A 72,089-nucleotide genomic window follows, 5' to 3' on the forward strand; every position below is an offset into this window, starting at 1 on the left:
AGTTAGGAATCCACTTTCTTTGAACAATTGTACTGGAGATGAGCGATCTTGTCAAATTGAAACAAAGCGAGACACAATCTACATTTTTTAATTTTAGTTTATTCATGGTTATCTGTGTAAACATGCTATATTTGCATTGCGTATTTTATGTAAATTATTTGAAGTATAAGCGCAGCACGCACAATTACTACCTGAGACTTGGCCTTATTAGAGTGCCTTCTCTCTCTCTCTCTCTCTCTCTCTCTCTCTCTCTCTCTCTCTCTCTCTCTCTCTCTCTCTCTCTATATATATATATATTTTGCCATTTGTATCTCTTAAAACATTTAATGTATATATGGTTATAGCAGGTACATTAACCCTATACTCCTTTAACCTGAATGGCTGCATTGGTGCTTGTGAAATTACAAAATAGCCTACAGATGGTGACTGACTGATAAGAATAATATCTTATTTTCTTTTTTTATACAACAGATACAGATCAGAGGACTTTGGGAAAGGGTTGTTTTTCTGCTTCCCTTACATGGTACTGTAAGTCATTCCCTGAGGAACTGCAATGGCAAAGCAATGGTTCTGCACTGAGAGGCAATGATGGGAACACAAGGGCAGCTACAGCAGAATGAGCAGTTTGTGCAAACGTACCACATTAACATGTTCATATTCTGACATATCGAAACAGGTATAGTAATACAATCGGATTCCAAATGGTATACATGGACAGTTTTGTTTTGTGTGCTGTTGCATCAGGCAGGGTTGTGTGATGCACTGCCATTACGGATTCTGTCCTGTCCCGTCAGTGAGATGAGATGAGGTTAAACTCTCTGAAAACCTTGAATGCAGACGAGCCCATCTCTTTTGCACTGTGGTTTGTCTCATAGTCGTTGTTTTAGAAAATCTGCTTTGCAGTACAAGAACTGTTGTGTGACAGAGAAACAGAACAGCCATGTTTTTTTTTCCAGTGCCTCCCTAGCGGATCTCACTGTTAGTAGCCTGTCAAATGCAGCAAATTAATTAGAAGTTTGTACTTATCCCTCGCAAGTCCTTTGGTGGAAGGACGCTGTCATCTCTCACAGCCCTAATTATAAAAGCTAACGTGAATGCTCAGATCTGCTAGGATAATTCTCCTAACAGAATGTCCTCCTTAGACAGATGTGCTTTTCTTTTTATATCTGCGGCAACAACTAACCCCACTGGAAATTAAACCTAATGGAAGACCTTCACAAATTTATGAAAACATTTGTAATATACAGATTTAAATGTTCTAAAGGAGGAGGGGTATATTTGTATGTGAATTATAAAAACAAATATTATAAAACCTTTTTCTACTTGTGCTGCTTCTGTGGAAAAAAAGCAACTGCAACTGAAGGATGTTGTCCATCAATAAGTGTTGCGTGTTCGTGTGAAAATTGCTTATGGAATCCCTCCTTGGGACAAATGGTCAAATTAAGCAGCATTTCAAATATCCTTGATGAGGCTTTGGCAGTTTTATTTTCAGCTGTCAAGCGCCATTGATTTTCAACATGTTTTTTGGCAGCACCCTGAAATGATACAGTTCTTTGCCTCAGACCGGCAAATCTTTCCTTCTGTAGTTTTAAAGACCGTATTTAGGAAGTTCTTATAGCCTCCTGCCAATGCTTCTCTTTCACTCCACCTTAACAAACAGAGGTCTATTTGTTCTATTCTTTCATCTGTGCATGCTGCTGATTAAGTCTGAACAACACATGTTTTTTTTTTATCGTGTTCGTACTTGCAATTCTTTTTATAAATTGCAGTTGTGTTTTTGTGATTGTTTTCCAGGACCCCCTTGTAAATGAAGCATCGGTCTCAGTGGGTAAATCTCCTGGTTAGATAAATAAATAAATAAATAAAACACAATTTAAGGGTGCCGTGACGACAGTGCTTAGAACAGTCACTGTTGACAATGGGTCTGTGAAGAAGAAAATAAAGACGTGACATCAACAGTTTGCTCAACAGACTCGTAGAATTGGATCAAATCTAAAATCTAAAAACTTTGGCATTAAAGAGTCAATGTATAATGTCACGTACAACAATATGGAATTGGCGTGGTTAGTGAAATCAGAAGTGTACAGTTTGTTCAATGAGTATTTGTTGTTGGTAAAGAAACTGATCTAGTGTGCGATGGCCTTCACAGGCAGCACTCCTATTCTCATGGTCCTAGTACTCTGTGGCCCACTGTTTAGTTTCTGCACCTTTCAAGTTCCATTGTCCTTTTATAAATGTTTTCCACAGCAGTAGCACAAAGTGTATTTGAGACTTTGGGCCCAACCAATTAAAACAGAGAGTTATGTGGATGTCATCAACGCTGCCTCATGTTTAATGTTCAGTCAAAGGGTAATTCTTGGCATTCTGTACTAAATGTAATGGGGCAAAGCAAATCACCAAGACTTGCTACCAGGGAGTTGCATTATTCAAGAATGAAAACAACAATGCAGGTTAAATGACGCTTGTTCTTTTTTTTACTGTAACTAAATAAATAAATGAACTAGAACAGTAACCCACTGATATCTGCTTCTTATTTCCATACATATTTATAACACTACTGATGTTGTGTTATGACGGAGCTATGCAGTTTCATTTAACACAGTCCTCTCTCTGTACCACCGTCCAGGTATATATCTGTATGCCACACTTACATTTTTACATGTATCTCAAGGTGTGCTTGTCTAAGTTTGAAGAAACATGGTGTACAAATCTTTCTGCAAAAGTTAATTTGAACTGTCTATGCTTTGTAAACAGTGATGCAATAGTGAAGGCTTTCTCACAGTATGTATCCATTGTCAGCAGTGGTTCTGTATTGTGTTGGTGGGGGGGCATAAAGGACCAGGCTAAACTCATCTATAAATTATAGAGATAAGAAAGAGAAGGGCTGGATTTACTGATAGTGAAGGTGACCCCACCTACCACTGAGATCCAGCTGAACAGCTGACGTGGGGCCTGGTCTGCTGCCCACCCTTTAAGTCTTTCTATGAACTTTGATGTTCTGTCACACACTAGACTATGTTGTTCTGTTAATGGGATATGTTGGTTTGTTAAGGTGAGATATAAAGCCACATACACTGCCCCCTTCGCTTTGTTGAGTGTCACTTGATTCTTCTATCTGTGCAGTTGGGCTGGGGTGAAAATTCTCTCAGCATTCCAAACTCAAAGTCCTAGTGCAGAACCATTTCAAAGAAGTGAACAGGACCAATTTCAGACTGTTTTCAACATGATGCACACGATACAGTTTAACACATGTACACTATTTATTTATACAGAAGGGTTACTAGACGAGTTACTAGTTCAGTCTTGAACAAAGAAGACTACGTGGCGACCTAATTCAAGCATTCAAAATTCTAAAAGGTATTGACAGTGTCGACCCAAGGGACTTTTTCAGCCTGAAAAAAGAAACAAGGACCAGGGGTCACAAATGGAGTTTAGAAAAAGGGGCATTCAGAACAGAAAATAGGAGACACTTTTTTACACAGAGAATTGTGAGGGTCTGGAATCAACTCCCCAGTAATGTTGTTGAAGCTGACACCCTGGGATCCTTCAAGAAGCTGCTTGATGAGATTTTGGGATCAATAAGCTACTAACAACCAAACGAGCAAGATGGGCCGAATGGCCTCCTCTCGTTTGTAAACTTTCTTATGTTCTTATGTTCTTATAATTACCTTTCTGATTGAGAAACATCGTAGACCATGCAGTACAATATCACACGTGGCGCCACTGAAGTATATTACAATTATAACCTTGACACTGAAAACACATATTTATATATTACTATTGCCACAGGGTTAGTTAGCCTACAAGCCACTGTCAGATAGACTATTTCAAAATACGATTGCATTTGCTTAAATTAACTTCAATACCCGACGACCACTGTTTTTTTTTTGTTTTGTTTTTATTTTCCACGCAGCCATGTTAATGAGATGCCTGAGTACGTATAACACACAAATACACCTCATTCTATAATGAGGATCGCAGTTTAAATAGTCACAAAGCAAATGTACAACGTTAAACCGAATCAATGTTGACGATCCTAGCAAGCCCTGCTGCTGCCTCTCTCCGATCTTTAACGTCAGTACACCATTGAACTTCCTATGTTGTGTGTGAAATCATAAACCCCGAGCTCTCTACAGGTGATTGGTGCCCATCGTCATCCAATCACAAAGCGCCTGTGTGCCATTGCAAAGTTGTTAACCCCAGAGTCTTCTGCTGGCTTGGTCAGCTTTTAATCTTCTTCAAATAAAGCTCTTATTTTTTTGTCATCTGCATAACGGTTTACGGATCTTGCAACAAAAAATAAATAAATAAAAATGAGCCGATCGTAGGAAACAACAAATTTGTTTTAATTTAATAAGACAAATCAGCGGATTAAAAATGTTTAAAGATAATTTTACTGCATGGCGTTTGTTGTTTGCTAAAATCCAACTGTACAGCATATATTTTAGTGATCGTGCTGAAGAGCCCTGTCATCAGCACCCTGGTTTGCTGGTAAGTTTATTATTTTTATAACTACATTTCTCAACTATTTACTCGGCATTTCTGAGAATCATAATTGTATATTAATAAATTAAAATTAGACGATTGCCTTTGCTTTGGGCTGTAAATTCCGCCCATATTGTCGCGTCAATCGTTGATTCCTGGCAAATGTTGAAACAAAGTAATTATTTTTTTGCGCCGTGGTATTTTTAAGGTTAGCTCAGTTACTGTACTTAAAAAAAACACATTTGAATTGATAGCGTTACAATCCTATTGTGTTATCACGAAAACGAAAAAAAAAAACTTCATTGGATTTTTTTGTTGCACTCCCCCCCCCCCCATGAAATGTGATAATGCCAGAAACGCAAAATGCGTACTTTGCACTGTTTCGGATATAAGTACTCTCTTATTTTATCATTGATAAGAAAGCTAAATCACAGATTTAATGTAGACTTATTCGAGAGACGTGGTAGTAGATTTTTATTCAAACTCGATTGCATGTATTTAAAAAAAAAAAAAAAAAAAAAAAAAAAGGTTGCCCTGCTTGTGAAAGGAGAGGAGGTTGACATATTTAGCACGGCTGATTAAGTTATGGCTGTAACTGAATGCTGGCTAGTGCTGTTTGTTCTAGTTCTGCTTTAGAAATGTTGCTAAAGAATAACATTTAGAATCTCGGTTATTAGCAATCTGCTTCTAGAAAGGCAGGTCGGGTGGCATTCTCTGTTTTATGTCGGATTTTTTATTTTTTTTTGCGCACGGTCGAAGGTCTTTTTTTTGTTAGCATCGATCTGTGATGGTGGCGCTGTAGTGTACTTACAGATTTCTTTATTTTGTCGATTTTATTAAAATACAGAAAAGCGGGACGTGGTGTTATTATACCAAGCTGTTGTGTAGATGGGCCCTGGATGCGGCTTGGAAATCCGTTGTTAACGTTTTGTTTGATTGTGTTGTGCTTTTTTGTTTGTTTGTTTTGTTTTTGTTCTCGCAGTACTGTATTGACGGGGATGCCCCCCCCAGGTCTATCTGATTCTTATGATCTAATTGCAGTTGATACAGGCTTTAGAAGAGGCGGGGTGTACAGTGTGCCAGCCGTTCAGTTTCGTTTTTATTAGAAATCCAGGTTTAAATGGGGTACACATGGCACTGGCTGCCCTTCGTCAATGAAATAAGAGTCTCAAATGATTAACTCTAAAGTAAGTGCTGTGTTTCTTTTATTATTATGCCTTCACAATATGGGTATTCAAAAACTGCTTTATATATTTTTTGTATGTGGTAGTTACAGTACAGTAATTCAAATCAGGTTTCCTGTTTAGTAATTTATTTAGTTGTCTGGTTAAACGATTAGAATATATATATATCATTATATATATCAATATATATATATATATATATATATATATATATTAAATCACACACACATCTATACATATGTGTGTGTGTATATATATTTGTATTAGTATGTATATGTACGTGTGTGTGTAGTCTAGTTGCTTCAAAAATACCAGTTAAAAAAAGCCTTGTGTTAATAACCAAGCATTTATTTATTTGTTTATTTAATATATTTATTTTAGAGTGTTAGATATAGACTGTCCAGTCGTTTATTAACCTCACCTTTTTAAATGCTGCTACCCTTCTTTGGTTATAATGAGAAGCCCCCTTTTTGTTCTTGGTTCAATACCTGCCTGCCACACCTGGGGAACTTGCTGAGGAATGATTATATATATATATATATATAATGGTCATTCCTCAGCAATTTTTTTGTCCTCCACAGTACAATACAGATTTTGATTTTATGTGGTCCCACATTGCGGAATGCAAACAACCAAAGTTTATGTTGCCCGTATATTGTTGGTTGGGTCAACAACTGTTCCCACCAAATTGGTAATAACCATGTAGTGGACTTTTAATTGAAAACAGAATTTATGTGTTATATTGATGTGTTATATATTTTTTATTCCCCGCAAACATTTTGGAGGCCTATGTTTGCAAGATTTTTAAATATTGAGAACTTAACTAATTGTGAGTAAACTTCGTAAGGGCTGAGTAGCGCCACTTTGAGTATCAAAATCTAGAGATATTCAGAGGCTGCCTCTCTGTATTGCTAAAATGTTTACATACTGTGGATACAGGTCTCTTGCTCTACTTCTTTTTCATGGTACAGTAGTCTCCGCTTATAGGAGCACCTCCTCAGAGAACCCTTCACCTAAGAGAACACCCTTATGGTGAAACACAGTTTTTTCCCATTATAAATGCTCCGCTTAAAAGAACACAGTCTTGACACCACTAGCGTTGTGATACAGTACTATTTTGTAATCTGATAACTCCTCATTAAGATACTGAATTATCAAATGCAGTTCTTTTTAACGATTTTTTTTTACATTTTTTTTTTAATGTATCAGCAAAGAAAATGGGGACCTACATGAAATAGCCAGTTTCTTGAAGCAGTAAACCACATACAGTGCATTGAGACAAAGTCTGTCTTTACATTTATTAAGTTCCTTTTTAGTGTTTATCTAGTTAAATGAAGATAGATTCAGTGCATACACTATGGAAACTCATTCTTGGCATGCAGAAAAACATTGCTTTTGTTGTTTTGTGCTCACGTTCAGCAACATAATAAAGCTCTCTCTTCATGAATGAAAGTGAATGGGGGTGCTCTGCAGCCAGCTGAGAGGTACCATGAAATTACTGTGTCAGGGCAGAAAGACCGCTGTACATAAAGAGCTTCGAAAAGAACTGTGGTGTTGGACTGTCACCAGTGACGGTTTCCATGCAGGCCTGGGCAGGGCTTTGCTTCATTTTCATGTTTTGCGGGCCTTTGATTTAGTTTACTCTGACAGGATGATTTAGAAATGCCTTTCTGCCGTATCTCCTGTCTCCTGAGTGAAATGTGATCTCCTTGCAGAATCTGCCACCCTGTGCGGCTGCTGCTGTGAATGAGTAAACATGGCCAGGCAGAGGCAGCTCGCAAGGAATCGTGGGTATTTTACTGTAGCCCACCCCTACCAATACACCGGCCATGTGTAATGCCAGGGTCGCTTTGGTGGAAAGGCTGGTTATTTATAAACGGAAGCTGAAAAATGATTCTGAAGCTTAGGCTGGTATTCGGGGGGAGGATTATTGAATAATTGCTCATCAGATCATTTCCTGTATAAATATCAGGTAAACTCACTTGGGCTACTTTTGAAAAGCAATCTGGGTTGTTTTCTCATCATTCATTCTAGTGGTGTAAAGTGAACCCAAATACAATTACCTTAAGTTTTTGAACTGGTTTGAATGTGCATAGTGCAAAAATTCTAGCACATGCACACAAACAGACAAAAAAACAACATACGTGACCATCGATGGTGATCAAACAATTGTGATAAATCAGTGCATCACCCCAGCCTTAATATGGAATGTGACCACACGCCAATCCAAAAGGGGTGCCAAGCAGTAGTCGCAGATGGTAAATATATGTTGTGGGGGAGAAAAAAAATCTGAGTTGAGATGGTGAATTTAGTAGCTATCCAGTGGTGTGAGAGGGCATTGGATGCCAGCAAGATGTTTTTCTTTTGTTTGTTTAAATTGATTTTCTTTCTTTAGGCCAAAAGATGTACAGTCAAACCTGTATTAAGAGACCACTCAAGGGACAGTCTGATAGTGATCTCTTAGCACAGGTGGTCTCTTAAAAGAGAGCCCATAACTTTTGAATTCTCTGTTTGTCTCTGACATGCTTATGTATGTCTTACATACACTGTAAAAGCCAGAAGATGTAATATGAACAAAAGGAAGTATGTAATTTAATAACATTGTAATGCATTTACAAAACAAATTATTTTGTGACAGTAGTGAGTGCTTGCCTGTCTCAGGTCACACAAAATGTTTTAAATCCTTTGCACATTTCAATGCCTGTGTCTGCCTTTCAGGTACTTGTCGATTCATTGCATCCTGAAACCAACGCCAGCATAAGCAGAAGATCTTTTTCAATTAACGTCTTGAATTTTTCTGTGTTTATTTCCCTTTTAACAGTTTTCCTTTTAAGTCTTAAGCCGTTGCATCCTAATTATGAAAACATTATTTTTAAATTAGCCGGAAAGAACAACACAAAACAAACCCATTGGAAGCTACCTAGTTCCCAGGCAAGTGTGAGAACTACTGCAAGTTAAAGTAGCATCTGGGGGAAGTGATTAATGTCATGGCTTGCTCTTGTGTTCCAATAGTGAAGGCGGTGAAATAGAATCAGCAAGTCAATCAGGACATCAAGGTAAAAATAAGCGACTTAGTTTAGTAATTAATAGTTTAACTAAGATATTGAATCTGCTGAAAACATGGTCATGTGAACAAAAATAAAATCCTAAAACTTCAAGCCCTAGTTCTTTCTGTTTCAAAATGCTGTATTTGCATTTTTCTAGTGCCAAATTTTTCCGCAGTTTTTCTGGCACTTACTGTCTCTACAAGTTTAATCACTTTAATTCTGTCATCTAAAGAGACCCTTTTGTTTCTCCATGTTTTCTTCTTGTACAAGAGAGCGCTGTTGTTTTATTGATTACGGAGAAAAGACTGCTAAAACGGTTACCGTATTCCTTTGAATTTAGGAAGTACCATTTAAAACCATATTTGTCTTATAACAATAGCCCAGTGTAAGGGTGCTTAATACAGGTTTGAGTCTTTTGCTGGGTAAGAGAATTGTAGTCGTGTTAGACGCTTAGGTCGCTTAGTACAGTTAAATAATAGCACAAATATCATTGGGAGGAATGATAGACCAGGTGGTCACTAAATAAAGGTGGTCTCATGAGCAGATTTGACTGTAAATATAATAACACAGGGTAACCTGAAATGAAAACATTACTATGAAGATGAAACATAGGCATGCAGTTCAAGCATACACATTTTAATTAGAATAAGGAGTATAATGTACATAAAAACAATGTACACAATATTACCAGTAAAGAAATACGTAAGATCGTTATTTCACAGAAGTTTATTTGATTTCTAGTAGGGTGTTAATTATTCTTTGGCAACAGTCAAAGCTCGGACCCTGTGAGATTATTTGTAACAAATCTTGTTAGATGTCAGACGTAGTGTTGCACCATTCCTCATCAGAGCAAGTGCCAGTTCAGCAGCGGATCACGGCTGTTCCAAGACGTGCCAGTGGTTTGATTGGGTTTAAGTTGGGGCTCTGGGCAGGCCACTGCAGATTATCAATGGTGTTGTCTGCCGATCAATCCCTAACAGACACAGCAGTGTGGCAAGGCAAGCTGTCATGCTGCTAGATGTAAGGGCCCTCCCCATAGTGTGCATTCAAAGCTGATAGTGCAGCATGGTCCAAAGTCGTGCTTTAGGATGAGGCATTCATCCTTCCCTTCACCACAAACAAAGAACCCAGTCCATACCCTGATAAACAGCCCCACCATTACGCTTCCTCCATCACGTTTCATCGTTGGAACAACACAGGCGTATGTGGCCCGATATCTCAATAAGTCCGGCCTGCTTGTCCTATTATCAATATTGGTACAACCTGTTGTCTTCCAATTCCTAATACATTACCCATAGTTGACTTGGGAAGGCCCAATGTGACAGAAATGACACAAACACTAATATTCCACTCAACGCACCACCCCCCCTCCCAATCTAGAACCCAATCCCATTCCATGTTGAAGTTCACTCGGTTCTTTACCTTGTGGCATGGTGATTACCGCTGGGATTCTGTACCTGCTGCGTGCCTTTATACAGCACAAGCAGAGAGCAAAACAATACCACAGTGCAGGTTTGGAGGGCTGGTTCGGGTATGCTGTCCCAATTCTTCTGGTAACGTAATGTAGTGTTTAGTCATAATGTGTAGAACTAGTTTAGACATTTTTTGTCATGAGGGAACTTGGCTTTGAATTGTTCTAACAGGCTATTCAAATCAATAAAATCAACAGCAGATACAGATTGACAACTTGCAACATGGTTGTTTGCTTTTATTGTAACATGCACCATATATTGGTGTCTGTAAACTGTTCTGGTAATATTTAGCTGTGCTGGAGTATTATGTCATGTCCCCACTGGAACCTATTAGCCGCTCTCACACTCACAAATGGCAATGACAAAACATTCTTCCTACAACAGGTTCTATATGAACACAATAAATACGTTTCATATCCTCTTTTCTGGAATATGTGTAGAAACGTTCAGTGGCTCCCTAGAATTAAGTTGAGAGTGTATTTTCTCTTGCGCTGTTTGTATGACACACCTGCACAGCAACAAGTAAAATAAATAAGCTGTCAACTTGAGTAGAGCTGTTGCCCACCCATCTGATATACATGTATTCTAGTAAAAAAATAAAATAAAAAAATAAATCTTCTGCATCGCCGGAGAACAGCTTTTGTCAATATAGGGTTCAAATCAACTGTTATTATAATCTTCTTCCCAGTATTCTTGCATCATTTTGTTCAGCTCATTTCCTACTCCAGACCAATGCATAGAGCAGTGTTTGGAATTACACAGCATGGGCCTGGGGGCATCATGTGTCACTGAACTATTGTCTTTAAGATGGCAGCTGGCTGGGATGGCGGTAATGCACCCTGCTGCCAGTGTGGGCTCGTGAGATTGTTGTAGGGCACTATGTGCACGTCAGGGCTGCAGAGACATGAATCCACAGTAATACTGTGTTTGATCTGGTATTTTCTAATAGAAAAGTAGATGGGGATCTGCTGTATTCTGCATTCAGCATGCTGGTGATGAGCACTGTAACAAATGACCAGAACATGTTAAACTAGAAAAGCTGTGTGTCACTGTCTCAAAGACCGCTGCAGTGGGTGACGTCAGACCAGAAACAGGAAATAAACAACAGAGAAGTGGAGTTGGGTGGAGATGAGCGATTGGTTTCGCTCAGCATTTAATGAACAGAACAGTAAATAAAAAGGTTGTAACAAACAAAAACACAGGACACAGCACTTTCGCCAAATTAAAGAGACAAACAAAACGGACTACACAGACAAACACGGTGAGCTGATATTTTAACTATTAACTATTATTATTATTATAATCTCTGTCTCCAATCCCGTTCTCCACTCACTGAACACACAACCCAGAGTGAGTGAAAATGTGCTGCTTTTATGCAGCTGTACCGAGACTCTATTGTTAATCAATCATTCAATTGGAGTCTCAGTACAACAGCATGTGAATTAATAAAGTGCAATTCCCCATGCTCATATATTATTACATTTTACCTGCACGTGAAGTGCTGTGCAATCCTCGTGCCTAAATACAAATATACATTTTAAACACTCGTGTTACACAGACCCGTTTATATCCCGTGTACTATACACCAACATTAACACACAACACAAAATACACACAGGGGCGGGGCACTTTGCCACAGTCACTTTTAAACAGTCCCTTATCCAATTGTAATAGACGGTGTTGGGGTTCATTCCTCTTTTTCAAATACAATTAATTTTAAAATCAATTTCCCCTTCCTTAGAAGGGACATTATTGTGATTGGCTTCAAGTGAAAGCTGTTGAACAATTTGACTAAAGCCTGTGACAGACAAACAGACAAACAGAAGCACGCGGCGCAGTGAAGCATGGCACGTGAGGCATTTTGCCATCTGTATTGGTACTGTTGCTTTCGTATGGTGTTGGACAGATCAGTGCGGGACGATACCGCTAGTTCCGCGGTGTCACTCAAATCGAAACCAGAGCGATTTTCTTCTGCCTACTGCGTGGTACAGACTGTGGCTTAACCAATCGCAGCCGAGTGCTGACAACACGTGCTTGCCAGGAAAAATCATGAGTGAAACTGTTGTCTACGGAGGTGTCCAAGCACCCTGAAGTGTTTTATCCCATCCGTATGTCATAAAACGACAGGCAAGTCAGTATTTTATAAATTGCCTTTGATATGCATCCTTCCTGCCTTTTTTAATTATTTCTGTAGTTCACTATTTTTACTAAATAACTGGCTGTAAAAGGATATATTTTAACACTTTAGTAGTAGGCTAGTTGCTTTCAGCAACGTACTGTATGTTTCTAAGCTCAGATCACTCATTTCATACACCTGCATTTAGATGACAGAAAAATTACATTGAATAACAAACCAGTGTTTTTATTTAGTAGATTATATGGGGGGGGGGGGGTTACAGCTACGGCCAAAAGTTTAGCATCACATCCTATAGAATTCATAATGTTACACTGACATATTAAAATTATATATCGCTTTGTAGTTTTCCAAAAATTGAAAAATGACATTTCAAAATCTAATATGAATTACTGTACTGTTATTGTAGTTTCCGGTAGACTTTTGAGATACAATTTTGTAGTTTCTTAGATTGCATGATGTTAAGAAAAAATGTCGAAATTATGTTTATAGTTTTTTTTTTTTTTTTAAATTGTCTGCATCCTCATATTCTACTAGATGATGCAAAACTTTTGTCCATATTATATTCGAGTACATAGCCCACGGTGTGGTGCTGGCACTACTGTACTGCATAGTGGAACCCGCTCCTGTGTGCCCGGGTACAGACTAGCGCTACTGCGCCGGACCTATCTGTCTTGGGCTTTATAGTGACTTCAATGGAAGTAATTTGTTGCCAGTGTGAGAAGCTCATTTTAACAGCTGATGCAGTACCCACATATGTAAAACTGCTTTTTATAGTTGCATTTATTTTCACAGCTGTTCCAAAGTCTTGTGCAGTGAGTCATAATCGCGGTATAGGAAATGCTGCAAAAAAATCTGTTTAATCTCTGCTCCATCTGACTAACAATAATAATAGTAATTAATAATAATCAGTTGAAGAGAATGGGCAGTTCTAGTCTGTGTCTGCTCATATCCTGTATTGCACTAGAGTCGTTTGGTCTGTTTGCAGTGACAAAAAAACACACACAGTTTTGCTATTTTGTTGATACCTTGTGTTTGTAATAAGCCTGGTACGTATTGCATAAAATCACAAGATTGCATCATTTCTTGTGGTTAATGTGCATATATCCAAATGTCTGAACCACCTACACATGCCTTCCTGACCGAGAGTAACGGTGACACATTTAACCATGAGTTTAGATTCACTTTGAAATGTTTTTGTTTCCGTTCAACCATCCTGTCTTGGTGAGTTTAAAACTCCATATATCCTCAATATATGGTATTTCTTCCTGATGTATTTCTTGGGGAAATATAATTGGACATTATAAATTGGAGAGAATAAAGAGTAAATTTAAAAAAAAAAAAGAAAGAATAACCTAGGCAGTTAAATTACTGATTCAAACCTGATTGAGAAATTCTAAAATCTTAATGAAATGTAGTACTAGATAAAGCCCCAGTGCCTTCTAAACATACTGCTGGAGGCATGGTCCATGGCATTATACCAGTCTTGTGTTAGCTCTTTCACTGCTGTTCGATAAAGCATTGCAGTGTGAAGAAAGAGTTGAACTTTGACCTGTGTAAAATAGATAAAACATCACAAGATAAAGTAATGCTGCTTAGCAATGGCAAACCTGTATAAATGAACACACTGATTCTGAGATGCTTCCTCACCCCCTTGGTGTGTGTAGGATGCACAAACAGAAGCTGATTGAGAATATTAATGCACCACTTCTGAAGAATGATGGCTATGGGGCCTGTCGGGTTAGACTGGACTGAGAACTTTGCCATAGTTGTCTGAAGAATATTGACCCTTTCAACACTAAGGATTAGTTTACATTTGAATTGTGATGCAGCTATCTTCCTTAAACATTTGTCCTGAAGAATAAACTCCTTTTATTGAGTATAACTGAGAACAGGACAAACATTAATTTATTCTTACTTCTATACTACCTGAGACTGGGATCCTACAGCAGGAGTCCCGTAAGGTTGCAACGAGATTTCTGATGACATATGTGCTAAGTGCTAAGATAAGGACTGAAATGGTTAAAGTACATGGTGGTAAATTGTACCTTATATACTGTATATTGCTATAATTTCATTAACATCAGATTTTCCTTGTTGAAAATGCGCACGTTATAGTATAGGTGGATTTTATTTGTTTGAAGCTGTAGGACACAAACTTCCAGAAGCAACTCGCATGTGCCTGATGCGTTCCTTCAAAATATCATTAAAAATCAAACACATGTTTAACATTATATGTGCTTCTTTCATATAGGAAAATGTGAGATCTAAGAAGTGATGGTAGGTAACACATATGAGGTTTACTGGATAAATGCCCTATCAGTCACTGTTAATTAAAATGTAATCCCAGACCAAGTAACTAACACCATATCCACACTCTCTAAATAGTGCGCAGTGAACTCGTGTGCTGCCTCTAACCACCCTGTATTCTGCTCGTCAGAATGATCTTCCTCATTAGTGGTGGGATCAAAGCTGATGCCTGGCTGCATACCTCTGAGTGGAGGGGGGGCTTCCCACAGCTCATTCAAGCACTGGAAGACTTCCAGGTGTTCATGTTCAATTCATATCAGTTCATTGTTATTATAATTGCATCTCATGCCCAAGGGACTCAAAGGGAATGTGCCCCAATAAGAATAACGGCAGAGGTAGTGTACAGTACCCTCCCAAGTGCTGGGACAGAAGAGTAAAAGCAGAGTGACTGGAGAGGGGTGCTTCAGTGCTCCAGTTCCTCTGGTTCTGATGTCTGCACCACTTTCACCCCACCAGGACCTCTTGCTTATTAAATATGTTGGTATGTACAAATGTGCACATATCTGTTTACTACTAATGCAAGACAACTGGGTGGGACATCTGCTCTTCCTTTTATCCCTGCTAGGGCTGCCACTTCCATCTTTGCATCTAAATGGAGAACTGCATATCTTATGCCTCATTTCCAGCAGTAGTGAAAAGCTTGAAATGTGTAGCTCTGTTCTCCTGTCGGCTTCTTATCCAGCACACGCCTCCCTGCTAGGTGATGAAGCAGTTCCTTTGTGGCCAGAGGAATTGAAATGCTGACAGGCATGGGACAGATGGTTGGCGAGGGGTTTTTTGTTTTGTTTTTTATATGCATAAGGTTGTTGCTGCAGAATTCATTGAGGTCCTTTAACATCCCCAGTGATTTTAAATATGCTACCAGTCTTGGTAGTTACCATTTGCAGAAATATGTTGGAATCAAATTAAGAAGAAATATCCAACATAGATATGCTGCAATAGCAGGAAATAGATATTTTGGGATGCTAATGGTTTGCTTGTTTTAAAATGGTGTTCATCCATTCAGATACCAGGAGATTTAGTAAGCAGTGGTCCTGCGTGTGGTAACATTGGCAATAAACGCTTCATCACCATTCATTCCGAGTGTAATCGTCTGTCTCTGTATTTGTACAAGTGTCAAATCAGGAATGAGTTCTTTGAAAAAAACGGGTTAGAAGTGTAATGGCGGTGGTCCTTGGAAACGCTACTGTCTGGATCATTCAAATCAACCCCTGCATCAATGCAGCTGAATTCTGTTCTTTTTGTTGTTGTTGTTTTGGCCTACTTGAGTCGCACTATGTTCTTGGTATGATGACAGAATAAGCTTGACTGAATGCCCTATTGAATACAGGTTGATTTGCTGTGAGCTTTTAGTTTATTGTGACTCTTGAGATGCTATATTCATTGTCAGCTCAGATTCTCTGGAGCCAATGAGGCCTAGTGTCTTACGCATCATTAAGACACTGGCTGACAATGGGCTGCGTTTGAATTTCATGGTGAAGAGCTAATGGCCTAACATGAAAATGCATCCTTGTTGTTCTTGCCCTTCATCCTATGGGAAAGTCTACCTTATTTATGACTGAGTGTTTACAGTTAGGGATTAGATTTTCAGTTTAGTCAGGAGTTGAAATACTTTGGTAGTCATTTGTAATATTCCTGTTTTGTTGTTATATAAGAAGTTCTGGGTTGTAGTTAATGAACAGCTTCCAAACAGGAACACTAGAGCCTTGAGCTAGTTCTGAGTGATCAGACGGGCCCCCTTCACTACCCCAGTAGTGACTATGGGAAAGATGGGGAGCTATGAGACAGAGTACAGTAATCTAGACGGATGTACTATAGATTACACAGAAGGCAATACAGTTTTTTTAACGTAAAATCAGATACCCTACTTGTATCTGTAATCTTCACTTACATTGGCAGCCAGGTGCAGGAAGTCTCACCCTCTGTATTACTGTGCCTCTGCAGCTGTAGAACAGCAGAAACTTTGGGTCGGATGCTAGATTCTCGGGGGGTGTGCTTTGTGCACGTTATTACTTTACATACTGTAAATGTGGAATTGCTGACCTATTTTTTTCATAACTGGTTCTTTGTTTGAGGCTGCACCATATGATGGGTGTATGTACAGCAAGTTCTTTTTTTAAATGCATGTCTTGTGTAAATTACTTTTGATTTGTGCAAGCATGAAGAATAAAATAAAAGTAAAATGACTGGGGAGATGCATTTAAGTACTCATGTGTTTTATTCTTCCTTCCTTGTACAGTACATCTGAAGCAACGTTTGTTCAACCATTTTTTTTCTGGGCCTTGCTGAGATCTATAGACAAGCGTGTGTTTTTTTTTGTTTGTTTGTTTCTTTGCAGCTATGACAGTTAGAACTGTGGTCGGCCAAGATGTCTGTGCTATTGGTTCGACTGACTTTTTTTTTCTCCCAGCTGCTTTGCATACCACAATGTGAAGCTGGGTTGCTAGTTTCTGTATATGTTCTTCAAAGGTGGCAGACTCTGTACAGTATTGTTTTCATTTAAATTGAAATGGATGACAAATGTCATTTATAGTAAGAGTACCAGTATACTGAACAAAAGATGGCAGTTGCTGATATGCCAGTGTAATGCCTGCTCTGAACTGAACAGGATCGCTCCATCATCTAAGATTGGCATCCAGCTTCAGATTAGTGAATAGATTTCCAGTAGGGTTTGTTATGTTTTATGTAGTATAGTTAATTGTCTTTAAGTTGAGGGGGACAACAAATGTTTTTTTACAGCTTTTCAGTGTTTGCTTAAGCGCAGGTAAACATGAGGTTGCTTGACTCCAAAGAGATTTATTATTCACTCCTCTGTTCATTTTGTTTTTTTTTATTTTCAGGTCTTCAGTTGGAAAGTGTTTTAAATGGATATTAAAACTGGTATTGGATGACTGTGAAGCTCTTGGATTTGTATGTGAAACAATCACGGGCAAGATTGCTGAAACACGCCTCTGGTAAGTGTGATTTATTTATTTATTTGTTTATTTTCAGGTTTCAAATACATTTGTATATTTTTCTTGGTGTGTTTCCAGTGACTGGTTTCAGTTAAATAACAAAGAAAGCCAATGAGTTGGCTAACTGCTTCAGAGTTCAGATTGTAATTTATTGAGCTGTTAAAAATGTTTCTCTTGACACTGCTTTTTAAAATGTTCTTTTCGTGTTATCTCTTATCAAATGAAGCTGCCTGTGTACTTGATTTGTGCAACTAGTCTTAAAATGGGTTCTTGCTCCAATTAAGGTATCATGAATGCAGACTGAGATTCCTTGGTACATGAAACATTGTTTAAGCCACTTGCTTGCAAGATTGGTACATTTAGATAACACGCAACAGCGCCTTGGATTAAATGAAGTAAAAAGCTGCTGAATAAACAGTAGTGATGTTGTAGAATCCAGGGTGATAATCGGGAATATCCTTTGTAATTTTGTACATAGAGGGTGTCCAGAACTAAAGCCAATTATGTTCAATATTCATGAGTATTCACACTGTGCTACACTGCCCACCTAGTTGTTGTCTTGGTAGCATATTAGTATTATTACGAGTAGGGCTGCAGAGTGGCACATTGTTTTTTTTCACAGTGTTGGTAGGAGGTGGTATTGCAGTGATGAAAATGTTCATGGAGAGAGTCTTTCTAGTTTTGCCTTGTTTTCACTTCGAGCCCTTGTCATGATATGAATTGAGCTGCAAGGTATGCTGCAACTCAATCTCAAATTGAAGCAGAGATGTAATCGATCTCCTGTGGGTCAGGCTGTGTGAGCGATGAAGTGCTCAGTTTGGGTTACAGGCACTAATTCTAATGTTTCATGGGATGGTACATTTGACTCCAGATAGCTGCAGGTGACACTAATTTTGTGAAACTGGACTTGGATAAATAAACCCCAAGCTAAAATGGAAGACTGGGCCCTATTTTAACTCATTAACTACCAAATTAATTTATATTAGAAAAATCAGAACACAAGCTGTATTTATGTAATTGATACATTAGTTAGACTTCACTTTTGTGGTTTAAAAAAATTGTTATCATAAAAATATAGTTAAAGAGAAAATTACAATAAACTGTTAAGCCAGTTAGAAATACTCCAACAGATTACAAAGTAAACGAGGATAGTGGCACTTAATGGGTTAAGCAGGTGCAAAGGGAGTTGGCGCAGAAATAATGTTGCGCCCTGGTATTTAAGAATATGCTTTCACAGGGGTTCGTGATGAATTGTCGCTGGTGATGAATTGTTGGTGATAAAGTGCGTGACAAATTGACGGGATACCGCTTTCACAGGCTTGATATTCAAGGCTTCGAAAATACTTTTCTAGGAATTGTAGGACAAAAATGAATATTGCACAATAGAAGCAAAAAGCTTGATTTACTGCCAGTTTAATGGCGAACGTACCGGTGATTCTTTGTAATTTTACACCGTCTTGTGCGGTGTGTCGTTTGGAAAGGTAAAATACCCTTCGCTTTATTGCATTCTGCATGAAACGGCTGTAGTGTATTAATATAGGCAATTGCGTTTGTCTTCGGAAGAGGGCGACATGTTCAAAGTTTGGAAAATGGCATGACAATATCTATCGTTTAGTTGCTCTATCTGTGCATTTGAAGTGTGACTTCTAACCGCGCATGCTGAAGTACAGGTAACATGCAGGGTTAACTGTTGGTGACAAATGGACCAGAAGTGGATTGTGTGTTGTCGCTTTCCACAACCAACTAGCACAGAGCGCATGTTTTTGTTGTTGATGTTTTCTTAATGATTCTAGAACTACTGTTTCCGGTTACTGGCGATATTAAATACTTAAGTTAGCTGACAGATTTCTCACATTCAATTGAAAATGACTTGTGGTGTGTATTTTATTTTACTGGGAATAAAATGTCGTTGATATTAAAAAGCGCTCTGTGTCGCATCAGTGATTTATGCGCTGTTATTGTACAATATCCATGCAAACGTTTTTATTATTTTGAGAGATGTACGCAGAAAACCAGTTAAAGGGTGCTGCTCGGCTTGTTTGCAGGCTTCCCTTCCCGAAACGGTTGCCACTCTGACAGAAGCGGGGACGAGCATGTGTTTTTGTTTTGTGTCGGGCGGGGGGGGGGGTGTCCTCTCTCCTATTTATTTCGTGCTAGAGAGCGCCCCCCCCGCCCCCCCCCGAGCGGCGGGAGCGCGCACGCGCGCGGAACCGCGTGGGAATGGCTGTTGTCTGATCTGGGGGTTGGGCCGCGAAGAGCGAGCGGAGAGTTAGAGTTTTTAATGTCCGCCATGTTGGCCATGGCGTATTGAACCAGAGAGAGAGAGCGGAGCGACTGAAAAAAGAGACCGACAGAGAGCGACCAAGATCCGGGCCTTCCCGGCTCCGTTCGCAACGCCATATTTTTTTAACCAGTATAGTGATTAACTACTGGAGAAAGACAAGGACTTATCCATGATAACTCAAGCCGGGACAGTTTTAAATTTTAGGGGATCGGATAGATTTACGCTGAATCTTGAATTATAAAAAAAAATGAGTAAATTGTCGTTTCGGGCACGGGCGCTGGACGCTTCCAAGCCATTACCCGTCTTCCGCTGCGAGGACTTACCCGACCTGCACGAATATGCCTCTATTAACCGGGCAGTGCCGCAGATGCCAACTGGGATGGAGAAAGAAGAGGAATCGGTACGTTTTAAAGCTCCAGAAACCTAAGCTTAGAAATGTGGCCAGATTTTGACTATACGGGGGGTGCCCCTATCTTGTCTGCGCAAGCTTGCACAAAATGGCCGCCGTTTCTCCCTCTGTCCAGAAAGACGCTTAGTTTAAAGCTCCCGGTCCATGCTAACCCGAATTTTACGACATAATCTGAAAAATATGATTAAATTAGTTGCAAATTGTGTGTTTGTGGTCAGTTGTAGCTGGCTGTTTCTGATAGAGGGGATTTGCAAAGCACAAAGGGATCACGTGACTGGGCTCGAATCCGCCATTTCGTTGCGTTTCTCTTTGCTTTGGGCTGGGCCTTGTGTTGGTGCGTTTGCAAAGAACCGGAGCTAGGCGGAGCCAGAGAGCCGAAAGGCCTGCTTTCTCCAGAGGAGCTGGATAATGCATTGAAATATAGTTTCATTTACGTGAACAGGTTTACCTAGCATTTCAGTAAAATGCGTTTGTGGTATAAAGGTAGCTACCTTATGGGTAGAGAGGTTTGCAAGCAGGACCTAATTCAGCCTGCATTCTATAACTCGCTGCAGCTGTCAAACAATACAAGTGTTTGTAATGTTACTTAAATGTAATGGTTGCCTTTTTTCCCGCACATTAATTGTATTGCAGTGTTCCTCGTTAAGTGTAATAATGACATGGTCTGAAAGCTTGTTTTCCAATTAGGCGGCCTATTATTCAGCAGTTACACATACCAAAAAGCACTTGTATATCTTGTTTCTAAATACGTAAACTTATTTTGGCACAGGTAACAAGGAGTGGTAAAGGGTTGAAAAATATATACAACACGTGTGAGTTATGGAGGTGGGAATGTGTTTTCTGCTTATTTACAGATAGTGTGACTACGACTAGTAGATATTACAAAAGTCTACCGGTACTAGAAGAACTCGCAACATAACAATTGCCAGTTTGTCAATCGGATATTGGCTTTGATTAATATGTTAATTGCATTGTTTGTGGGTGGCGAATTCAGTCATTGATTTAGATGTGCTGAAATGTAGTCCTGACGTGGTCCTGTCGTGGACAGCGCTGCTGCTGTGTAGTACCGGTACAGTGAAAATAACTCGCCCGGTGTTACAAACTTTCAAAACAATAGGAACTACACTCGGACATTGGTTTGTGCAATACTCTTTGTCGGGGCAACATTAAGTTTTCCAGTAAATGCATTACTTGGCAACATTGTAAAGCCCTACACAAAAGAGATGCACATAGCAACATATATTGCCGATTTCAGATTCTGTGTACTGAAAAGTAGTATTTTTTGTTTCTTGTGCCAATAAGCAATTTCTGGCAGTATAGTTTAGTAGCTTAATGTCATGCAGTAGGTTTTTAAACGAAATGTTTCATAATTGTATTTAACAAGCTGTTTGCATTTATCTAAGTGAACGTATTTGTATATTTCTTCGCAAATGCATTGGAGCGTTTGTATTTAGTTTGTCAAGCACCTTCTCTGCCTTTACACAGGCCTAATCCGCAAGTCAACTGCCATTTTAATATTTTGAAAACAATGCAACCCTTTACCCATTTTTTTGTAGCTGTATCTTTCTAGAGACAATCTTCAGTGCCTTAGTTTTAGTAAACAAGCACCCCATGCTTCATCAGCAGCAGGGAGTGAAGATCAAAGGACAGAAAACGCTGCCAAAGTTGTCAAACCTTCAATAGTGCTTGTACTCTGACAAGGAAGCAAAATACCACCTACATTAGTTATGTTGGATTTTGGAAGATAATGTTTTGTCTTGGCTTTGTTTAAATGTGTGGGTTAATTATAAAAATAAATAAATAAAAATTAATCAAACATCCCAAGTTCAATTCTAACAGTAAATAGCTGGAGTATCCAGAAGTGGAAGGCTACATCATAAATCCAACTCCCTGCCATACTTTAGTTTTACACAAACAATAATTTCCATAAGTCGCCCTGGATAAGGGTGTCTGCAAAGAAATAAATAGCGCTATTAAAGAATTTGCTGTTATTGGTTTCATTCCCAGTTGCATTAGATGTGTGATCTAGTAGTGCACACTTTGATTGCTAAAATGCATTGTTCATTTTAACACTGTTATTCAGTTGAACATTACAGTGCCCTGAACCACTTTATTTGGTGGTTTAATGTACTATTTAGCATAAGATGCAAGTAAAATCCTGCTGTTGCCCTGGGGAATTTCATTATAATACTTACAAATGACTGTGATGGTACTGGTTTTAAGAGCAGTGAAACTTACACATGCTATTTCTGTACAGTATGTAGTTGCACAAATAAGTTATTAGAAACCACATTTAAAACTAACAGTTTGTATGCTTGTATCGGGTTTTTTTTTTTAGGAATGGAAAGTTATGCGTTAATTCTGACTTAATGCTGTTTTTGTATTTAAAAAATCCTCATAGCAATCACAAGGTTATGTAAACATTTCAGTTTGTGTTTTTTTAAATCTGTATCTGGCAATGTTAAAATTTACCTTAAATAGCCTATTTGCTGGTAACTAAATTTGTCAGTTTGCATTTGTGAGCCTACATTAGTTTTTAGATTTTGCACCTTTTAGTATATGAGATTGTGTGTGTGTGTGTGTATGTATGTATGTATGTATATATATATATATATATATATATATATATATATATATATATATATATATATATATATATATATATATATATATATATATATGTATACACACACACACATATAGATATGTGTATATATGCACACGTGTGTGTGTGTGTGTGTGTGTGTGTGTGTGTGTATATCTATACACACACACACATCTCCACCCATCCCTCTCATCTCTCAAAGATGGGCAGTAAATATCTAATCAAAGTGTAACATCAGACAAGTACCCTGGAAGGAGAAGCACAGGACTGAATGGCAACTAGGTACAGAGGTGTGCTTACAGAAAATGTTCTTGCCAATGCCATTGACCCTCCCTTTTTCTTTTTTTTTTTTTTTTTTTTTTTTAAAGAGCACTAAATTAACTAACATTTGTTAAAAGGTTAGCAAGATTAAATGATTGGCTATACAATGTAGCCTAGTCTCCACTTCCGTTACTTAACTGTTGGACAAAGTTGCCTTTTATAATTTATGGAATGCATCTTAACATTTTTAATACAGTTTTAAAGTGCTGTTGTGGTTAAACACATTTACGAATTTTGACCCGGGGCCTGATTGAAATATGACTAATAATAAAATAACATCTGGCTAATTTTATATTTTAAACAAGATTATCTATTTAAATAAGAAACTTTTTTTTTTAATAGATCACTGCATTCATACTTAAAGCTTTTTTTTTTTTTTTAGAATGTATTAGATCATTTTTAAATAAATGTCTAAATATATAATCAAAACACTGCCGTCAAATCAATACAGCCAGCAACATGATTGATTAATTGCAGGGACGTACAGTAAAATTAGACAATTGTCAAAATTAGTGCTGGGATGAACATTGTATTGTCCTGTTCAGATATCCGTTCAAAATTCAGACGAATAGGTTATGAAGGCCTTACTTTACCCCACTGAATTAATTGCAAATATAAGATATCCTCTCAGAAATGCCTTTGCACTTGCTTTGAGATGGAGCCTCAGATATCTGAAGTCAGGGGCTCCCAATTATCTGCCACTCCGTGAATCCATAGAAATGATGATATAGACCTTTGTTTCAGTTAAATACATTTCGTTGCACAAATTTTTTTAAAAAGAAAATATATATTTCTAATACAGTTTTGAACATGTCATACAAATGTGCGACCTTCATACCCTCTGTTTCCTCTTGCAGGTAAAGTAGGGGTCGCTGCTCTTATTTTGTACAGGAGGAGAGCAGTCAAAGGTATATCATGGTAGAAATTTTAGAATAGCTTTGAAATAACCCACAGAACCTAGCAGCAGTGAAAAACATTGCTCTGTCAGGGTCTATCTGAATTATTTCTGAATGTGCTTCAGCCCACAGTATGGGAATACCTCTGTCCTAAGTAATCCTGTGAAATGTTAATTTTTATAAATGCCAAATCGATTTGAAACTTGGTTTTAAATGGATACGCCAACATACAATAAGAAATGTACCAGAATATCTCTTCTGCCATATAGGCACATTAGAAATTGCTGTATAGAATCGGTGAGGTGTACACATTTAATAAACAGAATGTTTTAGATCAGGCTGGTGGGTTTACAGTCTGAGCTTTAGGTACCCTAGCTCTATTTCATAAACTTAATTGGAACGTAAGTTGTAATAGTCTGTATGCTTCATTACTGCGGAGTGCAATACATTACTAGTACATATACAAATGTTAACTTACTGTGTTGAAGTGAGGATGTACACATTACTCTGGCTGCACTTTTAATAGATTTCATTTTACATCCATTACTGCCCGCATAGCTATCACAGTTCATGTATTTCTTTTTTCTTCTGCCCACCCCATCGTACGACACTACTGTAGTAATTCATCTTAGCATACAATAACTTAATAAAACGTTTTCCTAAGAGTAAACATTCGTTGTGGTACTCGGATTTAAGGTTTGATATTTACATAGCTGTCGTAATAATGTTAATAATTATGCAGTCGTTGTAGACAATAACAGCTTTACTATGCATTAGTAGAAGCATAACTGTACACCAGTTTTATATTTACAATAACTTTTGGTTCATTACAGAATAAAACCGCGACGCCGTGTTTGTTTATTTAGGTTCATGGTCATTAAACCCGTTGCTAAGCAATTGCTGCAAATTACGCATAATGCACAAAATGTGTGATTGGTCAGTTGCACTATCTTTGCATACTGCCCGCCTGAAAGCCGTATTCTTTATGTAGAAAGAGAGTAGTGCATGATTTACATTATTTAAAATACGTTGGCAAAAACACGTTATATTTTTATTTATTTATTTTTTTTACAAAAAACTAAATCTTCCAAGTAGGTCTTCGGGGATGTTTTTTTGGTTATCGGTTAAAACCGAAAACTTCAAGCGCTATTGGAATTTAATATTGTGTTACTAAGGTTGTGAGGGAGCAGTCTGCATGAATGCGAGTTAAGTGTGGTCTGCAATAAACAGAAGTATGCTCTACCTCCAGCGCTTTGCAGAAGCAGGGAACTTGTACTAAACATAATGGGTTACAGAACACCATATTAGCTTTGATATAGTCTGTGTTGTATGTGTCGTGAGATTTTCCAACAGTTATGATTGGATATTAAATGGTCATTCTGACTATTGCTGCGTCCAGTGTTTGTCACAGTTTGTATATTTATTTTTGTAACAATGTGTTCTGTAACCCTTTTCTGAAGTCAAGGTTTGGTTGATGCTATTTATTTTTTTAGGACCTTGTGGCTTAAACCGGGATATTCTTTTCTGTTAATGGTTTGTTTTGTGAATTCCAGATGCTTGATAGTTCCGATGAATTATTCAGAAGGCATACTTGGTGCTTTCTACTACCTGATTACAACATTATTGAATTTTGTGTAGCTTCTCTAAGGGGTAGCCTAATCTATAATCGGTTGCATTGAAATAGGTGGAAATAGGACTTTTTTTCATCTCCATGCATTTTATAAACTTAATTTGTTGTTAAAATATATATATATATATATATATATATATATATATATATATATATATATATATATATATATAGTAAACCTGCAGCCTCTGCATAAGACCTGTTTGCAGGAGATTTCATCCTAGAGAGATGTGCACCTAGGCTGCAAATTGACAGACTAAGTTCAAGGTTCTATCTAAAGATGGTTGGGGAAAAAGGCCATGAACGGAATTTGACATGAGTCGTTGTCAAAGCTAGTCTATTAAATGAAAGTAAAGATCTGTCGGGTAGAATAATTGATTTAGTATAAGCGTTATGACATGCATTGCAGGCTAACCTAAGGACAATATTTTGAGCATTTGTTAAAAATAAACACTGAGGCGATCAAGCCCTAGTTATACTGTGCCATGCTTTTTTCAGCTCTTGCAGTAATGTGCCCAAGCTTTCATACTGTTTAGAAGTATGTCCACAGCAAAGACCAAGAAGGAAATTAGGTTATGTTATGGCCAAAATCAAATGAGCAGTACAAGTCTAAACTTTTGGGTTAGTTGACAATTTTAAACATGGATTCCCACTCAGTAGTGGTTTAATGCATGAATGTTAACACTGTAGTGCTAATTGGAGTGTGGGAAGCCAGCCAATTAAGTGTAAAGGCTCACATGTGCTTTTTGTCCTTCCCAAACACATTACATCAAGGCTGAAATGCTGTACTGTACCACCAATCCATGTACCCATCTGACAGGAACCATAAAGTGGTGCCCTCATACCTGTATTTGTATCTTTTGGTAATTGCTTTCTTTGCTCTTGCCATCAGTATTTAAAACTACAACTTACTGAACTGCCCTACTTTTAAATCTTGTAATTATAACAGTTTACCATATATAGTTTAACAAGTGATTTTGGGAGTGGCGATTCTTTTATTTTTTCTGTTCAGATGGTGGAGAGCAGTGCAATCCAATGGCAGGTGGCGACATGCAAACTCCTTAAATGAGGAGAAAAACCACAGGACTGCAAAGCAGAGGGACAGACAGGAAGATGAGAACTTATTTGTGAAGATTGTGTTTTTTCTTTAAACTTTTGACAAGGACCGTTACAATTCAGTAGTAAATACCTGCAGTTTTGTCTTTTTGAAACACTGCCTATTTCAACGTAATTTCAGTAAACGTGAACTATGTTAGAATTTAAGCTCTACTTTTATCAATTTCCCATGATTTTATTTATTTTCCTGTGACAGTGCTTTTGTAGAAAGAAAACTCGGTATGCTGGTTTATTAGGTCGACATAGATAGTGCATATGCTGTTGTATTCTGTGAGTCTCAATAAAGTTCCATTGCGTTAACCATTTCACTGACTTTTTTTTTTTTTTTAATAACCTCTGGACATTTATAGTACAGATCTTATTCACATATCCGTTTTACTTTGTTCACAAACAGTTCCATTTGATTACCCCCCACCCCTGATGAATTTCTAGTGGAATTAATTCTTATTGTCTTGTCCAGTACTGTTAAAATAATAAATCTTTTAAACTAATATTGAAGGAAAGGATAATGTATGTGATTCTACTAAAATACTTTTTTCCCCTCATTTTATATGTTGTGCAGTTTACTAATACAGTATAACCAAGAAGTCATTTAATCTGATCAGCTAACCTAATGTTTGCACAGGACAGATTGTTTTTATTTTAATACTGACCTATACCCCCCTGTGGGGGGATGGGCAACTATCTGTAATCGTCGATAAAGAAATGTATAAAAAATGTGGTCTTGCACTGAGGAACTGCTGGGAAGTTTGGTCTATGTCCATCACACAATCAACAGCACCGACCTGAAGAACAAACCCTCAGTTCCAGGCTCTGAAACTGGCACTCTGCTATGCAGAGAGAACCAAGCTCCATTTTCAGAGCTGGGAAATGTTAGTCAACTGAGAGAGTTCAAGAGTTCTTTATATACCCTCACCCTTCTCCCTTTCCACTTGCACATAAACATGCATGCCATAACCAAGCTGGTCCTGAGCACAATCAATTTTGTGTGCCCGCCATGCAGTTTTGAATGTTCATAATGAAGCTTGTTTCCTCATAAGCCCGTTTTTAACCTTAGAAGCTGTGCTGTACAGCTGTTTAAAGGTACTTTCTTTTTTTTTTTCTCATAGCTAAAACAGTTTAGGAATGGCATTCATAAAACATCTGATGCTGTGATATAGCAGCAGGCATCTACCATCTGATCGAAACCCGCTAGAGCTGGACGCTCATGGTACATTTTCTAACATGAATCGTGCCATCTTTTAAACATGGTTTTGATTCTTCGCTGTTTACATTGAGTCAGTGTGTGTTCCTGCTGGATGGATATGATTGCATGTGTACAGAGGGGCATGCCAAAAGCTGTAACCGTTTACACTGCACTGATTTTAGAGGATCTGACACCACAGTTAGGGTACTTGTCTGCATTCAGATGACTCATGTAGTTTCTTTTCCAGATATACAGCATTACATAGTACCTCACAGTGGCACAATATGAGAATATTGTTCTGAAATGCAGCGTCACGATTGCCACAGGTCAGGTTATTTATTTTTATATAGTGAATTTCAAAACCTGCTCTTCACAGATTTCACAAGACCCAGAATGAAACGAGACCACGTTATTGGGCAAGGGACCTATCTAAATTGTATAGCCTATGTCCGTGTTTCCCAACCCTGTTCCTGGTGGCACACTGTCTGCTGGTTTTCATTCCAATGCAGTGCTCAGTTGCTTAATTGAACACTTCATTGAACTAATAAAGTGATTAACTGGACATTTTCCCATTATTTAAGTGCTTAGTTTGTTGATGCGGTTCATTTAAGTAAATGAGCGCTGCATTGGAGTGAAAACCAGCAGACAGTGTGCCGCCAGGAACAGGGTTAGGAAACACTGGCCTATATAATGGCAAGGCTTTTCCCAAATAACCTGTTTTTAATCTTTTATTTCTTTATACAAAGTATCAGAATCAGAGAATATATTTCTTAGCGGGTGTGCCTCTTGGTAATCCGCGTTTTACATTATTGGCTCAAATTTGGATTTTAACGTCCCTGACATGATTTTTCCAGTTTATTTTTTACTTTGCAGGAATGTTTATTTTGTTTACACCAGAGCTCACATGAGTTAAAGGGTATGGTAGTATCATTAAATCAACCAGTGTGAAGGAAGAATAATTTAAATGTTTTACTGTACTGTGGGGCTGAACAATGAGAGCAGTCTTGATTTGGATTCTTCCCACAATCCAGGATTATGAAACTCTGAAGGAACAGTTTGCAAATGTTAAAGCAGGACTCCTTGCATGGCCATCTGTTGGTGCCTGTTGTCTTGATATTTTGCATGTACAGTATAAGAGGTACTGTGTTGTGTAGTATGCAGCAAGTTCATTTGAAGAATAAAATTTAGGTGGGGAGGAGAAAATGCTGTTTTCTGACCACACTAATTTAAAACCTCAAACCATTAAAATATAATTAACTGACCACACTTTCTTTTAGACATTTGCAAAAGGTTATTTCCACGCGTTTTCAGTTTACTTTTAAGATACTGGCTTTGCAAGCAGCTGCTGTAGCATGTGTGTTCAGTGTAACAGAATCAAAGGATCTGGTTCAGGGAAAAACTAACTACACTTCCACTGATTGCCTACAATACTGTTAATTCCATTTAATTAACATTTGATTTTCATTCAGTAGGTTGTGGAAATGCACAATATCTGGCTTTAACTGAGTTAATGCTGCCCCTTCAACTTCATGATGAATCACTTGGTGATCCTTTATCTAAGGGTGATTTGTGATTGCTGGGGTCAAGAAATCTACTTATGTTTTGTTTGTTTTGGGTTGTTACAAAAATAGGTCTAGCTCTTAAAGTAACAAATCTCTCTTGTCAAGTATGCATTGCAGAGCTTCCAGCCAGTAGCCTAACAATTGTTGTAGAATGTGAAGTTTATACAGTGCATGGCACAGTAGCATTGACCCCACCCCCCTGCTGCTTTAATACTTTGTTCAGCCCATCATTTGTTTGCAGGACTTTGTGCCATACACGCTGTGGGATGTTTTCAACATGTGTTGATTTACTGTTTTCTTTCTCTTATTTTGGTATTTCACACCTTTTTTTATTTATCAAAGAAGTCCCGCTTGCTTGGTCAGGTACTGTGGTATAGGGAGGTCAGTTGCATATATCATCCCTTAACTTCTCTTCCTGGCAACTAAGTTTGCAAACGAGAATCATTTTGCCCATCTAAGCTCGTCCGGTTCTTGGTAGTAGATTGATTGCAGAACTTTGCCCAGTTGGGTCTTAAAGGATCCAAGTATTTTTGCCTTATTACAAGGTATCCCATTCACTCACCACTCTGTCTGAAGTGCCTCCTTCCCTCTATCATAAATACATCTCAGTTTCATTTCTAGTTGTGTCCTCTGGTCCTTGTTTCAGTACTGTGCTTAAAGTAATGGTTTGGGTTTATGTCAACTCATGTTCAGCTTTTAAAGACTTCAATCATGTCCCTCCTGATTTTCTTTGTTCCTGGCTAAATGGATTCTTTAAGTCCTTGGATTAGTCTGGTTGCTCTTCTTTGGACTTTCTTCAGGTCCACAATGTCAGTTTGGTGTTGTGGGAACCAGAATTGAACCCTGTATTCCAAGCATGGTTACTCTTGTGCATTATATAACCTCATCATAACCCCCTTACAGCTACACTGTTTGCTTTGTCCCCTTCAGTCACTTGCATCATGTTAAGTTTCCTATCTATGTTTCTGTTTTATAATGCACACAGTGTGTTATTTTCAAAGTTATGGTAAGGCAACTTCTTACACTCCCATAGAGTTCACACAAACTGTTTTGAAATTTAAAAAAATCGAATTCAGTTTGTGACCTGAAGGCAATATACCCACGCATTGCTTCCCTGCATTGTTTGTTTACTGACAGCAATTCATCTGTTACCACACCAAGGTATTTCTCTTGGTGTGCCTGTTCTAGTCCTATTCTCTTCCCCCCCCCCCCCCCCCCCTCTTTTTTTTGGTATTTGGATCTTAGTCTTGTGACCTGCATGTAACACTTCACATTTGTTGACATTTCATTTCATTTCATTTACCATGTTTCTGCCCAGTTTTGTATGCGGTCGAAGTTGTTTATTTTCTGGGTGGAGCGTGTCTGTGTCGTTTGTAAATTTGACAAGTTTGCTCATTTATCCCCTGATCTGAGTCGTTGATGTAGATCAGAAACATGAGTGAGCCAATGTTGGAGCCCTGCGGAACTCCACTGAGTACATTGTCACTGTTAGAGGTTCCCCTCTTGCAACTACTCCCTGCTTCATGTGTTTTAACCAGTTTTGTGACACAGCCTAATGAACCATTCTATTGAGGTACCATTCCTATTACACAAAGCCTCCTGAAATGCTTTGTTTATATTCATAAACACCTATGTCTGCTGTCAGTGTATCCTGTTCCTGATGTACCTCTTTGGGTGTAATAGTGTTGATAAATTGAAGAAACCATGTTTATGTTAATAGTGGACTTTTTTGGTTATCCTTGAGGTTTTTTTAAACCCTTCAACAATGCAGACCTCTGAAGAGGTCTAGAAAAAAGTAGGTCAACTCAGGCCAGTAAACCAAGTTCGGGTAGGTCCTTTATAGTTAAGGTAGGTCCTTTATTTCTCTTATTATTATTATTTTTATTATTATTATTATTATTATTATTTATTATTATGTGCAAAGTTACTTGGTACTGAGTGTTAAAATACATTAATAAATTAACTGTGCTGACCTGGTGTTAGAAGATCTACCTTTTAAGCAGAGAAGCCAGAGATCTGAATTTCTGTAGCAGCTAAAAGAGGCTGGGTGTCAATATTGTATGACGGGGGTTGCTTTTCAATGTGATGCACTGTGAGACTAGAGCATTGTTGGCTAGGAGAGTGTTGGTCTCATGCTGGCAGTCTGCCCTCATAAGTTTACCCTGATGTGGGGGGAGGGGGTGAATAGATTTGTTACATGTGGCTGTTTGTCTTGGAGGTTTTAGCTTATTCTTTTTGGAAACAGGTATTTTTCTTTAGTATAGCAACCTGCAGTTTGACACTTGTTTAAGCATTGGTACGCCACAGTAGAGCTGCATAGTGTTTTTCTCAAGACCTAATGTAGTGGTGAAGGTGGCAGTAATGCCTAAAGAAATTCAGTGAGGCAGAGATCAGTGGTGGCTCTGACTCGTTGGTGTGGTAGTGGAAGTCTCTTACTGTGTGTAAACCCCTTAAATATTCATGCTGATTTTCATGAAACTGAAACCAGATGTCAAATTATAACCTTAATGTACAAACTGTAAAGCTCTTGTGTAGTGGACAGTGCATTGCACAGATAGCATCCATTTAAGTTGCTGATTTGACTGGAATTTAACTAAAATTTAAAGTGAATGCCACATGAATATATAAACATTAGTCTACTTTTTCATGATACTGATCCAACAAGTTTTGTATTTACAGCAGTGGTGGGGGATGTATGTTGCAATAATATCTGGCAGGTTGGTAATGAAATGTTAATTTCGTTGGATATGGTTATCATTTACTGCAAGGGTTGTGCAATGCAAGCGGCTCTATGACTTTCTTTTTAGCCATGGTATTGGAGAATTTTAGGAAGCAGCCATTCTGTTATGTAATGGAATTTCACCAGGACACCAGTGAGGTGTGGTCTGTTTGACCCCAGGGCTATGTTTCAATATGTAAGAATTTTATTAGGCTGAGCTTATTGCCTATCCATTTTTATATCTATAAGCTACTTCTCTGTCTATCAAAGCATACCATACCTACCCTGCTCTTTGCTTTCATTAAGTTTCAGCATGCTGCCAAAGTGGCTTTTGGTCAAATGGACCCCATCTCATGACTTTAACAAACGTGCGCACACAGGCTTCATGTTTACTGTATTTTCTTTAGATTGAGGCATGAGTGAGGGGGCACACAAGAATACCAAGATCTCCTGTAAGAGATGTGAAAAGGAAGTTTGCCCCTCCCATTTTGAACCACTTTGTGGTTATTGTCAGAGCTTATTTAAAAGGCTTTGTAGATGTGTTCAGTGAAAACCTTAAGTAATAGTAAAACCTTTGTCTTTATTGATAGAAATCAATCCATATACGGGTCACGTTGACCCCACCTCATTAGTTATGTAATTCTACCCTACCTCACCACTTAAGGGTTAGAGTGCTGCCCATGGCTGCTTTTATCTTGTGCAAAGTAAACATTCCAGAAGTTAAGAATTAACATACATGCAGAATAAAAGTTATACTAATCTTGTAGTGCAAACTAGATTAATTGGAAGACTAAGAATTAACCTTTTTTTTTTATTTAGCCCCGAAATATAGGTACTGTATGCATATGCAGTATCTTTCCATTTCATTAGCAGTATCCAATGCAGATTCCAATAGTTTTTATATATATTTTTTTGTTTTTTCTGTAGGAACACCATCTCCAGCGGGCAATTTCGGCACAGCAGGTGTATGGAGAGAAACGAGATAATATGGTTATTCCCGTTCCTGAGGCAGGAAGCAACATTGCCTACTATGAATCTCTCTACCCTGGGGAGTTCAAGATGCCAAAGCAGCTTATTCACATACAGCGTAAGTACAGGAACACATGATTCAGTGTGAGAGGCTTAAGAAAACAGGACCTTGTAAAGCTAATTTTGGTAAAATATAGCAAAGCCCTTTACTAAGGTCTAATTTGGTACAGAGATTTGCTGCCATATTGGGAACTCTCATATGGTGGAATAACCCTATAATAACACATTTTATAAAAGTTTTCATGACTTTCAGTATAACCCAATCTCCTAGATGTCTCTGTTGTGTCCTGCCGTGTTGAGAGTTGTCTGTCTTGTGGCAGCAGGTTTTGCAGACCAGCGGTGATGCTATTGGTTTATTATAAACCCTTTGCTGTCCTATGCCGGGCCAGGTCCAACATTACAATTTTCCTTTTCCGGTCCGATGTTGGACCCTGCCCGACATCATCAAAAAGACGTCCAGCACAGGTCTCTGGTTGTTTTTTCTCTGGAAAAAGCAGAGAAAATATTTAAATGGCAGAGTGAGACCGATAGGAGCTGAGAGAAGCCCAAAAAAAAAGGGAGGGAAGGGGGTGGATCTGAGCAATATACATAGTCCCTGCACCACAGACATAACATGGACATAAACAGGATAGCTGCTTCCGCATCCAGCGCTCAAAGAATATCACACACATTTCAAGCTTTTTGAGATGTTATAGTAATAAAATAATGACTTGGATCACATCAGGAGAGGATTTATCAGTGTGCACGACTGTGAAGAGGTATGTGATAAATACAGCGAACAAGGGGTGGGGCTAGGGCTGGATATGCACTGCCTTTTAAACCTGTTTTACTTGGAATAAAATTACTTTTTAAACAGCATGTATGAAAATAAATTGGACCTGACAGGCGCTGAATAAATGGACCGCAAAGGGTTAACACACACAAATATGGTTTTGTTGGTGTGTGTTGAGTTAACAGTTCTTACTAACGCTAAATAATAATTGTATTGTAATATTACTTGAGGTAAATAGTAGGAGAAAAGTAGACTTGGATTTACAAGTTTAGTTTCACTGTAGCATTATTGGTAATTAATGTTGTTTCCTGTCAAATGTGAAGTGTGAGCCAAAATAGTGAAGCAATTTAAGAGCCCTGGCATTGGGGTAGGAGTCGTTGTATACCATGTCAGACCTCGCTTCCAGTGTAATCTGCCATATCCGTGCAATCTTTTGTTTTTAAATTAAGGCGAGTGCTTGAGATGAATGCTGTCCCTCACAGGTCTGCAAGCTCGCCTCATTTCATTTGAGCTCCATTGTACAGTATATCCAGAATCTAGAAGTGAAAGGTTAATGTGGTACTGTAGGCTGCTGATGTGTTTTAAATTGATAGGAGAGGTTCTTTGCTGCCAGCAATATTGAGTGTTTTCTATCTGACCTGTCTATCCTGTGTAACACTTGTGGAGAGGATATTTTTTTAAATCAGATTTCATTCTTATGCAGCGACAAGAAGAATAGGTCGCTTATATTTAGTAAAAATAATTAGCTTTAAAACTTTGTTTTTTAATCAAATGTGTGTGTTTTGTTTAAAAATAAATAAATAAATTAGGACGAGCCCCTTTTGTAGCAAGTAATAAATAAAAAAATGCTAACTAGAATTCTGCTGTACGCTGGGAAGGCACTAGTCAAAATGTTTGTCTGTTACAGTACTTAGTTTCTTATAGTTTTCTTTGATGGTGGAAAGTGTCGGCATTTGCACACTAGATACACATTCCTCTAGGGATGCAATGGTTATGATTTCCCCAAATGTTGGCAACAAAAGCAAACTTGCTCATTGCACACGTTGCAGCATATAGATGTTTCATATTAACTTCCTTTACTATGGTAATGACAAGAACTACCTGATTGACAGCCCTCAGCAGGGATAACCTCAGTTTCATACTGAGTGTGGGTGTCCAGGGCTGTTTTCATATGCAAATGGATTCCTAAGAAGTGAAAAGCTGGAGCTGGGAGTTTTTGAGTTTAAAAAGTCTGGACTGTGTTTTAAATTACTAGTGTAGATCTCCTGACCATTGTATTATTTAATTTTTGTACAGGACCCTCTTGTAAATGCAGACTCCATCTCAATGGGTAAATCTCCTGGTGAAATAAATAAAGGACAATTGCAAAGTACAAACACAGTAAAAATGTGTGGTTCAGACTTAATCATCAGCATGCACAGATGAAAGAATAGAACAAATAAGACCTATGTTTAAGGTGGAGTGAAGGAGAAGCATTGGCAGGAGGCTCTAAGCAATTTCTAAATACGGTCTTTAAAACCAGAGAAGGAAAGATCCACAAATTCATTCTTTTGTACTATGATGGAAACAGTTCCACGTTTTCTGGAGTTGATATGATTACTTTGTGTACTGCATTCTGTTGGCATATTGATTGAATTTGTGCAATGGTCTTGCCTGTAGTCATATGTACATCACATGAACTGCATGTTGACAATGGGCGTACCGGGAAAATCTATTACTACATTTGTTTTATTCTTTCTACACTGTCTAATGTGTAATATATTGGTATGAGCAGCGCACCAGATAAGGTTTGGGTCTGGGAGTAACTTCCCTCTAACACAGAGTAAAATGTTTTTTCAGGGGGGTAAAATCCAACATTACCTTGGAAGTCATGAGTAATCTCAATAAATAATATTATTATAATAGTAATAGGGTAGGCATTAAAAGAGCCTTCCATTTTAACTGCAATGTTACTTGGAATTACTGTACATCCACGCGTGTGTTCTACAAGGTTCTTTATCGGCTCAGCGCATTTGTCGAGGTATCACACTGACTCTGCAAATTAATTATGTTGCTTTTATTTTAACATTAAATTCTTGAACTCAGTGAACATGTTAAAACTTCAATGTAAAGATATAGAAAAATGCATTAAGTTATAAAACAGTTTTGGCAGTTGCCTACAAATCCAACTGACGATGGTTCCAGTTGGATTTGTAGCTGGACTGGGGTGTTTACGCTTCAACCTGTGTAGCTTGCTGGCAAATTTCATATTCTCACTGTGATTGGCTGCGAAGACAACAGGGATAGCCAAAGAGTGCATTGTATTTAGGTTGCTTTTCTTATGTACAGTTTCCTAGAAACTGAAGACATTGTATTCTGGTAGTTTGGAGGTTTTAGGGGAGGCAGACAAGCTGTGCAACAAAATTGCTATGCATATTTTTACACATTAGTGCATATTTTGGATTTTTTAATGTATGAAAACGGCAGCTACCCAGCTTATCTGGACTGCTGGCTGTGAGTGATGTAATAACACTATCAAGCTTATTTGTCAGTTGTTTTTTTTTTAAATTTGAAAAAAAAAAATTGTGTGTAATTGTGGTATGTCCTGATCCCTTGGCTGCACAAATTAAGTTTGTTTTTTTACCAAAAAAACTGTAACCAGCTTGCATCCCCATTTGTCTGTAAATGGATATAAATGTTGTGACACTTTTTCCTAATGGCTGGGGTTCAACATGCTCAGTACAGTAGCTATTAAGTTAGTGGGATACTTTGAGTGGACTATGAGAATATTTTGGTGGCAACCTGTTTCTTAGGAAATGGATAATGTAAATTGTTTTGTGGTGGTCGATAATAGCCATTATAAGGTTTTCTGTTAAACCTAGAGGTAAAAGTTCTATTGGATTTTTGCAGAAAATATTATTTCCCCTTCAAGTACATAAATTAGATTACTTATTTTTAAGAATATTTGGTGTACATTTGCATAGTTTCTGTTTACTGAACCTTGTAAACTCTTACAGTCCTTACACTTGTACCATGCTAATGTAATGGTTTTTCTTGTGTAAACATTACTTTGATGTTGGAAGTCACTCTTGCCAGCAAGGAACGTAACATTTAATATTTCAGAATCATTTTTTATTTCTGCCTGAAATAGATTGCAATGAAAATGTTATAACTGCATGAAGACAGCACCTGTAAACACGATGATGGTGATTTTTTTAAATTCTTTTCATAATAGCTTTTAGTCTGGATGCTGAGCAGCCGGACTACGACATGGACTCAGAAGATGAAGCGTTTGTGAATAAGCTGAAAAAGAAGATGGAGATCACCCCTCTGCAGTTTGAGGAGATGATTGACCGTCTAGAAAAGGGCAGTGGCCAGCAGGTAATGCCTGAGAACAAAATACTACTGCCACCTTATGCTTTTAAAACCATTACTAAACAAATTGCCATTTTTGGGTCCTCATTTACAGTTGACCATCTGACCACATTGTGAACACGATAACTGCCTTAACTTTGATCATACAGTCCTAGCTTCCTATAGACTAGTTGTTTCTGACTTTGATCACATAAACTCTCCTGAAGTTTTTAACCTTTCTGACACTGCGATTGAGGACCCTCTGTATTTGCACACTGGCTTAGAAGGTGTCTTTAGTTGTTAGTCCCAGAAAATACCACTTGCTGATGCTGTGTTTTTTTATTTTTATTTATGATGTGCGAGTTCAGCCCATTGAAATCTGCAGTAAAACCCCAGGAAGTGTGTGCAGTATTTTATCCAGTACACTGGTGGCTGAATTAACTTTCTTAACCTTCAGCTGGTGACTCTCCAGGAGGCCAAACTGCTGCTGAAGGAGGACGACGACCTGATCCGAGAAGCGTACGAGTACTGGATCAGGAAAAGGAAAAGCTGCCAGGGCACCTCTCTCATCCCGGTGGTGAAGCAGGAGAAGCGGGATGGCTCCAGCACGAACGACCCCTACGTCGCCTTTAGAAGGAGAACGGAAAAGATGCAAACAAGAAAGGTGGGCTTGTATACAGTTTGGGCTTTTATTTCATTTCAGCTTGTTCTATTAATATGTAAAATAGAAATATACAATTTGAACTTGAGTGTCCTTTCCCCTTTTGGTTGTATTATTTGAAAATTTATCTTGCCCCAGAATCGGAAGAACGATGAGGCATCCTATGAGAAAATGCTGAAGCTGCGGAGAGATCTAAGCCGAGCCGTAACCATCTTGGAAATGATCAAGAGGAGAGAGAAGAGTAAGCGGGAGCTGCTGCACTTGACACTGGAGATCATTGAAAAGAGGTAAGAGTTCTGTGGGGCTGGACCTTTTATTAAAACTTGGCAGCAGACTAAAGCTAATGCAGAACTATAAATGTAGTTTGCAGTGTTTCATAAAGTAAAACTAAATGAGACAGATTTTTAAAATGGCCTTCATTTGGGCAGGTGGTCCTTCTAGTTGGTCTTTTATTACTTGTATATAAATGTTTCCCTTTGAATTTTTGCAGGTGGTTTTTAAAACTAAAATATGAGAGGTTTGAACTGTTGTGGTTTAAAACTTGCTGCCAATTTAATGACTACTGTATGTCCTCAAGCGTTTTCCTTTGGTTCCAAAGTACAGTTTGTGGGTTGCTGGAGATAATTGCATCAGCACTTTGTCATGTGGAGAGGGAACCTTTATTTGGGGGTTTAATGACGATTGCTTGACAACAGCAATAATTTAAGTGTTCTGTTTTTCTTGCTGGTTCTGAATTAATTTCCTTGCTCCTAATTGTATGTCTGTTCTGTTATAGATTTAATATATAACTCATGGCAAGCTTTATACAAAAAAAATATGATGTATTGACATTACCCATCGTGGTACTGTTTAAGTGACCTTGCACTTACACATTTGTAGATTTCACACAATGATCATCCTGTGGACATGAAACTGGTCTGATTCTTACCTCTAACATTAAAGTAGACTGATTATGAATGGCTATAAATCATGTTGCTTTAAAAAAAAGTGGTTTTATATAATCCACATCAATTATTTGACATTAAAATTAGTGCTGGGTTAAACATGACATTTTCATGTTCGGATATTGGTTTAAGATTTGGATACTCTTTTTCAAAACGTTATCAAAGCCATTATATGTAACACTGTATATATTAAAGTTGAAAAATATCCCAGAAGAAAGGTCTTACTTTACCCACATGAATTAATTACAAAACAAAGAAAGCAATACAGTAATTAAATCTTGTGTGTATTTCAAGTAAAAACAAAGTAGACAACATATTAAATAATCCCTGCCATTGTTGTGGCTTCACAATAAACATGTTTTCATGAAGTAATAACTTTAATTTTTAACTTGAATAAACACTTAAAATAAACATGGAAAAAGGTTCATTGTACAATGAAAACAATATTTAATCAGTTTTATTTATTTTTTTGCATTCCACTTAACAAAAAATAGGATTGCATCATGAAAAAATTAAAACGTTGATAACCATGCAAGTCATTTCTTTTGCAAGTATGACCTCTATCATACTGTAGACAGAAACGGACCTCAGCTTGACTCGTATATCATTTTTGTAGCGGCGGTAAGAATCCAAGCATACAACTTGTATCTTCAGAAATAGATAGCTCTTATTTGGCAAATGGAGTGAACTGCAACACTTACCAGCACTTGGGGCTGATCTTAGCTGAGCCAGAGCGCACCAGAAGAATGCCCCCAACTGTCTGCGTCTGCCAATGGGGCGCTGGCAGGACATGGCTCCCACTTAGAGCAGCAGCAGTGACAAGCAAAGGAAAGAGAGCAACTGCACGAGCAGAGTAAATCACAGCCTCCATGACAATATTAATAAAATCTCACGCAGACAAAATAATTTCTGACTGACATTGTTTTGCCTTCAGATACATGTAAAAAAATGTCCTAGCATTATTTAATATTGTGTAATAGCCGTTGTGCCACATTTACCTTTTCCCCTCTTTCAGGTATAGCATAGCTGACTTTGGTGGAGAGATTATGGCTGAGGTCTTGGCACAGCGACAGCTAATGAAACCCACATACACATTGCCCATTATTCCACTATCAAATAGCAATCAGTTTAAGCACCAAGATCACATGGAGCTTAAAGAATATAGACCTAATAAGGTAAGTTCATTTTTCCTCCAAATCTCCCCATAAAAATGTAAATGTGTATAGTACCTGAGAAATGGCAAAGACAACACTTTAGTGGATATTGGTGCCATCTGTCAGGCTGGCATCTGGTACAAGGCTTGTGTTCTTACTGTAATTTGTATATAGAGTTTTTCTATAATAAGCTATGCCCTACTTATTTATAATAACGAAGGCCAGGGCAACATGAATATAAAACATTTCAAAACTGCAATAACACAGATTAGACCAAACTAGTGTGTATATTTAGTACCATAAGAATCCCACAGTTTTTCTGCCTATAGTATTAAATGAGTAATGATTAGCTACCATTCTTGGAACAGATCTTTTAAAATTGTTTGACAACGTTCAACCTTTTGTATTTCTGCTCTGCCTAAAAATGTAGTTCTATTTGTTTTTCCAAATCTTTTTTCCTATGATTTCTCCTATATGTATTTCCAGCCAGAGAAGACAGAAGTTCGGACAAAAAGGAAATACGAGAAGAAGCCCAAAGTCTTACCTTTATCCACAGCTGCTGCAACTCTGCAAACAAGCCCTGCTGCACTGCCGGTCTTTAATGCAAAGGACTTAAATCAATACGACTTTCCCAGCTCAGATGAAGAATCTTTCCCCCAGGTACAGTTCTATGCATTGTAAGGATTTAGAAAATATTAATTAATTCGTTATTTTAATTGTATTACATAAACCGAAAGGATCAAGTGTTCTTTTGCTTTGTGAAATCATTGTTGCAAATTCTATCAATCAGTTTAACAAATTGACTTTAATGGACTTTGACAGGAGCATGTGCTTCTGGAGATTTTCAATTCTATGAAGCACAAGGCTGCTTGAGATTTATTTCAATAAGGAATACTGAAGTGACTCACAAACAGAAATCCTCAGAAATGTGATACTTTTTCATGAAGCTGTGTTTTATTTATTTTTTATTTTTAGATCCATTCAGGTTCCTCGGAAGCTGAGGAAGAAAATGACCCAGATGGTCCTTTTGCTTTCCGTCGGAAAGCAGGCTGTCATTATTATGCTGTAAGTATCTTGACTAGTGTGTGTGGTGTGGTGGTGGGTTTTTTTAGTTTTTTTTTTATCTTCAACTCTTGTGCAGAACTTCAGATTTGTATTTTTGTTTTGCAGTGTCGATCAGACCGAACTGGCAGTTGGCCCTGGTGTAGTCCAGAGGAAGGAGGGTTAGCAGACGTGCGCTACAGATACTGCCTCACTACCCTGACCGTACCCAGGCGCTGTGTTGGATTTGCACGACGGCGCATTGGACGGGGTGGAAGGTGAGTCTTCTAGGAGAGGTGAATGTTCATCCTGTTGAGCGGATTCTCCTAAATCTCTGACTTGCACCTTTCACCCAAGGGACTGAAAACAAAGTGACATTTTTAAATGAACATCTACGTACATGTACACACTTAAGATTCTATGTTTCAGTAGCATCTTACAATTAGCAGAATGGTAATTATTTATTTAAGTTCAAGTTCCTGTTTTTAAACAATTAGTTGAGAAACATTGGAGTCTAACTACATTTAAAGGAGTGCTTATATCCTTTCCTTTGTCTCTTGTGTGTATAAGTGTATTTCTCTTTTTTCTACAGGGTCTTGTTGGACAGAGCACATACAGACTACGACAGTGTATTTCATCGGCTGGATCCGGAAATGCTTGCCTCCCCACAACACTCTCCCATTGACAAGTTTGCCAGTACCTCAGAAACAAATACCTCGGACAGAAATCCCCCTAGAGACCTCAATCAGATACTATTGAACATTAAATCATGTCGATGGAGACATTTTAGACCCCGGACACTACTCTTATATAACACAGAGAACACGGAAGTATCCTCAAGGAAACTGTACAGGGGTTTCAATCGAACAGCCTCAGCACAACCTGGGACCCAGGGAGGCGGTACCTCTCTACAAGACAGGAGTGGTGCCCGCTCCACACCGATTGTGGGTAGGTTCTATCTGTTAGATGTAACCACTGGCTTACTTTAGTGTAGGTTATTGCAAAAACTATTCTGAATTAATTAAACACAATTAGGAGCTTTGTGTGTGACAAGGTAATTGGAATGTGTTTCCTTTCATGAAATTACATGCAAGACCATGCTGTTTCATTGATTTTTAGTTCTGTACTTCAATCTTATTTATTTTTTGGACAGCAGTTGATTTTAAGGAAGTCTGCATAAGTTTTGGGGTGGGGGGTGTTGGTGTTCAATGAGTGCTTTCTTTTTTAAGTGCATTCCTTTGAAAGAAGTGTCAGTGGCTTTGGTAGAAAACCTTTTTATAGTCATGTAGTTACTTTTCATTGCATGGTTGAGATAAGCTTTTAAAAGTCTTCAGATTTTCTTTTATTACATTTGTAACAAGATGCATAAGCTTTTAAAGCCATTTGTAGATATAGCTGGTGCAACCCTGAATGTAAAATAGTGTGCGGCCACAACTGAAAACCATCTATTTTTAGTCTTGCCGCATGTGTTGAATCTTAAACACAATGTTCTGTAGGTCCTGAATTGTGAGAACAGTAAATTATTCTATTTAAACTGTCTGCATTGAGAGGGAAAATTTGTACTACTAAAATTTACTTGTTGCATTCCACATTTAAGCCCCGGCCCCCCACAATATATCGTATATGACCAAACTCGATTTAGCTCACTGTTCGTGCTTTTTGATTGGCTCACAGTGTTGTCTGTCAAGTGTATTCTCGTGAGTTTGATGCTTGCCACAGCTGGTGGGAGAGATTGCGGTTGCTGCTTGATAACGGTTTAGTAGCTGTGTCTTTTTTTTTTTAAATTTGCTCAAATGCCAGACAAGTGTCATTTCAATGAATGGTGGTTTGATAACAAGACCTACAGTGACTGGCTGCAGAAAGACAAAAACGATATATAAAGCATGATAAAATCTAATAAAATTAGCTGATAAATTTGCTGAGACAGTAGAATCAGCAGCACATTTAATGTGGATTAGTACATCCGAATCGCTAAAGAAAAAGAGCGACACTTCTCTTCCCTTCAGGATAAAATTGAACTTCCACAAACATGAAATAATGCCAGCAAGTAAACAGCCCGGGAAGATTGTCAGTTAATATATATTTTAAATATAATATACCAAGTCTGCACTTTTAAATATAGTATTGAAAAATACGAGCAGTGTTCATCTACTGTTAGATGCTTGCAAGACTTTTTTGTAAATTATAGAAAGTAAAATAATTTTACAATCCGATGCCTTTGGTGCAAGACCTGCCCCTGCTAAAGAATTTGTTTTTATTTGTTAACCGCATCTATAATTAAAATCGGACATGCAATTTTAATATGATCCTACAGTAAGTAATTGTCAGTGTTAAACCTTAGCGGCCCATTTATTCAGTGCCTGTCAGGCGCGTCGGGTATTTTCACATGCAGTTTTAATTATTTTTTTTTTTTTTTTTTTGAGAAACAGGTTTAAGTCCTGCATAGCAAAAGGACATCAGTACTGCATCTCCAGCCAAGCCCCACCCCTTGTTCGCTGTATTTCACATACCTCTTTATAGATATGCATACTGATAAATCCTCTCCTGATCACTCGTTTTATCACCAAACTCCTCAATAATGCGATCCAAGTCATTATTTTATTACTGTAACATCTCAAAAAGCTCTGCAAATGTCTGATTTTTTTTTTGAGCTTTGGATGCGGAAGCAGCTATCCCCTTCGTGTCCGTGTTGTCTCTGTGGTTCAGGGGCTATATGTATTGCTCAAATATGACCCTTTTTGTTTTGGCTCCTATCGGTCTCACTTGGCCATTTGAAAGGTTTTTCTCTGCTTTTTCCAGAGAAATACGACGAGACCTGTGCTTTATATCTTTTTGATGGAAAGGGAAAATTGTAATGTCGAACCTGGTCCTACATAGAACCGCAAAGGGTTAATGTTGTGTCTGATATTTGAGTGTGATGTATTGAATGTGTTGTTAAATACGGAGGTTGTTATGTTTATATTCAACAGCTTTGTGACGTAGTAATGCGCCCCCAGTGGGTTGGTGTTCTTTAGAGCTGTGACCTGAGTTAGAATGTGTTCTTGTTCCAAAGCCAGTTATATTAAACAAGTTACTTTGATTGTTTCAATACTAGATTTACGCTTGCTGTTCAAAGAAGAACCGCACACACTGGTTGGATTTAATAATGAGCAACTGATACTTTTTGTCATCATAATTATAGTTTAAGTTATTGCGATACAGCTGGGGTAACAGTTGCAGTTTTGAATGTAAAACGCGTGTGTATCGTATAGTATGACTATTTTTTGGTCCTGGAAGTTGTAATGTTTGATCATGAAAAATGGTTTAGTCCATGGTTTTATTTATAAAAATATTGTACGAACCTTGCCTGTGAAATTTAACAGCCGTCAATCCCATAATTGTGTGGTGTGTAAAATGTTCATAGTTTGCTTTCTGGCAAATTTGGGAACAAGACTCTGATTTTAGCACTAATCTAGAACTAAATTAATGTTATCTTGGGTAAAGCAGGCCAAGATATGAAACCAGCACTGGTGGTTTTTGTTGGGTGTTTAAGAACATTTGTAAATCTAGCATCATTGCACTCTAATGCTCAACTTAAGTTAGTTGCAGATTTATATTTAAATCCTTGTCTAAAAGATTATTTCAATTGATTGTACCGTCATAACTACAGTACACCAACAGATTTAGTGGGCATTTATGACGATCAATGATGTGGATTGATTTGTTTGTAAAATATTGTTCTCATTAATGTGTGTGTGTTTAGCATTTACAGCCGAACAATACCAGCAACATCAACAGCAACTAGCACTGATGCAGAAACAGCAGCTTGCACAGATTCAACAGCAACAAGCAAATAGTGTATCTGCCTCCAACAGTACACAGGTGAGAGTTATGAGTTGAGATAGTTTAGGACAATTCAGGGTGTTTTTTTAAATTTCATCCCAATCCATGCAGGCACCTGTTTTAGCTGTCTCGTGGAGAATTCCATTCAGACACTTTATAATGCATTGCAAGGTGTGAGTTTAAAAAAGCACTGTACCTGTGAACCTTGTCCTGCCAAGCCTTATATACATACATCTTTTAAAAGGGTTATTTAAAGCTCCAACACATGTTGTGATCCTTACCAAAACAACATGGCAATGTGTTTTTTTCAGTGTAACAGTTAACAGGATTCCAGTTTGCTAAGCTTTTCGATATTCTCTTCCAGGGTTTGGCGTCAAAGACGCTGGATTCTGTCAGTGCCCAGTTTGCTGCCTCTGCTTTGGTGACAACAGAGCAGCTGATGGCATTCAAAGCAAAGGAAGACGTGGTGCTTGGAATCGGAGTCAATGGCATCCTTCAGGCCTCAGGTGAGGTTATCTATACATTCCAAGATAGCAGCACAACAATGATATCCATGCAAGGCCATTCATGTATATGAGAGTGTTTTTTTTAAAGTGATGTAAAAGTAACCCACGCTGAACATTGTAACAGATTATTCATTTCAGAAATGTTAACGCCTTCCCTCATAGAAGTCACTTGCGACTTGGAGGGCTCAGTAGAGTGCTGTTATCGTACAGCGAAGGTCAATATATTGAAATCACTGCTGTTATGTATGAGGTCTCATTGACAAACTGAAAGGAAATTAAGCAACATTTAAGACTGCAATATCAATGTGACTTTGGATTAAATGCTTACACCTGTCCTCATGCTAATACTGCAAAAAAGGGCATTTACTACCATGTATAGATACATTATCGGGGATTACTTCAAACTCAACTAATAATGCAGAATAACTGGATGGGAAATCTGTTAGTTTTGCTTTTTGTTTTGATTTCAGATTTTTAGACTTAAAATAAAACAAGTGTACCTTTTAAGAATAGATTGTCCATTAATCAGACTGATGTATATTTCCCCCCTCTCTTTTAGGAGTATACAAGGGCTTACACCTCGCTAGTTCTTCACCTACTGCTCTTGTACATACTAGCCAGTCTTCAACAACTGTGGGTTCCACCTTTCTACAGCCCTCCAACAATTCACAGACTTCAAGTTCCCAAAGTGCACTGAGTCACCATGGGACTGCTGCCAACTCGACAACTCAGGTTCTGATTGGGAACAGTATTCGATTAAGTGTACCCTCGTCAGTAGCTGCTGTGAACTCCATTGCCACTCTCAATACACGCCATATACCTAGGACTATAAATGCAGTTCCGGCATCTGCCTTAAAGTTGGCTGCAACAACAAACTGTCAAATGCCCAAGGTTACAGCTTCGTCCTCCATGGACATTGTACCAAGGTAAGGATGTGTATCAAACTGATGTTTAGGAACCTGAATATAGTAGTTAAATTAGTCAGGATTTGAGTAATTCAAATGTTTCTTTGCATGGGACATACAATGTTAACAGTAATGAACAACCACAGTTCAGCTAGAAATGACTTCTGTTAAAATACATTTATTATTATATGGATATTTTTAGTTGTTAAACTAAGTCTTTATGGATCTTGGATCTTCTGTTTAAAAAAAAAAAAAAGTTTTGAAAAGTAAACCCTTGATTTGTCGTTGATAATTGAATATGAAATCGGGTTGCCGATTTGCACAGCTAAGTCCAAAAAACGTAGCAGACTACAAAATCATTTAATTCTAAGTGTAACGTGTTTATTTAATTTTGTAATATACATATTTTACAGTTAAGATCTAAAAATGTTAAGGTGTTCATGTTATTTATGCGAGTGGCTTATTTTTTTGTTCCTTCCAGGGAAAACCTTGACAAAGACAAGCCTGCACTTAGCAGTATAGCGGACAATACAGTGGCCATGGAAGTGACGTAGTTTCCACAGAGACAACACCTCCGCTTTGGGAACTCATTTAGGTGCTATGCATCAGTAGCATTGTGAATGCACGGGATGGCGGAATGCAGCACATTGTTTCCATGGCAGCAGTTGGGACTTAATTGCAATGCTCATCTCTCATGCTTTCATTTTTTTTGTTACTGTTAAGAATTGACATCTGTAAATTATAAATATGGCAATTATATGTACAGTGCTGCATATTTGTAATACCCCTGTATATACGTTACTTGAATACAGAGCTGTTCATTTGTGATGTTTTGCACTTGGGTGGGGGGGGCAAATAAGAAAAAAAGAAAGTCAAGAGTGTGAGAGGTGAGAGATGTAGAGATGAAATGGGTCCTCACATCATGTGCATGGTGTGGAGCCTGCTGTTTTATCTATTTATTGTGCTGTGTTTACAGTTTTTTTTTTTTTTTTTTTTTTTTTTTTTTTTTTTGTACACCTGTACCTTTATTGGTTCCTGTGCTGTAGTAAATGTGTTAGGTAGCTGTGGACTCCTCGGTATTTTGTATATTGTGAACATGATTAGGGCCCTCTTTGGGTCCCTAAGTTTTCTGTGTATCATGTGGAATTAATGGTGACATACATACAGAATTGTGTGGGGGGGGAGGGTGGGGTGGATGGATGAAGGCATCAGTTTGTTAGTGGGTAATGTATTACTTGGTGGGATCTTCCATTTGTATTGTCCCAAGACAAGTAACAAGCTAGAGGTGAAGTCTCTTACCAGAAGCAAACACAGCTTCTGATATTTAAGCACTATATATTGTTTATTTTTTGCTGCTTTTAATATATAATTTCAGTCCCTAGTGTTCATGGGGAAAAAAAGTCCTTAATACCTGATCGCTTTGAAATTATTTTGGTGCCCCTCCCTCATTTTTTAATTTTGTAGAATTTGTTGAAACAAAAAAAGCAGTTATTTTTGTATCTTTCTGTTCTTGTGATAATGATTGTATGCTCCTTGTATTCAAAGACTTCATTCTTTTGTTACTTGTTCATAAAAAAGGATATAAGGGAGATGAATGCAGTAATTGCTGTACGTGTATCATCATTCCAATTTCTAAAAACAGCCAGCTTTTCCTTGTAAAAATTCTCCAGAAGGCTGCAAGGCCAGAACCATAAATATCGGGTGCCTTCCTTTGGAAATATTGGACCTCTCTTCTGTGAAGAGCATGGTACTTAACACACTACTATTAGTGCTTTGTCAGTACCTGGATTTGAATGCCCAATCCAATGGCAGAATTTATCCTTGAGGTTTTCTAATCCCACCTGGAAAAAAAGTAATTGTGACAGAACTCTCACAAACAAATAAACCCCAGGGCATTATATGTTGACCAGCAGATGTCTCATGTACTTTGTTTAATCAATTTTATAAATGTGTTGGGAGGACTGGTGTTTCACTTATTTGATTGGCTTGGCTGCAAATGACCTCAAGCATCTGGTGATGACAGAGGTGTGTAAAGGTGACAGGCCTGTCCCACACTGATACAAAATAGATTTTCAAGGTAATTGCTTTTCAGATTCCATATGTCTTAAGTCAAACTAATTGACTTTGTGCTGTAATGCAGTAGGAGAAGGTCTTGTCATAGATCCAACGGGCGATAGTTGATCAAACAAAAAAGCTGCAGTCAGTCATAAGGAACTTTCAGTGCTGTTATATTTATAGGTGTTCAGATCACTTTCAGTTTTCATATCATCTGCATGAGGATACAGGTAAAAACATCCTGTCTTCCATTGAGCATTGGTAAGTTCTTACACCTGCAATACCAAGAGGCTCTTGATCAACCTGCATCCTCATTAAGCCACAAGTGTGTAATTTTTGTGTGTGTTTTACAGTACCAGGGAATCCTCCTGTATTGTCAACCAGTTTAAGGTGTAATCCTGGGATAACCATGGCAAGGTTGTATATGCAATCATGTGGCTCATGCCAGTTGGGTACAGGTTGATTAAGTCAACACCTTAAGTTGTGTGCATTTTTAAAAGGCTCTCAAATATACCTTTCCTATACTGGTGGGTTACAGTGGTGAATACAGTGCTGAACTCTTCCACGGTGAGTGCTTTCCAATTATTAAACAATCCCATTTCACTTTAGTCATGGATGTAGTTTTCAGAAACCTTTTAGCATATGTCACCATAAACTAGGCATCATGGTCTCAATGTGGCTCAGTGAACAGTGGCCACATCACAGAAACCATTAGTCACTTAAAATGAATGCTGAAATGCACAAGTACCAAATGTTTAAAATTACAATCTAAATTGACAAATATCTACACATACTACAGTGTCATCCAAGGGGTATTGCACTATGTAAATATGCTCCATACCTTTTCATTTGTTTACAGGTTGAGTGTTGGTTGAATTTAAAATAGATAATTTAAAAATAACAGTTGGGTGTTAAAACCCACTGGAGTATAAACATAATTTTAAGTTATTTGTACACTCAGTGATTCATTCATGTGCAAGGACATTTTCCTGATAATGCAGTTTACTGTGTGGTAACCATGGCTCCCTGAAATGGACAAGTTAGTTGCCCAATACATGCATGTGCCTGACTCTTCACAGTGCTTAAACTACAGATTCCAAAGCAACAAGTGTAGGTGTCCTTTTGAAGACAGGTTAATCATGGCTTCTTCCTCCAAGTTACTTGGGTAAATCATCTTTACTTCTGTGTTGCCTGTCTTAAATGTGAATGACTGGACACACAGAAATGTAAATATGAGCTCCTATTCCTGCATACCAATAATAAATGGAAATTATAAAAATCCTGAGTTTTGAGGGAGTGTCGTTACTGCCTCCTTCACTGGCTAAACACAAATGTTTTTTTGCCACTTACTAGCATTACAATATTTAGAACAAAAACCCTGTTTTGGTTCTGACCACCCCCAGCACCCACTGTTGGAAATTGTTAAGTCAGGTTTATCTGTAACAGGAATTGAAACTGTAGAGTACACCCCCAAACCTGTTGCATCAGCAGGAAAGTGGGCTTCATCTTAGTCATTGTGAAAGTAAAGGAAGTGAAACAGTAAGGGATGTTTGGGAATATGGTTAGACAGATGGGAGGTAGAATATGTTTAAAGCCTTGGCTATTACAGCAGGTATTTTAAGCACAGTTATGACACAGGTGCATCTAAGCCTTCTCCAAACAGTAGAAGTCCTCCCATCAGCTAAGTATTCTGCTACAACTTGGCGTCCATTCCAAATGTCAGCGTTTATTTTTCTTTCTGCTGTATCATTCCATGATGACAAATAGTTTTCCTGACACAAACCCAGATACAGTGTTTGTCTGTTGTGAATGTGCTACCTATTGGAGGAGAACAAATGTTTCCAGTGGCAAAAACATGCCTGGTGTGCAGTTGAAAACCCTTAAACATCAGTATTTCCAGAAAAAACAAGCCCCAAATACCTATGTGAAGGGACTCCTTGCTCCTATGACAATCCTCAATCGTTTGATGATGAATATAATTTAGGACTCAAGCTTTTTTTGTTTGTTTTGCCATTTCAAATGTACTGTATGCATAAGGACCTTGTTTACAGAAGCAAAGTATTAGCAGCAACAAAAACAAGTTGTGTAAACAAAACAATTAGGAATAGCAGGAATTGGGATTACAATGAAAAAGCTTCTACTAGTATAATAGAGTATGTGCCAGAATCATTGTACATACAAGGGTGTACTGCTGTAGAAGTAGCCAGTGTTTCGCCTTTACACTGGGGGTTGTGCGAGCTTAGTGTAACACTTGTTATTAAGTACATTGTCAAAAGCAGTACAATTAATGATAACACACAGGGGAGCCTTAAAAAGAACATGTCATCTCAATAGTATTTTTTTTTTTTTCTGGTTAAATATTTAGAAATAAATTCATGATGTAATAAACACCTGACGTTTGACTTTATTTTATTAACAGAAAGCCACTCAAGCCTTTGCTGCATGAACAGCGGCAGAGAGCTGTTGTAACCTAAACCAAGAACAATTCACGGTTTTATACATTTCCACTTCAGAACCAAATACATTCCTGTGGCATTGTATGGTGTGTATCTCAATCTGCTGCTTAACAGCACACTTCAACTGAGGCTTTGCAAGCCGTGCCTTTTCCTGTTAGGAATACTAAATCCGAGATTATGGATACATAATTTATGTCTTGAAAAAAGAAGAGCTATCAAGGGTGCATCTAGTGAAAAATTCAGATAATTACTTTTCTTAATATCAGTATTATACAAAAACCCTCCATCTCAATCCAGCCTAACTAATCAGCAGTGTCCGTGTATCTATCGTTCTGCACCACAGTCGTTTGACAGCCTTCGTTAAAGATTGCTCCAGGAGATATGTAGCTCGTGTGTTCAGTTTTACAGTAAATAAAAAACAGTATTTTGAAACAAGTTAAAAGGCAAAGACAAAAAAAAATGAACGATATAAATGTGTCAAGGAACTGCTCCTGAACAATACAACTCCTTCCTGTGGTTATTTCTTGGTGTTTTGAAGCGGTTGTAGTTAAGAAAATACTCTATTACATCATTCCTGACTTGCACTTCCATTCACTATAATGGTCTCAAATGTGGAGTTACGAAAGAAACAAATGACATCGCGATCACATATTTTGATTTTAAAACATGACATCTGGTGCCACATACGGAAAAAGGAAGTTTTCGGTTTGTTTGCCTCACCTGCCTAGAAATCTGTTACACTTGCACTTCCTGGCTCAATTTACCTCAGCAGTATCTTACTGGCTGCAGAGCATGTCAGTCATTAGGGGAAGCAGCTGGTTGGTTACTAACCGAAGATACTGCCCTGAAGTGAAGTGACGTGACAATGAACATGGAAAACTTTCCAAAAAAACTACGCTTGCAAACAATGACTCCTTTAATCTAGTGTAATTCCAGATAGCAAGTTTTAAAATATGTTTGCTAAAAGCATAGATTTATTTCAAAACTACACAGAGATCAATGTAGTGAATGAATGTGCTTGGCATGGACAACTTATGTAATTATTTTGCAGCACCCTAATCAAAACTTCCCTTAGTAACAGTATTGCAAGGTGTAATAACGGTAAAGCATAGGTAAGCATTGTAAAGCTCAGAGATGTATGGTAAAGTATGATAAATGTGTAGCATAACCATGCGAAAAGTACAAAATGACTAAGTTTACCGTGGTAAACTTTAAACTGTTACAATTATCGTATTCCTCCCAGAAAGGTCTTCTGTGCCTTTGTGCACCAAGGCCCAGTTTCATCAAGCTTTGTGTACTTTATAAAATAGTGCAGAATGAGACGCATATAAAAGCTAGAAAGGACCTTTTCTTGAACAAACACTAATATGAAAAACAGCAATTTGTGACCAAGATTCTGTGAGTGCTGCATCCTCCTTTAAAAAGATTCCGGGATGTTCAAGAGTCGTGAATAGAGTCCTTACAGGAACAAAACCGTGTGAGTCAAACTGCTCCGCGTGTGTGAGAAGAGGGTGCGCGCATAAAGATCTACATTTATACAACATAGGCCAAGCTCAAAAGCAATATCACAGCTAAAGAATTGGTGTGGAGTAAAGTTCTTATACCAAAACCAAGTTTCTCCAGACTGGTTTTCTTTTAAAAGGGGTATTAGGGCCTTTAGAAAATGTGTTCATATTCACTGAGCGTGTACAACATATATTTGAATATATTAGTGGTACTAATAGCCTTTATGCATTACACACGCATGCAATGATATATTGGGAAGGGCACAGAATATTAACATGCTGGCACAAACACATTTGAAAGTGGAAGTACAGATTAAGTATCCAGCTGGCTCTGGTGTAGGTAGGGTTCTGGTTCAAGAATGATAATGCTGGTGGAAGAGCCAGTTATACTGGTGAAAGAAAACTGACCTGTATGTTGTCTACACTCCTAAATCAATCCATATTTAAAGCAGCGACGGCTGGTGGCCAAACTTAACTGTTTAACAATGCACTGTATATAACATTAATATAACATTGAAATTTCAAGATCACGTCACTAACATACTTTGCATAAATTATTTTCTAAACAAAGTTGTAAAGGCAGGAGAAAGACTAAACTTAAATAAATGACAACAAAATAATGCTAGACCAAGTCTCCGACCCTAAAAGAATCGGTGTAAATGTGTGCATTTATTTTATTTTTTTTATCCTTGCTGGTATCCAGTAGTAAAACCAGTAATTATTTGTTCCAATTCCCAACTCTTGCTGCTCACCAGCTCAGCAGCAGCTGCTGAAAACCGCATTAGCATGGCAGCAGGTAAGCATCATGAAACATTTTCTTGAGGGGATGCAAGTCAAACTCCATATTAGAAAGGGCTGAGTGTTCTTCAAATGGTGTTTTGAATAGATGAAGCTCAGCAATGTGTGCACCCCTGAGACTATGAAGAGAAAGCATGGAGCATGTGTGATGTATCATCCTTAGAAAAGTGTACTGTGCTGAACCATTGGAAAAGTATAGCAGAGTGTAGTAATGTATAACAAAACACAGGGATAGCATGATGAATCATTAGGAACTATTGTAAATCACGGTGACAGTAGGCATTGGAAATATTATTATTATTATTATTATTATTATTATTATTATTATTATTATTTATTATTATTATTATTATTATATTTGCATCAATAATGCATCAGTGGCAAATAAGATACCATAAAGATTTAGCTTTTGATGACTAAGTACTACAGTGCATAATACAACTATAACAACACCTCCATGAATTTCCATTACTGCCACCTGAGAGATCAATACTGGTATCTACAATAACAGGCACTCTGTTAAACACAGCCCATATAACAGCAGACATGCAGGCTTCATATACTGTGTGAAAACCCTGCTGTGCCGTGTTACTGTCTTATCATGAAAAGAGTGGCTTTGCAGTCTCCTTTTCTCATTACTGTTAGATTTCCATTACATGAGAGTAGATGTTAAAACTTCATGCTGATTTGAACTCGGCTCTCACCAAGATAAGCACCAACTAAGACATAGCTTTACAGTAAACTAATGTGATCCACCTGCATCTCCCTCAATTTGCGTTTCTTTCCATCTGATGATGTAGATATCCTTCTGCCTGGTGTTGATGGCTGAAGTGTAATGCTGGCTCCAGGGATCAGTTCATTTTGCCTCCCCAGCGCATCAGAACACACAACGTCTCTGATGCTGGCTCTGGAGATTAACCACTGTGCTGTCTCCCCAGCGCATCAGCATGACAACCATCGGGATTGAGCTAAGTAGGATACATCTCTGGGGTCTTCAAGTGGGCACCTTCTGTCCTCAGTGTTTTGTCAACTAGCCCACGACATCTCAAGAGGGCTCAACAGTGATTCTGGAATCCCAGCATCACCCCCCTCCGTCCCCCACTCAACTCAGCCCAGCTTACTTACCTGTACATCAGCATTGCTTTCTTTCTATTGTGCTTGAGATCCACAGCCAGAATCGGTTTCCCTCAACCACAGCCAGTTGCTGCTCCTTTCTGCTGCTTCAGATAAGTTCTTCACTGTGCGACGCAACTCTTGGCCACTGAACCCGACGTCTCTGAGAAACCGAGTTGTAGAGTGTGCCACAAATCCTCAACCCACCTCCACTGGTTTGGTTTTAACACATTTTCTTGGTGGTTTCTCTCCTGGACGGAGGAATATTGTCTTTTCTGTGTAATGCTTTGATGGAACTGGTAGCAACTTATTGGTCATGCTGCGCTTGTCTTCCAATGCTAAGGCCAAACATCGCAGCACCTAGTCATGACACCAAGTAAAGCATCCTTGGCTAAAACCCACCTTACATCCTGTCAAAATGTACCTTAATGTTGCAGGTGATGAACACAAAGGACATGATCCTCACCCACCCAGAGGTTTAGGTTCTGTGGTGATGGGAGAATAAAAAGGGAACCAATCTACTTGAAGAAAAGATCCTCGAGCAGGTTCAGAAGCATTTAAACTAGAAAGGAAGGGGGGAGAAATCAACAAAAAAACAGAAGGGAGACTGCATCAAAACAAGGACAACAACTCAGGTAAGACAACCATTAAATGTATTTATCTAAATGCTAGAAGTATCAGAAACAAAATTTTAGAACTTGAAGCCACTGCACTAACAAGTTTCTATGATGTGATAGGTGTTAAAGAAACTTGGTTGTCTAAGAGTGATGGGGACGAATATAATATTTGTGGGTATACACTGTATAGGAAAGACAGGCAGGACAGAAGAGGAGGAGGGGTAGCGCTGTACATAAGAAACAGTCTTGAAGCCCAGGTGTTAAACCTGGGCAAAGAAAATAAAGCCGAATCAATATGGGTCAGAAATATATAAAATGGGAAAACCTGGTGGGTAGCACGACGGACGAAACTGAAATGGTGGAAATGACAAATGAAGGCACCGACTAGAGGTGAGGAATCCCTTGATTTAGTCTTTTCAAATAACAAAGACTGAAAAACAGAGGTCAGAGAGCCACTAGCAAACTCAGACCACAACATGGTCTCATTTGAAGTGCTTTATAAAACCTGAAAAGTAATGACTAAAGCTAAGGTTTACAATTTTAGAAAAGCAAACTATGAAGGTATGAAACAGAGACTAACAGAAGTAGATTGGAGTAAAATAGAGACAACACCCGCAGAAAAAGGATGGTTCTTCTTCAAAAATATAGTACTAGAGGCGCAAAATAATTACATCCCTAAAGTAGACAAATCTAAATGTAAAACTAAATTGCCCAAATGGTTTAATAGATCAATTAAAAAAATATTCAGTGAAAAAAGACACTTTATAGAGTGTTAAAAAGGGACCAAAAACAAAGTACACAGAAAGAGTACACGGAACTGCAAACGCAAGTCAAAAAGGAAGTTAGAAAGGCCAAGCGAGAAATAAAAATGAACATTGCTAAGGGGGCTAAAACCAATTCCAAAATGTTTTTCCAATATTACAACAGCAAGAGAACATTCAAAGAGGAGGTTAAATGTTTAAGAGATACAAATGGCAAAATCGTAGATGAAGAAAAAAAAATAGCAAATATATTAAATGATTACTTTTCAAAAGTTTTTACAAAGGAAGATACGGACAACATGCCCCACATGTCAACCAGTTGCTATCCAGTTTTAAATAACTTTAGCATAACCAAGGCAGAAGTGTTAAAGGGACTAGGAGCTCTTAAAATAAACAAATCCCCTGGGCCGGATGAGACCCTCCCAGTAGTACTCAAAGAAATGAAAGAAGTTATTTACAAACCACTAACCAAGATCATGCAACGGTCTCTTGACACAGGGGTGGTACCGACAGACTTGAAAATTGAAAATGTAATACCGATACACAAATGGGAAACAAAACTGAACCAGGTAACTACAGACCAATAAGCCTGACTTCTATTATATGCAAACTTATGGAAACTATAATAAGATCCAAAATGGAAAATTAACTATATGGTAACAGTATCCTGGGAGACAGTCAACATGGTTTTAGGAAAGGAAGATCGCGTTTAACTAGCCTGCTTGATTTTTTTGAGGATGCAACATCGACAATGGATAATTGCAAAGTATATGACATGGTTTATTTAGATTTCCAGAAAGCTTTTGACAAAGTCCTGTACGAAAGATTAATTCTCAAACTGAACGCAGTAGATTTTGGTATAGTAAGCAAACTTGTTAAATTTGCAGACAACACAAAAATAGGAGGAGTGGCAAACACTGTTGCAGCAGCAAATATCAAAATAATCTAGACAAGATTCAGAACTGGGCAGACACATGGCAAATTACATTTAATAACGAAAAGTGTAAGGTGCTGCACGCAGGAAATAAAAATGTGCATTATAAATATCATATGGGAGATACTGAAATTGGAGAAGGAATCTATGAAAAAGACCTAGGAATTTTTGTTGGCTCAGAATTGTCTTCATCTAGATAATGTTGGGAAGCTATAAAAAAGACCAACAAGATGCTCAGATACATTGTGAAAAGTGTTGAATTTAAATCAAGGGAAGTAATGTTAAAACTGTACAATGCATTAGTAAGGCCTCATCTTGAATATTGTGTTCAGTTCTGGTCACCTCACTACAAAAATGATATTGTTGCTCTAGAAAGAGTGCAAAGAAGAGCAACCAGTATTATTCCGGGTTTAAAAGGCATGTCATATGCAGACAGGCTAAAAGAATTGAATCTATTCAGTCTTGAACAAAGAAGACTACGTGACGACCTAATTCAAGCATTCAAAATTCTAAAAGGTATTGACAATGTCGACCCAAGGGACTTTTTCGACCTGAAAAAAGAAACAAGGACCAGGGGTCACAAATGGAGATTAGACAAAGGAGCATTCAGAACAGAAAATAGGACGCACTTGTTGTTGAAGCTGACACCCTGGGATCCTTCAAGAAGCTGCTTGATGAGATTCTGGGATCAATAAGATGAGCAAGATCGGCCGAATGACCTCCTCTCGTTTCTAAACTTTCTTATGTTCTTATGTTCTAGCATCATATGTTGACCTGATGAGGAAACTGATCCTGTTCTGTTCCATTGTCCATAGGTCTTGCCAGCCAATCTTGCGTTGTTCCATACTCTCCCATCTCATCCATTCTCCCTGCATGGCCTTTACACACCTCATCCTCTCCTCCTGTTTTTGCACCTTGTTGACTACCAGCTTTCTCCATTGAGCTGGGGTTGCCTTGTGCCATGGAGCTGATATATACTGACAGCACTAACAACAACCCCGTTTATACACTTAGAATTGTACCTTTTATTTCTGCTTCCAGATAAAACGTTCGGTAAAGAAAAGCCTGCTGTGGTGACACTAAAAGGTAGTGTCTCTCCTTTGAACTTCCTGTTAGTGTGCCCGAAACCTGCCAGGTACACGGCTCTGCTTGTTGAAAGAGAGGCTGTCTCGTCTGTATTGTGATCATTAATCTCATTCCTGCATTTCAAGCAAGGGTCATATTCTGCACTACGCTAAACCCACCCTAGCTCATTAATTAAAAGGTCTCTAATATAAACCCCTATAATCCATAAACCCCTATAAACAAGGGAAGGACGATATAACCCATAAGAGAAATGTTTTTGAATGAATACATAAATGAAACTCATCCATCAGTTAGTGTGGATGTGAACAATAAATGCAGCTCACACACCTAACAAAAAACATTAAAACACAAGCAAATGCATATTTAAACATTAGTTAAAACTGGTCAAGATGATGTAATGCAATAAGAGAACAAAGAGGTCCACAGCTGGGATTTTGGGTTAATATTATATGGAACACAACTGATAAATAACAAATTAAAAAAAAAAAAACATTACAAAAAACAAAGTATTGAAATAGAACACTAGTGTGGCTAAAATTGGCCATTATTGATTAGTCTTCTTCGCTCAGGTCTTCAGCCTGCCATGTTAGTTAATACAACATGCTCCCTATGATTTCTCAGAAATGTAGGCCATGGTTTATACTTGATCCTTCAAATGTAGCCACAAGATGTATTTCCAATTGAAGCTGGCCTGGTTGGAAGCAGAAACCCTTGAAACAAAGTACTCTGCATCAATCAGGTTACCGGCTCCACGTCCTTCGAATGAGTTCCCTGTTTGCCCAATTAGAATGCCGGTCTGTAGATGTGTGAAATGGCATCCACTTTCATTCATTCAGCAAAAGCTGAACTGTTTTCCCTGCTGTTGTCTGAACACACCCTGTTTTCTAATAGTTCTGTCGTTCGTTAAGAGTTTCATTATTTGGCTATACACTCCACTTCAGGTCTTCAATGAACTCTCCTCTTGGTTTAGTGCTGTCAGAAACACTAAGCCACAGGGGCCCTGTGCATGATCTATGTGGCCAGCGTCCCCGGACTAATCTGTTATTTTAGGCCAAGTACCCCCCGAATGAGTCCTCTGGGAACATCCACAGTTCATATAAAAATAAAGAGTGGCAGTGACCTTTCCTTTGAGGCGGGACCTCTTGGGAAATTACAAATGGTAGACCCTTCTTGACCCAAAGTGTGGACGGTGCGCAACTGTGTTGCCATGGCAGCGATGCCCCTTAGAGCTAACCATGAGAAAAAACCCCTGGAAACCATACTTTGATACCAACACTCATGAGCTGGGAATAGCAAGAGGTGGTGTGTTCCTTCAAAAGTGTTTCATTACAACCCTTACAAAAGCATTATCTTATCACCTCTGCACAATGGAAAAAACAGGACTGATACCCTTCTCGCTACTGCGTGGCAATACAAAGGGATTGCTGCGGTAAACTTGTACTTTCGGGCAGCTACCAATAACAAAACAAAATAGGGTTCCTCCTTAGACTGCTCAGTTGAGGGTTCAAAGGCGTCCATGCCTCTTGACAGGTGACAGGACATCCTCCAAGACAGGGGTGGCCAAAGTTGGCTCTTCGACTCCTGGTCTTTGTTCCAACCCTCTTCTAAACCAGACCCTGCAGTAGGTAATTATATATTTGTACCTGTTAAACCTGGAGCAGAATGGCTCTCCAGGAATGGGATTGGTCAGCTCTGCCCTAACAAATCGATTAATCAAGTTATAAGGCACTCTATTTAGTTAAACATATTGAATAAAAAATGTGTTTAATTTATTTGTATACAGTACAGCTAAGAAGCTACAAATGACACCTGACCCATTTATATTTATTTTATTATGTTTTTTGTATTCCCTTTTTAATGATCAGTATGCAATCATTTTGAGAAACACAATATGGTAATTTCTTAATAGCAGCCTATCTTGATTAGGTGGCTAATCTGTTGTGTGGAAGTGGTGCTAAATGGAGGCAAGATTACAGTAGATACAATAGAAACTATTAATTTCTATTTCAATGCGTCCCACATGGCTTATAACTAAATGGCAGTTTAATTAATGCAGCAGCTTTTTTTTCTATTGCTATCTTCGCAATATGTTACCTTTGACCGCGTTTGTCTGAGTGCCTTTTAATTTTCTGTCTTTTAGGAGACATTAATTTTTCAGTTTGTTGTTGCCAGACGTGCATCATAGTTAACCTCTTAGCACTTACAAATGATCCATTGTTGGCCTGGAAGCAGTTACTTCACATGGAGCATGTTAGCACTGATTTCATATTCATTATTCATTAAGCCTCATGACTCACACTTGATCAGAGTCATTAACAGGACTGCCACGTTAATACACACACTAATATAATCCATACATCTGTGTCATCTAGGCCAAACTATTATGTCACATCACAGTTTAAACTGCTTGAAAAGTTCTGGTGGTTTTTCTGTGCTTTTTTTTTTTTTTTTGCTACAAACAGAATTGATTTTCAATATTATTTTTCAGCTTGATATTTAAAGATTTTGTTCAAAATGTGTGTTACTTGCACTGTGAGTAAAACATTTATTTATTTATTAGTACATGGCTCACTTTTAAAATACAAATAAAAAATATAATAAAAAATGTGCACCCAGAGATAACGAATCTACAGGGCAGAAATAGCCGCTAAATGCACCTTTCTAGCCTCAAGCAATTCTTGCAGAAACTGTAAGATAACCGTCTACCCTAATCGCGTAATCACACACCTGGTCAGCGTGTAGCATAGACCAGGGAGACACAAGGGCTGAAGCCACAGTGGGCAAGTTGAAACAGAGAGATAGGTGAGAGCACACTGTTTGTTTAGAAGGCCCAACTCACCGAGGTGGGTGGGCCTACACAGCCGGTGAGGTCTACTCGACAGTGGGGATGCGGCAAGGCCTAGCCCCATGGAGCAACTGTGTTCTCCCAAGAAGGAATAGACAACCACTCCCAAGGGTAATTGCACAGACGACAGACAGATAAGAAAGAACGGCCTACCACTCCAGCAAGGAGGCCACTGAAAGACAGAAAGGCAAAGGGCTCTGTCTTTTCAGAGTCGTTGAAAGCGGCAAGCCTGCCTTCAGCACGAATGCAAGGGAAATACAATCGATTCGATTCGACTCAAGAAGCTCTTTTTTACCAACACGCTCAGCTGAACACAGAGGTTCTTACTGTACCTTCTTGAGTAGGAAAAAGAGAAATGGCTTCCTCAGGATGATGGTTTTAATCCCTTGGTGGGTGGGACCAAGTGCTTCCCAAGAAGGGGCCTACCAACAGCTCTGGTATAGAGAGTTCAGCGATACCTACCCAAAGGGCAGGCATATCCCATACATAATGTCGTTGGTGGTCGTCTACAAATAGAAAGGGCCCTGATGGTTTTAATCCCTTGGTGGGTGGGACCAAGTGCTTCCCAAGAAGGGGCCTACCAACAGCTCTGGTATAGAGAGTTCAGCGAATACCTAAAAGGGCAGGCATATCCCATACATAATGTCGTTGGTGGTCGTCTACAAATAGAAAGGACCCTATAGCATTTCCCAAAGCACAGGAAGCAGTTATAATGATGTGTTTTTTACTCTACATAGTATAATGAACAGATCTACTTTTCCTCTTTGATATAATTTGTAAAGACTTTATAATGAGCACTTTTAGTGGCAGACATGATGTATTCTAATTAGCGTAGCGCATCCAGTCTCATATCATTTGATCACTCATTGTGAATTTGATGCTGATGTTGAAAGCAGGAGTTAGTGCAGGCCTGTGCTCCAGACGCCTTGCTTCCCAGCAGTAAAGCCCCTTAAGCCGCATAGCTTCCTCCCTTAGAGCCCCAGAGGTAGACTAGAAGGCACCAAGTATAACCCAATAGACATTGATAAACCCACTTCAGTACCATGTTACCATATCAGTAACAATGTGCAATATTGTGTTGGCATTGGGTTTCGTCTGAGCACTTTAGTGATATTACAATAGGCTCGTCCACCGGTAACTGGAACTACAGTGCTCCCTGCTTATGTTCATTTTCTTTAAACAGGGAAAAAAGAAGTTTCATATTTAAAAGTAGGTTGGTGAAAGCGTACAAGTATAGCTGTAATGTGTTGAGCCATCTTGTAAATCAAACAACAACCCAGTGTCCTCTGTGCCTCTGAGCAATATTATTTTATTTGCCATAGTCCCTCTCAAAGATGTTATTTTGGGTGGTAAACAATATTATATTGTAATATTAATGTATATATTATTTGACAAAAAAACTTTAGTGCTCAACATAAACGTATTGAGCATTCATACCTGTATATATCTTAATAAATTCAAAGTCGGAAACACAACCTGTAAATCAACAGCAGTAATAGTGTATTTCTAATAGAGGTGCTTGTGAGTTTGCACCGGTGATAGGTGAGGGGTGGTGATGCTGGATCACAGTCTGGCATCGTGCTGACAGACAGCATGACTGAGGGCTTCACCTCACAACCCAGACCAGGCCTGGTCTGAACACAGTAATTCAGCCCTGGGCAGAGACTTCCCATTGTGTTGAACTGTGCTCAATAATGTGGGGATGTGATTAACTCGTCTGACTCATTCCCCAAGCTTGATTTGAATAGTGAGTTAGCCTGCTGTGCCGGTAGTGTGTTTTTGATTACCTAGCCTAAATCGTGACTGGGGGTTGATGTGTGTGTAAGAGATGACAATGCAATGGTTCTGTATTAAGAGTGATGGCATCACAACAGCAGCTCCAGTAATATGAACCCTTGATAGAATGGATAGTACCACAGTGGTAGTAACTTAGTGTTTTTATATGCCAACAGTATCACTGTGGTCTGACTCAATACACACCAGTGTAATCAATTGCAATAATATATCAGCACCAGCATGCTACCTTATTAGGCAATATTTCCAAATACACTGTGGACTGCCCAGGGTTCTGCTAGGGTTTCTTCTATAACACAAGTAAATTGTTGTGTAAGGGTGAGCACTCTCTCAGTACCGTGAGGCTACAGGAGCAATAAGATGCATTCATTCAAACTGCAAACCTTATTTTATTGCCAGTAACACTGAAAACTTTTGTTTTGCAAAACATAGCGCATGCAAATGGAGCACCTGCCTGTGAAAAGCCAGCACTGCATGCCAATAAGCACCAGACTGAAAGCAACGTGCTGGGCTGGAGTATTATTGAATTTTAAGATAAGCACCAGAGAGAAGAGAATGAAGTGCTTTTAATCAACAATGTAGATTTCATAACAATTGACAAATCAAATCATTTCTGACCGTTTACAAAATGTCAGTTTTCTTGGTGATTACATATAAAATGCATTTCTGTCTTGATTGTAATTGACTTGATTATGTATGCATGCATGCTGCATACTGTTTCTATAAGATAACTTAACATACACCTGTGTCCTAGCTACTTTTCAACAGAGCGGCTACAGCATTGCACATCATAGTGCTGGAGATGCCCTTTTCAACAGAGTGGCTCTACAGCATTGCACATCATAGTGCTGGAGATGCCCTTTTCAACAGAGTGGCTCTACAGCATTGCACATCATAGTGCTGGAGATGCCCTTTTCAACAGAGTGGCTCTACAGCATTGTACATCATAGTGCTGGAGGTATTACACTTATTCAATGTCTTCACAAAAACACTCAGAAGATTTTAAGGTAGGCAGCATTCTTTTATTGGGTGATTTTAACCTTCATGTTGACATTGATTCTGATTCTAACTCTTAGATTATATCTTGCAGGTCAAAGGTCCTACGCATAATCATGGCCATACTTTAGATCTGGTCATTTGTCACAGTTTAGCTGTTAAGAAAGTCAAAACCCTAATTCTTACTATTTCTGATCATCTTGCCATTTTTTGAGGTGAATCTGCCAGTATCTACAAAGACTGTGAATTGTACATTTTAATCCAGGTAATTAATTCTTCAATTGCTGCTAAGCTTTCTGATGTGTTAAGCTCGTTACCACTCTTTGAGTCCTCATCAGTAGATGAACTGGTTAATACCTAAAACACCACCTTGACTGGTATCTTAAATACTTTAGCGTCAATCAGAACTCAGAGAATCTAGATCATCATATTATTCTAATTTAATTGAAACAATAATGATAATCCTAGATTTCTTTTTGCTACCCTAGATAAATTCATTAATTCTTCCTCTAATAGTCCTACCCTTGACATTGGCTCCATAATGGTTCTATAATGGTATATTCGAGAGGTTTCAGTCTGGTTTTCGTGCTGCATATAGCACCGCGATAGCCCTTGTCAGAGTTGTGAATGATCTGCTGATAAGCTCTGACTCAGACTTTCCATCAGTATTAATTCTTCTTGATCTAAGTGCGACCTTTGATACTGTAGAGACAGTCCTACTCTGCTTTCAGGATGATTCAGTAGACCATTCCATCCTACTGAATCATCTTGAAAGCAGAGTAGGACTGTCTGCCCTTTTCCTATCCTGATTCAAATCTTATCTTTCTGATAGGTTTCATTTCATCACTATTGGGGAGGTAAAATCAGCATTATCGGAAGTTGTCTGTGGTCCAAATCTTCTTTGGTTGAGGGGGCCCCGAATGTCCAAGGTAGCATGGCGACTTCTAGGTCCATTGTTACACACTGTTAGGTGACATTATCCGCAGACATGGAGTGACCTTCCATTGCTATGCTGAGGATACCTAGCTATATAGGTCCCTAAAGCCAGGGCTTTCTTCTGCCTGGGTGTTATTAGCTGCTTGCCTTACAGACATCAAGCATTGGATGTCACAGAATTTTCTGATTTTGAATTCAGAGGTTATGCTAGTGGGCTCACAGAACCAGCTAAAAGAAATGTGGGACTACATTAGCTCGACCCTTGCAGTCTCTTATCAAAACTGTATTTCACCAGTTATTTCCATCTCTGATGCCGAGAGACTAATGCATGGTTTTGTTTCATCTAGTATTGATTATTGTAATGCACATGTCCCAAAACATGTGGTATCCCACTTGCAGCTTGTTCAGAATTCCGTCACTAGAATTCTCAATTAAACCAGGAAAAGTTAACATACCCCTGTTTTGGTCTCTTTACACTGGCTCCCTGTGCAGTATAGAATTGATTTAATGATTTTGCTGTTGACTTACAAGGCCCTGAATGGATTAGCACTGAGTTACTGACCCTGCATCTTCCCACTCGCACTCTGAGATCACAGGATGCTGAGCTGCTGGTTATTCCCAGGGTCAACAAAAGCAACACGGGATGAGGTAGGGCTTTTTCTTGTAGAGCTCCTAAATTATGGAATGCTCTGCCTTCGTTTGTCAGGGAAGCTGGGACCATTACAGCTTTCAAGCCAAGGCTAAAAACGTACCTTTATAAAATGTAATGTAACTTTAAAATTGCTGCTTTTGTATTATTATGTGTACACTGTTATTTAAATGGTCTGACTGTGGCTGTTGTATGTGTGACATGCTATACAAATGTGTTGTGGTTTGTTCTTTTTTTCTGCTATGTACTGTACAGTGCTTTGCGATACTTTTAAATAAAAAGTGCTATATAAATGCAATAAATAGCTATATAAATATAGATGGCCTTGCAAATGGCCTCCCACGTCAAGCAGTGTCCTTCAGTCATCACTATCCCTTAGAGCCACAAAACCTGAACAGTGTGCCCTGTTCCAACTGTGATCACATTTACCTGCTGTGACTGTAGACTCACAGCTGCACCTCCGAAAGGCCAGCCACTGTGGATCTAAAAATCAACACACTTAACCAAGGAATGGAAGAACAAAGTGTCTGCAGCACGACTGATATGATAATGTTGGGGTGCTACACGATTAGGGTTAGGGTAATGGGTTAGAGTTAGGATTAGGGTTAGGGTTAAGGTTTATGGTTAAAGCTCAGTATTTTATTTCTGAAAGGGAGGCATTAAAGAAAACTTATAAAAATATGAGATACGTAAGCCATGCAGAAGAGCAATTAAAAAGTCTAACTATTGAAGTGAATGATTTTAATGAATACACACACACACACACACATATATATATATATATATATATATATATATATATATATATATATATATATATATATATACACACACACACACACCTGTCCTTAATGCAATAGACATTCACGTCTGCAGTTAAATGGGGGCAGGTAAATTGAGCTGAAACTAACCACAATGCATAAGAGCCGGGCTCGTCTGCATTCATGGTTATAGAGCTGTTAAACTCATCTCATCTCATCTACTGACAGGGGGCAGAATCCACAATGGCAGCACTGCCTGTTACACTCACTACAATGTTATTATAGTTACACTTCTTTATTACAGAGAGAATGAACAATTTAAAGACTGCTGACAAGAACAACCTGCTCTGCCTGATAGACAATTAATCTGTGTGACCATGTGGTACACAACGCATGTAAGCATTGTTTTAAATGCTGCTTCTGGGCTGACAAAGCCAACAAATGCTTTGCATGACTTGTTACATGTGCTGCTTGTAAAAATGGGCATATAATAAAGAGGCTCCATGGACACTAGGGCAGTTTGGCACAGTTCAGGCTTTTCAACTCATACCCCAGTGCATTCTGGTCAATGTAGTCCTGCTGTGAAAGGTACCTGAGACAGGTAAAATGTATCAGAATGCACTGCAATGGGAGTGAAAAGCCTGAACTGTTCCACACTCTCCTTGTGTACATGGAGTCCTATGGTAACTCTGACCTGTAATAAAGGTGTACAACGGCTTCAGTTAAAGTTGAATGCAGATTTTAATGTGAGCCGCACATAATGCTGGACACTGCATAAAATCCCATAGAGGTGAGAGGTTAAAGCTAAAGAAGAAAAAGAGAATATAAGAACATAAGAACATAAGAAAGTTTACAAACGAGAGGAGGCCATTCGGCCCATCTTGCTCGTTTGGTTGTTAGTAGCTTATTGATCCCAAAATCTCATCAAGCAGCTTCTTGAAGGATCCCAGGGTGTCAGCTTCAACAACATTACTGGGGAGTTGATTCCAGACCCTCACAATTCTCTGTGTAAAAAAGTGTCTCCTATTTTCTGTTCTGAATGCCCCTTTTTCTAAACTCCATTTGTGACCCCTGGTCCTTGTTTCTTTTTTCAGGCTGATTGCAGTGTGGTAGACCACCCAGTGTTGATTTGATTAGTTGCTTTTAGCCTGTCTGCATATGACATGCCTTTTAAGCCCGGAATAATTCTGGTCGCTCTTCTTTGCACTCTTTCTAGAGCAGCAATATCTTTTTTATAGCGAGGTGACCAGAACTGAACACAATATTCAAGATGAGGTCTTACAAGTGCATTGTACAGTTTTAACATTACTTCCCTTGATTTAAATTCAACACTTTTCACAATGTATCCGAGTATCTTGTTAGCCTTTTTTATAGCTTCCCCACATTGTCTAGATGAAGACATTTCTGAGTCAACAAAAACTCCTAGGTCTTTTTCATAGATTCCTTCTCCAATTTCAATATCTCCCATATGATATTTATAATGTACATTTTTATTTCCTGCGTGCAGTACCTTACACTTTTCTCTATTAAATGTCATTTGCCATGTGTCTGCCCAGTTCTGAATCTTGTCTAGATCATTTTGAATGACCTTTGCTGCTGCAACAGTGTTTGCCACTCCTCCTACTTTTGTGTCGTCTGCAAATTTAACAAGTTTGCTTACTATACCAGAATCTAAATCATTAATGTAGATTAGGAATAGCAGAGGACCTAATACTGATCCCTGTGGTACACCGCTGGTTACCACACTCCATTCTGAGGTTTTTCCTCTAATCAGTACTTTCTGTTTTCTACATGTTAACCACTCCCTAATCCATGTACATGTGTTTCCTTGAATCCCAACTGCGTTCAGTTTGAGAATTAATCTTTTGTGCGGGACTTTGTCAAAAGCTTTCTGGAAATCTAAATAAACCATGTCATATGCTTTGCAATTATCCATTATCGATGTTGCATCCTCAAAAAAATCAAGCAAGTTAGTTAGGCACGATCTCCCTTTCCTAAAACCATGTTGACTGTCTCCCAGTACCCTGTTACCATATAGGTAATTTTCCATTTTGGATCTTATTATAGTTTCCATAAGTTTGCATATAATAGAAGTCAGGCTTACTGGTCTGTAGTTACCTGGTTCAGTTTTGTTTCCCTTTTTGTGGATCGGTATTACGTTTGCAATTTTCCAGTCTGTCGGTACCACCCCTGTGTCAAGAGACTGCTGCATGATCTTGGTTAGCGGTTTGTAAATTAACTTCTTTCATTTCTTTGAGTACTACTGGGAGGATCTCATCCGGCCCAGGGGATTTGTTTATTTTAAGAGCTCCTAGTCCCTTTAACACTTCTGCCTCAGTTATGCTAAAGTTATTTAAAACTGGATAGGAACTGGATGACATGTGGGGCATGTTGTCAGTATCTTCCTTTGTAAAAACTTGTGAAAAGTAATCATTTAACATATTTGCTATTTTTTTTTCTTCCTCTACGATTTTGCCATTTGTATCTCTTAAACATTTAATCTCCTCTTTGAATGTTCTCTTGCTGTTGTAATATTGGAAAAACATTTTGGAATTTGTTTTAGCTCCCTTAGCAATGTTCATTTCTATTTCTCTCTTGGCCTTTCTAACTTCCTTTTTGACTTGCATTTGCAGTTCTGTGTACTCTTTCTGTGTACTTTCTTTTTGGTCCTTTTTTAATGCTCTGTAAAGTGCCTTTTTTCGCTGAATATTTTTTTTAATTGATCTATTAAACCATTTTGGCAATTTAGTTTTACATTTAGATTTGTCTACTTTAGGGATATAAATGTTTTGCGCCTCTAGTACTACGTTTTTGAAGAACAACCATCCTTCTTCTGTGGGTGTTTTCTCTATTTTACTCCAATCTACTTCTGTTAGTCTCTGTTTCATGCCTTCATAGTTTGCTTTTCTAAAATTGTAAACCTTAGCTTTAGTCTTTACTTTTGAGGATTTAAAAAACACTTCAAATGAGACCATGTTGTGGTCTGAGTTTGCCAGTGGTTCTCTGACCTCTGTTTTAGTTATTCTATCTTCGTTATTTGAAAATAATATAAAGCAGAAGCACAAACAAAGCATCCAGAAAACCTTTAACATGCAATGCTGATATCAGGCCAAGTCAAACATTTTCAAAATACAGTCTAAACACTGAAGAGAACAGACCTGGTTCAGTGCTAACTATCTTTTACTGATTTTGTCATCTGAGCAAGCTCTTTTTTTTTGATGTAGCAAAATTCTCCCAGTTTAGTATTTTATTAGGGAACAATAAAACTTGTGTTACAGAGCGCTTGTATAGAAGAGCTGTCTGTACAGAACAATTATCAGTATATATGGACGCCTATCTCCTAACATATACTGTCTCTCGACAAAGAAATAGAGCTGTGATACCTTAACTGAAACAAAAAGAAAGCACAGTGAAAGAAATATCTTTACTAACCCAGCCGCCCCTCGGACTGTGCTCCCTCATACTCCTGTGTCTTTATTAACCCAGCCCCCCTGAGTGTGCTCCCTCACACTCCTGTGTCTTTATTAACCCAGCCCCCCCTGAGTGTGCTCCCACACACTCCTGTGTCTTTATTAACCCAGCCCCCCTGAGTGTGCTCCCTCACACTCCTGTGTCTTTACTAACCCAGCCCCCCTGAGTGTGCTCCCTCACACTCCTGTGTCTTTATTAACCCAGCCCCCCTGAGTGTGCTCCCTCACACTCCTGTGTCTTTACTAACCCAGCCCCCCTGAGTGTGCTCCCTCACACTCCTGTGTCTTTACTAACCCAGCCCCCCTGAGTGTGCTCCCTCACACTCCTGTGTCTTTACTAACCCAGCCCCCCTGAGTGTGCTCCCTCACACTCCTGTGTCTTTACTAACCCAGCCCCCCTGAGTGTGCTCCCTCACACTCCTGTGTCTTTACTAACCCAGCCCCCCTGAGTGTGCTCCCGCACACTCCTGTGTCTTTACTAACCCAGCCCCCCTGAGTGTGCTCCCGCACACTCCTGTGTCTTTACTAACCCAGCCCCCCTTAGTATGCTCCCACATACTCAAGCACAGTGTTTCAGTATCAAGCATAGGGAACATACATGGCAGTAACTCGCTATAGGAACACAAAGGTTGTGTGCTCCGTTGTTTTTTTGCATCATCAATGCTGATGCTCATATAAAAATTCTGGTAAAGTACAAAAGACTCCTTAATTTTCTCTGTTGGTTTGCTGTGTAACACAGATTTGGAGGTTGAATAGTAAATACCAACTAGTCATATAAATACTGTCAGCTATAGCTTGAAACCTTAGTCTGACCCCGGTAGAACGTCAGCTCTGGTTTTGGCCCTGGGAACATGTCCTGCTGAGAAAATCATGTGACACCTGTGCCAGTCCCACCTGATGTGCATTTGAAAGGCAAAAGGCCTGAAAGCTACAGCCACACTTTTTGAAGCACTCTAACACCGTTTTACTGCCAAAAGCTAGCAGCCAGAAGATTCTGTTCAGAAACATGTTTCTGTATAACTGACCTTGGTGTATAGTATTTTAATTTGAGTTAATGCTCCCTGCTGACTCCCAATACGCTCAGTAACTCCCAGCAGCCTAGGATTTAGGACACGTAGGATTGTGGAACTCACACCATTCCCCCAGGAACCCTTCTGTAAATTATGGCACAGCACTTCTATTTTTTATTATTGTTTTTTTTTCATTCGTCAGCATTTCCATCCCATAATTTGAAATATATAAATGCACACAAACAGATGTTAAATGCATTTAAAAACCTAACCTGGATCTCTGTGGACAATAGAAATGCCTTCTAATTGTAATATTTATCCACACCTGGCTTTCGTTGTCTCAACACAGCCACCACACCACATTTCTTTATTTGAGGCAATTGAAAAACATGCCCAATAATTTTTTTTCAAGATTATTATTATTATTATTATTATTATTATTATTATTAGTAGTAGTATTATTATTATTAGTAGTAGTAGTAGTAATTGTTGGAAAACATGGATTGAGAATTGATTAGCAGTTTGCTACACATGTGGACTGGCAGAGCTATACTGGTGTTCTTTTCTGAATAAATAATATTGCAGATAGTAGACTGTTTGGTTCATATTGCATGTACTGCTTTCAATTGATAGAGCCCTTGCATCTACAAGCTTCTTGCCCAGCATTGACTGCAAGCTATAACAATGCTGTGGACCAGAAGGGGCCAGGCTGTAAGACTTTTAGAATGCCCAGCAGAGATTGCCGTTGGACCCAAAGGTTCTCAGAGAGAATAAGAGATAATGCCACTGGACTCAAAGGGTCTCGAGCAATACGGAGAAACAGAAACAAGGAAGATGACAAAAACCAGATGTATGGACCTTTTGGGCACCAGGGGTCTGAAGAGGAATGCAGTCGTCACACTAGACTGCACATACAGACACACACACACACATACACACTAAATTAAATATATGGTAACAGAATAATGTGTTGTACCTTTGCTATTGGTTAAGTGTCAGAGAGAGAGGAGGTGGACCATCTATATAGAAGGGTATTTAATGTCATGCAAAAATTGTAAGAACGAGTATTCTGTTTGTCCTGTACCTGGGACCAGACTCCCTGCATATTTCAATAAACCTAACAACTGATTGAAGAAAAGGACTCTGCATTTTCTTGAATCTACTTACTCATCATCTTTTTTTTTTAAATAGTTCAATTTAAAATTCTATTTAGCATCTTCAAAAAAAAAATGGTTTAAAAAAGCCTGTAAATGAAATATTCATTTGTAAAAATGAAACAGAATAAATGGTGTCGAGCAGTGTGTTTAAAGCCCAGTGATTGATAAAGGCTACATCGAGTGTTAGAAAAACACAGTCAGGGTAAGAGCACCGCCCCTTTTATTTGTTGATTGCTTTGCTTGATGAATTGGTTGACTGGTTGATTGACAGCCTCTTCTAGAGAATTGGGCTATTGCTTGTACCAGTAATGCACCAGCTTACAAACTTCAGGACACATCGCACTCCCAGTCATAAACTACAATCTGCTGCTCAAAATTCTGTTGAATTATATAGGTACACTAGCTTTAACTTTTTAAGTTTTCTTCAAAGTATGTTTTTATGATATTTTACAAGAAGCCAACGACAGTCAGTTTCAGGAACATCAAAAGCAGATGTTGATAACCAGTTTTTAAATAACTGAGGAGTTAAGGGTCGTGAATAGGGCTCATTGTCTGTTAACTAATTCTCCATTCCAATACAGCTTTTTTACTGTAATACCACATGGCTATGACTCAAGGGAGAACCAATATTCAATGCAACAATGACTGCAATGCAATTGTGCAAT

General features: G+C 38.5%; 1 protein-coding gene across 4 annotated transcripts; it reads left to right on the forward strand.

Moving 5' to 3' along the window:
• The first annotated feature begins 4,207 nt into the window (after window positions 1–4,207).
• On the forward strand, window positions 4,208–48,393 carry LOC121314093 (enhancer of polycomb homolog 1-like). 4 transcript variants are annotated; one of them, XM_041246964.1, is made up of 15 exons: window positions 4,208–4,491; window positions 17,473–17,586; window positions 33,242–33,401; window positions 37,330–37,475; window positions 37,906–38,112; window positions 38,248–38,396; window positions 40,069–40,228; window positions 40,694–40,867; window positions 41,183–41,272; window positions 41,378–41,526; window positions 41,841–42,196; window positions 44,991–45,109; window positions 45,435–45,576; window positions 46,136–46,502; window positions 46,963–48,393. In XM_041246964.1, exons 3-15 carry the CDS (start codon window positions 33,302–33,304, stop codon window positions 47,033–47,035), a joined length of 2,232 nt encoding a protein of 743 aa, XP_041102898.1. In that variant the 5' UTR covers window positions 4,208–4,491; window positions 17,473–17,586; window positions 33,242–33,301; the 3' UTR covers window positions 47,036–48,393. The 4 variants fall into 4 exon arrangements, with proteins under 4 accessions (XP_041102898.1, XP_041102899.1, XP_041102897.1 ...); XM_041246965.1 differs by lacking the exon at window positions 4,208–4,491 and adding an exon at window positions 5,615–5,672; XM_041246963.1 differs by lacking the exons at window positions 4,208–4,491; window positions 17,473–17,586 and adding an exon at window positions 19,806–20,270 and having other exon boundaries at window positions 37,921–38,112.
• The last annotated feature ends 23,696 nt before the right edge of the window (window positions 48,394–72,089 follow it).

The sequence above is a fragment of the Polyodon spathula genome, chromosome 4, assembly GCF_017654505.1.
Source record: "Polyodon spathula isolate WHYD16114869_AA chromosome 4, ASM1765450v1, whole genome shotgun sequence".
In the NCBI taxonomy this organism is placed as follows: domain Eukaryota; kingdom Metazoa; phylum Chordata; class Actinopteri; order Acipenseriformes; family Polyodontidae; genus Polyodon; species Polyodon spathula.

What these genes read in the sequence shown, in the direction of transcription:
- LOC121314093 (XM_041246962.1), top strand. Translation starts at nt 20,118, where the DNA reads ATGAGTAAATTGTCGTTTCGGGCACGGGCGCTGGACGCTTCCAAGCCA. An exon ending in AAAAGATGCAAACAAGAAAG is followed by an intron (nt 38,113 to 38,247) that starts GTGGGCTTGTAT and finishes ATCTTGCCCCAG; the next exon opens with AATCGGAAGAACGATGAGGC. An exon ending in CTGGAGATCATTGAAAAGAG is followed by an intron (nt 38,397 to 40,068) that starts GTAAGAGTTCTG and finishes CCCCTCTTTCAG; the next exon opens with GTATAGCATAGCTGACTTTG.